At 44.0% G+C, this 70,202-nt stretch overlaps 6 protein-coding genes across 11 annotated transcripts in view; 2 read left to right on the forward strand and 4 right to left on the reverse strand.

Annotated features, from left to right (window-relative positions):
- Nucleotides 1-2,045, forward strand: part of cox17 (cytochrome c oxidase copper chaperone COX17) — a 2,329-nt gene extending 284 nt beyond the window's left edge. Inside the window, exons 1-5 of one of the 3 annotated variants that reach the window (XM_084179387.1) lie at nt 1-42; nt 164-227; nt 723-844; nt 959-1,068; nt 1,835-2,045. The exon at nt 1-42 is cut by the window's left edge and continues 279 nt beyond it. In XM_084179387.1, coding sequence (XP_084035513.1) covers nt 732-844; nt 959-1,043 — 198 coding nt within the window. In that variant the 5' untranslated portion in view covers nt 1-42; nt 164-227; nt 723-731 and the 3' untranslated portion in view covers nt 1,044-1,068; nt 1,835-2,045. Of the gene's footprint in view, nt 43-127; nt 228-722; nt 845-958; nt 1,069-1,834 lie in introns of those variants that run through there. The other 2 variants (XM_084179385.1, XM_084179386.1) reach the window with 2 other exon arrangements.
- Nucleotides 2,046-6,637: 4,592 nt separating this feature from the next.
- popdc2 (popeye domain cAMP effector 2) lies at nt 6,638-9,176 on the forward strand (the record flags this gene model as incomplete). Its single annotated transcript, XM_084179388.1, is given in 5 exon segments — nt 6,638-7,104; nt 8,274-8,412; nt 8,521-8,866; nt 8,869-8,894; nt 8,954-9,176. Coding segments are annotated over 5 exon segments (1,179 nt in total). The 3' UTR covers nt 9,155-9,176.
- Nucleotides 9,177-18,754: 9,578 nt separating this feature from the next.
- pla1a (phospholipase A1 member A) lies at nt 18,755-25,924 on the reverse strand. The gene is made up of 11 exons (XM_084179377.1): nt 25,519-25,924; nt 23,194-23,407; nt 22,894-23,071; nt 22,692-22,800; nt 22,141-22,242; nt 21,866-21,958; nt 21,484-21,639; nt 20,948-21,037; nt 20,622-20,730; nt 20,333-20,488; nt 18,755-20,201 (listed from the first exon to the last, which is right to left on the reverse strand). The coding sequence occupies exons 1-11, from the start codon at nt 25,586-25,588 to the stop codon at nt 20,111-20,113; spliced, it is 1,368 nt and encodes a 455-aa protein (XP_084035503.1). The 5' UTR covers nt 25,589-25,924; the 3' UTR covers nt 18,755-20,110.
- A 561-nt stretch (nt 25,925-26,485) lies between these two features.
- Nucleotides 26,486-28,131, reverse strand: hsd3b1 (hydroxy-delta-5-steroid dehydrogenase, 3 beta- and steroid delta-isomerase 1). The gene is made up of 3 exons (XM_084179378.1): nt 27,756-28,131; nt 27,475-27,639; nt 26,486-27,338 (listed from the first exon to the last, which is right to left on the reverse strand). Exons 1-3 carry the CDS (start codon nt 27,904-27,906, stop codon nt 26,530-26,532), a joined length of 1,125 nt encoding a protein of 374 aa, XP_084035504.1. The 5' UTR covers nt 27,907-28,131; the 3' UTR covers nt 26,486-26,529.
- Nucleotides 28,132-28,967: 836 nt separating this feature from the next.
- LOC311143539 (kelch-like protein 9) lies at nt 28,968-37,112 on the reverse strand. The gene is made up of 9 exons (XM_084179375.1): nt 36,955-37,112; nt 36,282-36,335; nt 35,548-35,881; nt 34,827-34,959; nt 34,218-34,414; nt 33,238-34,060; nt 32,998-33,111; nt 30,735-30,943; nt 28,968-30,480 (listed from the first exon to the last, which is right to left on the reverse strand). The coding sequence occupies exons 1-9, from the start codon at nt 37,008-37,010 to the stop codon at nt 30,193-30,195; spliced, it is 2,208 nt and encodes a 735-aa protein (XP_084035501.1). The 5' UTR covers nt 37,011-37,112; the 3' UTR covers nt 28,968-30,192.
- A 564-nt stretch (nt 37,113-37,676) lies between these two features.
- hao2 (hydroxyacid oxidase 2 (long chain)) lies at nt 37,677-42,437 on the reverse strand. Of its 4 annotated transcripts, none has more exons than XM_084179383.1 (8): nt 42,356-42,437; nt 41,562-41,732; nt 41,272-41,423; nt 40,867-41,150; nt 40,013-40,231; nt 39,387-39,545; nt 39,229-39,298; nt 37,677-38,853 (listed from the first exon to the last, which is right to left on the reverse strand). In XM_084179383.1, the coding sequence occupies exons 2-8, from the start codon at nt 41,690-41,692 to the stop codon at nt 38,798-38,800; spliced, it is 1,071 nt and encodes a 356-aa protein (XP_084035509.1). In that variant the 5' UTR covers nt 41,693-41,732; nt 42,356-42,437; the 3' UTR covers nt 37,677-38,797. The 4 variants fall into 4 exon arrangements, with proteins under 4 accessions (XP_084035509.1, XP_084035510.1, XP_084035508.1 ...); XM_084179384.1 differs by having other exon boundaries at nt 41,562-41,714; nt 42,356-42,419; XM_084179382.1 differs by having other exon boundaries at nt 40,861-41,150; nt 41,562-41,714; nt 42,356-42,417.
- Nucleotides 42,438-70,202: the final 27,765 nt, after the last annotated feature.

Below are 70,202 nucleotides of genomic sequence, written 5' to 3' on the forward strand. Positions count from 1 at the left end.
CACGCTAATTCCATGGAATTCCATTTGGGATATTTTGACAGGGTAAGTGTAGAATGGCGTACACTTTAATTGAATTCGTTGCCGCTCGGAAATTAAAACTGCATGTCCCGGAAACTTAGCGCAAACATTTAAAACCATGCCTGCTTCCACCATGTTGTATAAGGAAGGACAGAGTAGGACACACGTGAATCGGAGTTCCTGTGCAAGAAGGCTTACCAGCTAGCTAAGTATGTTACATAAGTTTTATTTCCACTAGTGTGATGTTAAGTATCTTCTCTCCTGAATGTTTCATTGCGCGCTGCTCGTTAAGAAAATCAGTATGAGTGATATTTTGCCATATTACAAGTTGATATTTTCCCAACATCTAGCTAGTTATGTTAGCTGTCTGGCTATAGCTAGCATCCCTAACATTTGTGTTGATTTATAAGCCAGAGCCCATTCTTTCACAGGTTGGATGGTTTTGGTTCTCCTAGCAGAGAGCTAGTTGGCTATGATTTTGCAAGTTTAACTTCAACGTGATAATAACTAACTAGTTCATGTAGCACAAACTAAGTTCATGTAGCACAAAGCTAGCTAGCTTGCGACAATGTTGCCATCAATTTGGGAGCTACTATAATATTTAGGAATGTCACTTTAACGCATGTATCAGTATCTCGTTATGTAACGCTGACTCGATACATTGTTGCCTCGCTTATTGTCCTCCATTTTTAACTTGGTTACAGCCTGAAAAAATGTCCACCATATCTGCTGCCAGCGTTGAGCCCGTTGCAATTGAGGGCACGGAGAAGAAACCACTGAAACCCTGTTGTGCGTGCCCAGAGACGAAGAAAGTTAGGGATGCGTGGTAGGTTTACAATGTCTTTGAACTTGAATTGCATTATTCTTGTAAAGTGAACGTTTTTCGTGGACTCTCTGTTTTTGGAGTAAGCAGTTGCTGATGACAATTCCTCTGTTTCAGCATCATTGAGAAGGGCGAAGATAGTTGCACAGATCTCATCGAGGCACATAAGGATTGTATGAGGGCGCTTGGATTCAAGATTTAATATAACTTTATATAATGAGTAATTGGTAAGTTTCAGATATGTCTATGTCCTGGAGCAGAACTCTCATATTAATTTCGCCTCGCTTGTGTTTTGAAAAGAACATTATGTCCTAGATGTAGCTCAATGCAATAGGAGTGGGCGGGGCACTAGAGGGAGGCATTTATTGAATTTGCTTGTCTGGTTTATCAGTGGTTTTACTTGTATGCTGCAGTTCAGCTAGCGTGATTCAATGACTACAGACCTGTCTTCTGCATGTTTTTCAGTGTCCTCTGTAGGGTCATGTTACCCTTTGCTGCCTTTTTTCTGCTAAAGTTGATCAAACTGCTGATGTCAACAACTGCTGTTGTGTTTTATTATTTATGAGTGGGAGCAAATACCCTTTGATGGTGCAGGACTTGTTGTTTCTCTGGGATTGACTTGAAGGAGATCCTGTGTAGCTGAGGTGGTAGAGCATAGCGCTTGCAACACCATGGTTGTGGGTTCGATTCCCATGGAAGATCATGATGGAAGATATGTTCCACTGAGTGATGTGTTTTTAATGCTCTGGACTTTAGAATTATGGAAGGGGGGGGAGTGTGAAAATGTATGCACTCACTACTGTATGACGCTGGATAAGAGCGTCAGCTAAATGACTGAAATGTAAATCAAATAGATTAAATAAATGATGCTCGCAAGCAGGGATGGGGACAAGCTTGTCTATATTACTAGTGTTTTTCTTTATTCTGATCAGTATTCATTACCTTTCCTGGTTTATTTCTGTTAAAGTTGACACTCCTGTTCTCCTCTTGCAGTGTGTCGTTGCTGGCTGGCTGTCTTGAAGGGACCTGGGATATTCCTTGTTTATATTTATACCTCAACATGAAAGGAAGATGTGATCGCTGCAAAGATGATCATGATGGAAGATATGTTCCACTGAGTGACATGTGTTTTTAATGCTCTGGATTTCAGAATTATGTGAATGTTCTGCTGATTTGAATGTCATAAATATCCTATGCAATTTGACTTGAGTACTTGATTTTATATGGCAGGATGAAACTCAATTGAATGAATTGTAAAGGTAGAAAGTGTTAAGGATGCAATATTGTCCTAATTTCATGTTGAACCATAGACATAACTATACATGAGAAAAGGCTGACTATACTTCCTGTCACTCTGCAAAAACTTCCTGGTTTGAAGGTCCTTTTGATGTTCTCCTAACTGTTCGAGGCTGACTGGGACAACTGCTCTCTCTGGTATGCACTTCGCTTAAAATAACTTCTGCTCCAGTCAACACTTGGCATATCTGAATTCTTAAAAGGAATTGGTGTGCTCAACTCAAATGTTTGTAGTAAAAAGTATTTGAAGAAAGGAAAAGTCCATTCTGTGGAAAGTTCTTTACATTTTAATGTATTTTTGTAACAGAAGAGGTCAGAGCAAATGGACGCATCTTGTGTGGTGTGGAGGCACGTTCTAGTCTGACACCAACTCTTTTTGTTTCTCGATATCCCAGGTGGTATGATCAAAGCCACTCGCTTCACCCCGACCCCTATTCCAGTGACACTTGGACTACAGTTGTGGTCAAAAGTTGAGAATGACACAAGTATTGGTCTTCACAAAGTTTGCTGCTTCAGTGTTTTCAGATGTTACTATGGTATACTGAAGTATAATTACAAGCATTCCATAAGTGTCAAAGGCTTTTATTGACAATTACATTAAGTTTATGCAAAGAGTCAATATTTGCAGTGCGACACAAATGACCCTTCTTTTTCTAGACCTCTGCAAACCGCCATGGCATGCTGTCAATTAACTTCTGGGCCACATCCTGACTGATGGCAGCCCATTCTTGCATAATCAATGCTTGGAGTTTGTCAGAATTTGTGGGTTTTTGTTTGTCCACCCGCCTCTTGAGGATTGACCACAAGTTCTCAATGGGATTAAGGTCTGGGGAGTTTCCTGGCCATGGACCCAAAATGTTGATGTTTTGTTCCCCGAGCAACTTAGTTATCACTTTTGCTTTATGGCAAGGTGCTCCATCAAGCTGGAAAAGGCATTGGTCGTCACCAAACTGTTATTGGATGGTTGGGAGAAGTTGCTCTCGGAGGATGTGTTGGTACCCTTCTTTATTCATGGCTGTGTTCTTAGGCAAAATTGTGAGTGAGCCCACTCCCTTGGCCGAGAAGCAACCCCACACATGAATGGTCTCAGGATGCTTTACTGTTGGAATGACACAGGACTGATGGTAGCGCTCACCTTGTCTTCTCCGAACAAGCTTTTTTCCGGATGCCCCAAACAATAGGAAAGGGGATTCATCAGAGAAAATGACTTTACCCCAGTCCTCAGCAGTCCAATCCCCGTACCTTTTGCAGAAAATCAGTCTCTCCCTGATGTTTTTCCTGGAGAGAAGTGGCTTCCTCGCTGCCCTTCTTGACACCAGGCCATCCTCCAAAAGTCTTCGCCTCACTGTGCGTGCAGATGCACTCACACCTGCCTGCTGCCATTCCTGAGCAAGCTCTGCACTGGTGGTGCCCCGATCCCGCAGTTGAGACGGTCCTAGCGCTTGCTGGACTTTCTTGGGCGCCCTGAAGCCTTCTTCACAACAATTGAACCTCTCTCCTTGAAGTTCTTGATGATCTGATAAATGGTTGATTTAGGTGCAATCTTACTAGCAGCAATATCCTTGCCTGTGAAGCCTTTTTTGTGCAAAGAAATTATGACAGCATAACCATGGTTAACAGAGGAAGAACAATGATTTCAAGCCCCACCCTCCTTTTAAAGCTTCCAGTCTGTTATTCTAACTCAAATCAGCATGACAGAGTGATCTCCAGCCTTGTCCTCGTCAACACTCTCACCCGTGTTAACGAGAGAATCACTGACATGATGTCAGCTGGTCCTTCTGTGGCAGGGCTGAAATGCAGTGGAAATGTTTTTGGGGGTTTAAGTTCATTTTCATGGCAAAGAGGGACTTTGCAATTAATTGCAATTCATCTGATCACTCTTCATAACATTCTGGAGTATCCAAATTGCCATCATAAAAACTGAGGCAGCAGACTTTGTGAAAATTAGTATTTGTGTCATTCCCAAAAGTTTTCACAACTGTAGTCCTCTGACAAGTGTCTCTGACTGGTTGGACATGGTATGTCAACTATGGGGGAAGGGGATTCATTTTTGAAACCCGATCTACTCTGTAATTCTACCTATTTCAGTATCTCTAAATATGCACCCAGCAGAGCCCCTCTCTTAGCACCACACTGGACCAGTGAGGATTAGGGGCAAATAGTGATTCTGGTGAAAACATTGTTCAGTTCTGGCAGAAGGGAGAGTTCTTCTTGGTGTGACTTACCTGGAGGCATGACCAGAGCCACTCTATATGCACCCAGCAGAGCCTGGAGCATAAGATTTTCACTGTACCCTGCAATTACAGGTGCAGCTCAATAAATTAGAATATTGTGGAAAAGTTAAGTAATTTCAATAATTCAATTGACAGTGAAACTCATATCGTGGATTAATTACACAAAAAGTGAAATAGTTCAAGCCTGTATTTGTTTTAATCTTGATGATTACGTCTTACAGCTCATGAAAACCCCAAATTCAGTATCTCAGAAAACTTGAATATGACATAAGACATGTCGGCCTTCTGAAAAGTATGTTCTTGTACATGCAGTCAGTACTTGGTTGGGGCTCCTTTTGCAGGAATCACTGCATCTATGCGGCGTGGCATGGAGTCGATCAGCCTGTGGCACTGCTGAGGTGTTATGGAAGCCCAGGTTGCTTCGATAGCGCCCTTCAGCTCGTCTGCATTGTTGGGTCTCATGTCTCTCATCTTCCTCTTGACAATACCCCATAAATTCTGTATGGGGTTCAGATCAGGCGAGTTTGCTGGCCAATCAAGCACAGAAATCCCATGGTCACTGAACCAGGTATTGGTACCTTTGGCAGTGTGGGCAGGTGCCAAGTCCTGCTGGAAAATGAAATCAGCATCTCCATAAAGCTTGTCAGCAGAAGGAAGCATGAAGTGCTTTAACATTTCCTGGTAGACGGCTGAGTTGACTTTGGACTTGATGAAACCCAGTGGACCAACACCATAAGATGACATGGCTCCCCAAATCATCACTGACTGTGGAAACTTCACACTGGACTTCAAGCAACTTGAATTCTGTGCCTCTCCACTCTTCCTCTAGACTCTGGGACCTTGATTGCCAAATGGAATACAACATTTACATTCATCTGAAAAGAGGACTTGGGACCACTGAGCGACAGACCAGTTATTTTTCTCCTTAGCCCAGGTAAGACGCTTCTGACGTTGCCTCTGGTTCAGGAGTGGCTTGATACGAGGAATGCGACAGTTGTAGCCCATTTCCTGGATACGCTCTTGATGCACTGACTCCTGCCTCAGTCCACTCCTTGTGAAGCTCCCCCACATTTTTGAATGGCCTTTGCTTGACAATCCTCTCAAGGCTCCGGTTATCCCTGTTGCTTGTGCACCTTTTCCCACCACACTTCTTCCTTCCACTTGACTTTCCAAGAATATGCTTGGATACAGCATTCTGTGAACAGCCAGCTTCTTTAGCAATGATCTTTTGAGGCTTTCCCTCCTTGTGGAGGGTGTTGATGACTGTCTTCTGCACAACTGTCAAGTCAGCAGTCTTCCCTGTGACTGTGAAGCCTACTGAACTGGACTGAGAGAACATTTAAAGGCTCAGGAAACCTTTGCAGGTGTTTTGAGTTAGTTAGCTGATTAGAGTGTGACACCTTGAGTTTACAATATTGAACCTTTTCACAATATTCAAATTTTCTGAGATACTGATTTTGGGATTTTCATGAGCTGTAAGCCGTAATCATCAAGATTAAAACAAATACAGGCTTGAACTCTTTCACTTTTTGTGTAATTAATCCACGATATGAGTTTCACTTTGTCAATTGAATTATTGAAATTACTTAACTTTTCCACAATATTCTAATTTATTGAGCTGCACCTGTACATCTGCTGCCCTGCACATGTGACTAATAAACTCTGTCACTTATCTCACTTCTCTCTCTCTCTCCCCAGCAGTGTTATGTTAAGTAGCTGGTCTGCTTTCTGTCTGTGGCTCTACTCCTTGGGTTTCAATTCCAAACATGGTTATCCTTCTAGGGGTCTCTCTCCCCTCTCCCCCTCTCGCTCTCTCTGTGCTGCCAACTGTGAGCTCTCTAGAGCAAGCAAATGGGTGAGGGGAAATAGAAAGAAAATCTAGAGCCCGACACAGCAAAACATTGAAGGGACAAGAGGGAGGGAGAGACGCACAATGTGAGAAATCTATTCCAATCGTGGTTATGGTGTAATAACCGAATAAAGATGAATCGTGTACTCCAGCTGTATGTAAGAGCGCAACAGGGAACATTATTTTTGCAATGTTTTCTCAGTTTTGACTGAACTTTTGAGGAATAGGCCAACTCCAGTGACAACGGTTCAGTCTCACTGATAAAGCAACAAAAACTTCAAGCTTGAGTGGAGGACAAACTTTTTCTACGAGCTTTGACCTCTGGTAGCTTTGTAAACTTTGGAATATTCTGAGTGTAAATTTTTTTTACTTATGGAACAACTAGACATTTGGTTTGGAATAACAGCCTCCCTTACCATGTGTGCAGACAACTCCACCCTGTTGGAGGCGGTTCTCTACGGCCATCCACCATGCGATGGCTGGACCAACAACACAGAGGGGGCCTTCTACCACCTGGGCAACACCGTCTTGTTCCTGGAGTACATGGGAGGCAACGGCGCCTATGGCTGCCTGTTCATATTTGGTTTCCAGATGCTTGCCTTCACCTGCCTGGCCCTGTGGGGCTGGATGACCATGTGTGGGGTGGACGTGTTTTCCTGGAACTTGCTACTGCTAGTGGCCTGTGTGCTCCAGATCTGCCACCTCATATACAGGCTGCAACAGGATGGCCTGACCAGCGAGGAGCTGTCGGCCCTCTACTCAGCCGTCTACCGGCCCATGGACGTTCCCGTACAGGTGTTCCAAGACATTGTGGGTGCCTGTGAGAACAGTGCTGCCACTAGGGGTAGTGGAGATGTACACGTGGAGGGCAAGACACCCATCGAGTGAGGGAAAAGTGTAAGTCCCAATTCCAATGTTCATTCGTGGTAGTATGCTACTGTAGATATTGGAAAAGACCAGAGTCTTGTTTTAGTTAAGTTGCTGGAGTAACAGTAAATTGTAATTTAGTTAAATTACTGATGTCAGATTGCAATTGTCATGTTGTAGTGAGTGTTCCTAGTTAATGTTCTGAGTGAGGTTAGTGTTCTATTCCCCGCTTAGCGTTTTATCTCTCTTGATCTGTCTCTCCAACAACGACAACGACAATGACCCAGACTAGGGCTCATTGAAACCTGAGAGAGAGATATTACTTACCAACGATATAATTAAACACGGAACACTTTCAAGAGGTCATGTGTCCTAAGCAGTGACTCCGTTGCTTGTTGGCTAAGATCGAATTTAGTGTGTGTATCAAGTGTGTGTCTGTTGGGATTGGGAAGGTGTGGTTAAAATATCCAAGCCCCAGACGTTGTAAAATACAGAGTATTCGTGTCACTGACCCACTGTAGTGTAGTTGCTCCCCTTAGTGGCAGGGTGCCAGATCTGGGTCAAATACATCATGTCAAATACTTTTATTTTCAAGTATTTGAGGTGTGCTTGATTTAGCTCATTTGGGACTATTCCATTGGTTCCATTGTACCAGGCAAATTAAATTAAGTGCTGTTCAATTAATTTAAAGTATGTGATGTATTTGACCCAGGTCTGGTGGCTGCTGCTAAGTTGTTGGGATAGCTTTATATTTGGTGCTCTCCTGAGGTTGTGTACCAACACAGTAAACAAATCCCCCTATACGACCTCTAAAATTAAATGTTCATACACTGGGATAGCTAACTATCGTACGCAAATAATGTTTGGTGTCATAAGATGACGTCTGTTTATGCCATTTTTATGACTAACAATTCCAAGTTTCACTGACTTCAAACGAATGCCATGAACATGAAGTCATACCTGAAAGAGCACTGAGGGAATGTCTGTGACTTATAAACCAAGAATATATGTTTTTCTCTCTGTCTGTGTTTAACTTGGATCAGGACAGAGATATTCATGTTAACTTGTATTCATGTTAACTTGTTTCAAGGTTTTGGATCAAGCCTAGTTATGTGCATCTTCTCTCTCTCTCTCTCTCTTCTCTCATTATCACCTATCCATGCTTTCTCCCCTCTTCTCTCTTACTAACCTTGTCCTTTCCTGCTCTCCTTGGTAGGATCCGTGTGTCTCTGGATGGACAGTTCCTCCATTACATCTTCCCCCACAAGTTCATGGACTCTCCTGAGTGGGAGTCTCTCCAACCCAATGAAGAGGGGAACTTTCAGGTACTGGACAGATGCTCGTCATTCATTCATCCAGTCATTCATTAATTTATGAACATTTAGCCTTTCCCTTCACTCTCACCCCTGACCATCTATCCCCCTGAACCCCAGATGACCCTGACGGCGGAGATGGACTGCCGCTACATCTCATGGCGCCGGCGCCGCCTTTACATGCTTCTGTCCAAGGAACGCTACATTGCCCGCCTCTTCTCTGTCATGCTGGGCAGCGACATCGCCGACAAGCTCTACTCACTCAACGACAAGCTCTTCGCCAAGAGCGGCGTGCGCCTCGACATCCGCCTGCCCAGCCTCTACCAGGTCCTGGCCCCCTCCTCCCCAGGCAACGAGGGGGAGGTCTGTAACGGCAGTGGTAGTGGGAGTGCCAGGGACCAGGTAGCCCCAGTGAAGCAGATAGAGCATGGCGTTTGCAACGCCAGGGTTGTGGGTTCATTTCCCACAGGGGGTATGAAAAAAAATTAAATAATGTAAGTCGCTCTGGATAAGAGCGTCTGCTAAATGACGTAAAATGTAAATGAAGCAGCAGTGGTGGATGTGGACCCGGTGCCAGATCCGAGAGAAGACCCCCACCCCGTCAGCGCCAACCTCCCACCAACCCTCCCAGCGCCAGCCCTCAGACATGGAGATGCCCTCTGGTGAGGACTCTACCAGCCTGGTCCTGGAGGACTTTGCGGATATGACCGGGTCCTTAATGGATTATGGGAGTGAGAGGGATTATTTGAGGTAGAAGGCAGGTTGCTGGAGCTAACACACTGGGCCACTACTTAAGATATACAGTGAGCTCCATAATTCACTGGACAGTGACCATTCTTTTGTTATTTTGGTTCTGTACTCTAGCACTTTGAGTTTGAAAGGATACAATGACAATGAGGGTGAAGTGCAGACTGTCAGCTTTAATTTGAGGGTATTTTCATACATATCGGATGAACCGTTTACGAATTATAGAAGCTTTTGTACATGGTCCCCCCCATTTTCGGGCATCAAAAATCATTGGACAGTTTAACATAATGTAGAATAAAGTAATCATTGTTAATATTTGGTCGCATATCCTTTGCATGCAATGACTGCTTGAAGTCTGCGATGCATCGCCATCACCAGATGCTGGGTATCTTCCCTGGTGATGCTCTGCCAGGCCTGTACTGCAGCCATCTTCAGTTCCTGCTTGTTTCGGGGACTTATTGCCTTAAGTCTCCTCTTCAGCATGTAAAATGCATGTTCAATTGGATTCAGATCTGGTGATTGACTCGGCCAGTCAAGGTTTTTCCACTTTTTGGCCATCAAAAACCCCTTTGTTGCTCTAGCAGTATGTTTAGGGTCATTGTCTTGTTGCGTGATTAAGTGCCGTCCAATGAGTTTGGAGGCATTTGGTTTTATCTGAGCAGATAAAATATTTCTGTAGACTTCAGAATTCATTGTTCTACTTCTGTCTGCAGTCACATCATCGATGAAGACAAGTGAGCCTGTTCCACTGGCAGCCATACAGGCCCAAGCCATAACACCCCCTCCACCATGTTTCATGGATGAGGTGGTATGCTTTGGATCATGGGCATTTCTTTTTTTCTCCACACTTTTGTCTTTCCATCACTCTGGTACATGTTAATCTTTGTCTCATCTGTCCACAATATTTTTTTCCAGAACTCTTGGGGTTCTTTTAGGTGCTTTTTAGCAAACTGTAATCTTGCCTTTCTGTTCTTCAGGCTTATCAGTGGTTTGCATCTTGTAGTGTACCCTCTGTAGTCCTGCTGGTGTAGTCTTCTGCGTATGGTAGACTTTGACACATCTACACCTGCATCCAGGAGAGTGTTTTTGATCTGTTGGGCTGTTATCAGGGGTTTTTTCTTCACCATAGAGAGTATTCTCCGGTCATCCACTACAGTGGTCTTCCTCTGTCTACCGGGTCTTTTGACATAATTGAGTTCACCGGTTGTTTTTTTCTTGTTAATGATGAACAAAACTGTTGACTTGGGCATGGCCAGGGTTTTTGCAATGTTCCTGAATGATTGATTTTCATTTCTGAGCCTTATGACGGCCAACTTCATTTGCATCGACACTGCTGTCTTCCTCATGTTGTCACACCCCAATAACAACCTCCAAAGGCAATAGCAACGTCTAGAATCATTACTATTCATCAACAGCTCTCCTGCATTCACTAACGACACAAATGAATACACCTGCCTAACGACACACATCTGTGAAGCCAATTTAACAAATACTTGTAGTACCTTAAAATGGGGGGACCATGTACAAAAGGTGCTGTCATTTCTAAACGGTTCATCCGATATGTATGAAAATACCCTCAAATTAAAGCTGACAGTCTGCACTTCACGCTCATTGTCATTGTATCCTTTCAAACTCAAAGTGCTAGAGTACAGAACCAAAATAACAAAACAATGGTCACTGTCCAATGAATTATGGAGCTCACTGTATGTAAGTACACCTGTGTGCAGTGAGAGAGTGGGCTGGGCGGGGGGTTGCGTGTGTGTTTTGCTTGCTGTGTCCACACTCACTAATCCAGCTTTGAACAGGCCAGGCCATGTTGTAAAGAACCTAATTTCACTTTGCAATGATTTGAGTGATTTTCAGTTTTTGTTATCTGACATATTCAATCTATTTTATGCAGAGGCTATGCACTGCTTGCTCTTTCGCCTTCTAAAATTATATGAAAGTCGAGAGAGTGAGTTAGTAAAATCGATATTTCTTTGTAAAAACTAATGAGCCTGAGAGGAAAAACATTGGATTGATCAAAGAGTTGGCAGAACTGGGACACCTCGCCTCATGGGTACCCACCCAACCCCGAAGGCCTCTCTGTCTCTAGTTTCTAAAGTTTACGGCAAACTTTTAATTTGGCTCTATACTCCAGCATTTTCGATTTGAGATCAAACGTTTTATGAGGTGACAGTACAGAATGTCACCTTTTATTTGAGGGTATTTTCATAAATATCAATTTTACCGTTTAGAAATGAAAGCACTTTATGTATCTAGTCCCCCCATTCGAAGGTGTCATACGTATTTAGACAAATCCACTTATAGTGTATTAAATGTGGTCCCATATTCCTATAGCACGCAATGACTACATCAAGCTCATAACCCTACAAACTTGTTGGCTGCATCTGCAGTTTGTTTTGGTTGTTTTTGGATTATCTTGTGCCCAATAGAAATGAATGGTAAATAATGTTGTCACTTTTATTGTAAATAAGAATAGAATATGTTTCTGAACACCTCTACATTAATGTGGATGCTACCATGATTACGGATAATCATGAATGAATCGTGAATAATGGTGAGTGAGAAAGTTAGAGGCATACAGTGCCTTCAGAAAGTATTCATACATTTTGTGACAGCCTGAATTTTGTGACAGCTTCACCTGGAATGCTTTTCCAACAGTCTTGCGGTCCGACTCATCCCAAACCATCTAAATTGGGTTGAGGTCAGGGGATTTTGGAGGCCAGGTCATCTGATGCAGCACTCCATCACTCTCCTTCTTGGTAAAATAGCCCTTACACAGCCTGGAGGTGTGTTGGGTCATTGTTCTGTTGAAAAACAAATGATAGTCCCACTAAGCCCAAACAAGATGGGATGGCGTATCGCTGCAGAATGCTGCGGTAGCCATGCTGGTTAAGTGTGCCTTGAATTCTAAATAAATCACAGACAGTGTTACCAGCAATGCACCCCTCACCATAACACCTCCTCCATGCTTTATGGTGGGAAATACACATGCGGAGATCATCCGTTCTTCTTCTTATTGGTGTCCTTTAGTAGTGGTTTCTTTGCAGTAATTCGACCATGAAGGCCTGATTCACACAGTCCCCTCTGAACAGTTGATGTTGTGATGTGTCGGTGACTTGAACTCTGTGAAGCATTTATTTGGGCTGCAATTTCTGAGGCTGGTAACTCTAATGAACTTATCCTCTGCAGCAGAGGTAGCTCTGGGTCTTCCATTCCTGTGGTGGTCCTTATGAGAGCCAGTTTCATCATAGCGCTTGATGTTCTTTGCGACTGCACTTGAAGAAACTTTCAAAGTTCTTGAAATGTTCCGTATTGATTGACCTTCGTGTCTTAAAGTAATGAAGGACTGTCATTTCTCGTTGCTTATTTGAGCTGTTCTTGCCATAATATGGACATGGTCTTTTACCAAATAGGGTTATCTTCTGTATACCCCCCTACCTTGTCGCAACACAACTGATTGGCTCAAATACATTAAGAAGGAAAGAAATTCCACAAATGAGCTTTTAAGAAGGCACACCTGTTAATTGAAATGCATTCCAGGTGACTACCTCATGAAGCTGGTTGAGAGAATGCCAAGAGTGTGCAAAGCTGTCATCAAGGCAAAGGGTGGCTATTTGAAGAATCTCAAATATAAAATATATATGTTTAACACTATTTTTGGTTACTATGTGATTCCATATGTGTTATTTCATAGTTTTGATGTCTTCACTATTATTCTACAATGTAGAAAATAGTAAAAATATGAGTAGGTGTATCCAAGCTTTTGACTGGTACTGTATGTAAATGAGATATTTCTGTATTTCATTTTCAGTACATTTTCTTCAAACATTTCTAAAAACATGTTTTCACTTTGTTATTTTAGGGTATTGTGTGTAGATGGGTGAAATATATATATATATTTGTCCAAATACAGTGGGGAGAACAAGTATTTGATACACTGCAGATTTTGCAGGTTTTCCTACTTACAAAGCATGTAGAGGTCTGTAATTTGTATCATAGGTACACTTCAACTGTGAGAGACGGAATCTAAAACAAAAATCCAGAAAATCACATTGTATGATTTTTAAGTAATTAATTTGCATTTTATTGCATGACATAAGTATTTGATACATCAGAAAAGCAGAACTTAATATTTGGTACAGAAACCTTTGTTTGCAATTACAGAGATCATACGTTTCCTGTAGGTCTTGACCAGGTTTGCACACACTGTAGCAGGGATTTTGGCCCACTCCTCCATACAGACCTTCTCCAGATCCTTTAGGTTTCGGGGCTGTCACTGGGCAATACGGACTTTCAGCTCCCTCCAAAGATTTTCTATTGGGTTCAGGTCTGGAGACTGGCTAGGCCACTCCAGGACCTTGAGATGCTTCTTACGGAGCCACTCCTTAGTTGTGTTTCGGGTCGTTGTCATGCTGGAAGACCCAGCCACGACCCATCTTCAATGCTCTTACTGAGGGAAGGAGGTTGTTGGCCAAGATCTCGCGATACATGGCCCCATCCATCCTCCCCTCAATATGGCGCAGTCGTCCTGTCCCCTTTGCAGAAAAGTATCCCCAAAGAATGATGTTTCCACCTCCATGCTTCACGGTTGGGATGGTGTTCTTGGGGTTGTACTCATCCTTCTTCTTCCTCCAAACACGGCAAGTGGAGTTTAGACCAAAAAGCTCTATTTTTGTCTCATCAGACCACATGACCTTCTCCCATTCCTCCTCTGGATCATCCAGATGGTCATTGGCAAACTTCAGACGGGCCTGGACATGCGCTGGCTTGAGCAGGGGGACCTTGCGTGCACTGCAGGATTTTAATCCATGACAGCGTAGTGTGTTACTAATGGTTTTCTTTGAGACTGTGGTCCCAGCTCTCTTCAGGTCATTGACCAGGTCCTGCCGTGTAGTTCTGGGCTGATCCCTCACCTTCCTCATGATCATTGATGCCCCACGAGGTGAGATCTTGCATGGAGCCCCAGACCGAGGTTGATTGACCGTCATCTTGAACTTCTTCCATTTTCTAATAATTGCGCCAACAGTTGTTGCCTTCTCACCAAGCTGCTTGCCTATTGTCCTGTAGCCCATCCCAGCCTTGTGCAGGTCTACAATTTTATCCCTGATGTCCTTACACAGCTCTCTGGTCTTGGCCATTGTGGAGAGGTTGGAGTCTGTTTGATTGAGTGTGTGGACAGGTGTCTTTTATACAGGTAACGAGTTCAAACAGGTGCAGTTAATACGGGTAATGAGTGGAGAACAGTAGGGCTTCTTAAAGAAAAACTAACAAGTCTGAGAGCCGGAATTCTTACTGGTTGGTAGGTGATCAAATACTTATGTCATGCAATAAAATGCAAATTAATTACTTAAAAATCATACAGTGTGATTTTCTGGATTTTTGTTTTAGATTCCATCTCTCACTGTTGAAGTGTACCTATGATAAAAATTACAGACCTCTACATGCTTTGTAAGTAGGAAAACCTGCAAAATCGGCAGTGTATCAAATACTTGTTTTCCCCACTGTGTGTGTATATATATATATATATAGTCCCCTGTTATTGGGTAATGGTGAGAGGTTAGCATGTTTTGCTTCAATAAAAGTGACACAATACATTATTTACCATTCATTTCTATTGTGCACAACATAATCTGAAACACAACCAAAACAAGCTGCAAATGCATCCAAGTTTGTAGAGTCACATGCTTGATGTAGTCATTGCGTGCTAGGAATATGGGACCAAATACTAAACTTTTGACTAAATTTAATACACTATAAGTGAATTTGTCCAAATACTTATGACACCTTCAAATCGGGGGACTAGATTCATAAAGTGCTGTAATTTCTAAACGGTAAAACCGATACATATGAAAATACCCTCAAATAAAAGGTGACATTCTGTACGGTCGCCTCGTACAGTGCATTCGGAAAGTATTCAGACCGCTTGACTTTTTCCACATTTTGTTACGTTACAGCCTTATTATAAAATTGATTAAATAATTGTTTTTCCTCATCAATCTACACACAATACCCCATAATGAAAAGTGAAAACAGGTTTATAGAAATGTTTGCAAATGTATTAAAAAATAAAAAACAGAAAAACCTTATTTACGTAAGTATTCAGACCCTTTGCTATGAGACTCGAAATTGAGCTCAGGTGCATCCTGTTTCCATTGATCATCCTTGAGATGTTTCTACAACTTGATTGGAGTCCACTTGTTGTAAATTAAATTGATTGGACATGATTTGGAAAGCCACACACCTGTCTATATAAGGTCCCACAGTTGACAGTGCATGTCAGAGCAAAAACCAAGCCATGAGGTCGAAGGAATTAGAGCCCTGAGACAGGATTGTGCCGAGGCACAGATCTGGGGAAGGGTACCAAAACATTTCTGCAGCATTGAAGGTCCCCAAGAACACAGTGGCCTCCATCATTCTTAAATGGAAGAAGTTTGGAACCACCAAGACTCTTCCTAGAGCTGGACGCCTGGCCAAACTGAACAATGGGGAGAGAAGGGCCTTGGTCAGGGAGGTGATCAAGAACCCAATGGTCACTCTGACAGAGTTCCTCTGTGGAGATGGGAGAACCTTCCAGAAGGACAACCATCTCTGCAGCACTCCACCAATCAGGCCTTTATGGTAGAGTGGCCAGACGGAAGCCACTCCTCAGTAAAAGGCACATGACAGCCCACTTGGAGTTTGGCAAAAGGCACCTAAAGGACTCTCAGACCATGAGAAACCAAGATTGAACTCTTTGGCCAGAATGCCAAGCGTAACGTCTGGAGGAAACCTGGCACCATCCCTACGGTGAAGCATAGTGGTGGCAGCATCAACCTGCTCCAGAGCTCTCATGACCTCAGACTGGGGCGAACGTTCACCTTCCAACAGGACAACAACCCTAAGCACACAGCCAAGACAACGCAGGAGTGGCTTTTGGACAAGTCTCTGAATGTCCTTGAGTGGCCCAGCCAGAGCCTTGAACCCGATCAAACATTTCTGGAGACACCTGAAAATAGCTGTGCAGCGAAGCTCCCCATCCAACCTGACAGAGCTTGAGAGGATCTGCAGAGAAGAATGGGAGGAACTCTCCAAATACAGGTGTTCCAGGCTTGTAGCATCATACCCAAGAAGACTCGAGGCTGTAATCGCTGCCAAAGGTACTTCAACAAAGTACTGAGTAAATGGTCTGAATACTTATGTAATGTGATATTTCCGTTTTAATTTTTAATACATTGGCAAACATTTCTAAAAATCTGTTTTTGCTTTGTCATTATGAGGTATTGTGTGTAGATTGATTGGGGGAAAAACTATGTAATCCATTTTAGAATAAGGCTGTAATGTAACAGAATGTGGAAAAAGTGAAGGGGTCTGAATACTTTCCGAATGCACTGTATAAAACATTTGATCTCAAATCCAAAATGCTGGAGTATAGAGCCCAATTAAAAGTTTGCGCTTCACTGTCCAAATAAATACGTAGGGGAGAGTATATTGCAGCTTGTCCCTCACTCATCTCCCAGTGTGTGGCCTGCCCTCTTGGTAGCTAATGTCCTGCTGAGGATGGGTGTGTTTGTTTACCTACAGTAGGTTAGACTGCCCTTTTCCGCCAGGATTCAGGCCATATGAAAGACAATTTTGTGCTACAGTTTATGAAACCGTTTACCTCAGAGTGACCCTGGTAGCTTATGTTGGTTCAGACAAATGAGGGTACCATCTGAATGTATGTTGGAGGTTTGTAGTTTGGAACAGGAAGGGGAGACAGCAGGGTGGGGGTGGGATGCTGGCAGTCAGCTGTGTGTTTTTGTCTGACAAGGATTAGAGCCTGCTGGAAACTTTTGGGATATCCTGGCAGTCAGAGATCCAGTGCCATGCACTTAATCCACGTGCCTGCCCACTGCCCCCTCCCTCTCCCTCGCTATCCCCAAATCCTCCCAGAACCAATTGCGGGACAGACCGTGTTTTGGGCGGAGTGGGGAGAGGGTGTTGGATTCCAGGATAGTTGCTGGGTAGAGGGTGGAGGGCACTGACTCTGCTGTCATTGTAACGGCTTATGACCTTCAGGTACAGTCTATGGTCGGTTAGCCAGTGTCTACGGCAAGTAGGGGAATGAGTGGAGTGAGGTTCGAGAAGGGTGAGGGTTGACAGGGGTGAGGTATGATAGGGGTGAGGGATATGAGGGATGTGGGTCATGTGAAAGCAGAGACCAGACACGCTTAGAGAACAGCTCATCACTCCACTATCATTAACTAGGTTTCCATCCAATTGGCGACAGATTTTCATGTGAATATTGTAAAATCTGCATAAAACAATATGCGCATGTTTCCATCAAGCTGACTTTTTGTGGATAAAAGGCTGTGCGTAATAAATTTAAAAATACAAGTTAAATGGGTTTCCATTGTATTTTCATCTCTAGTGATGGTTTTATCAAAAAAACTGTTGTGTTATATAGCAAATATGCCCATTCTGGTCTTGACACGTGTGCTCTAGCCAACCGCTTGCAGATACAGTGCGGGTAGGCTACTTACATGATGAGATTATTTTTATTTGTCAAATGGCAGCCAAGCATGATCATCATGTCACCAGAATAAGACCCTCGATTATTTATTGGAAAGGACCATCAAGCTCATCACCGTCCACCCTCCCACTGGGCAAAAAATGGTTGAATCAACATTGTTTCGACATCATTTCAACCCCCCCCCTAAAAAATATGAAATCAAGGTGGAAAACTGATTGGATTTGCAAAAAGTCATGAACATGAGGGCATTTTGTATTTTTTTTCACGCAATTTTTAATCCAATGGTGACATTTTTTGTTTATTTCATGTTGAATTCACAAATGTAAATCAAAACTAGACGTTGAACTGACGTCTGTGCCCAGTGACTTAAATGTAAGTTCATCATAACTGATTTAATCTGTAGCCATTTCTCGCATAATTAAATGTACTTACACAAAAAGATCCCACCATGTCGAATGAACAAATTGTCTGACATTTATAAAATATTTCGACATTTCCTATTTCCATCAGCCCGGTTGTGACTTTTTTCATGTGTCAGGTAATTAATTCGCATGAAATGGTTGGATGGAAACCAGGTAAATGTCACATCACAGGTCAATACATCCCTCACTGTTAACCAGTTCAGGTGTCAGGAATGTGAGGACTATGCCTATGTAATTTGACCAATGTGAGCGTTCGTTGTGAGATCATCTTGCAACCCTACACTATACTGTATTTGAGCTGTAAGGCATGTACATAGCATTTAAGGGAAGATGAAATACTCTCTATACTTGGACAAGGTTAATATGAACTGCCTGCCATTAGGTAGGTTGCCGTAGTAACAGTTCTGCTTGTGTTTCTTGACAGTTCATGATAGACCGACCAGTTGTCAATGACCGGTGTTCTCTGTTGATTCCACAGGAGAGGAAAACGCTGGGACTGTACCGATGCGATACCAGAGAGGGAGAGCTCCTTTGGCCCCCACGGACACCCATAAGCTGTGATGGTTTCACCCGCATTACAAACAGTGGACACATTCCAGAAAGTCTTTATTACAGTCAGGCTATGAAGATTATCAGATGTCACAACACCTGGCAAAGTGTTTAACATCTCAGGAACCACATTGTCTTATATAGCGTTCTCCTGAGATGAGCAGTGCGACTGCAAAAAAGACAACCTTGAACACAACCATCATCACTGCCCTGGGTGGAATCAGACCCACCCAACACCAAATTCCACTCTCTCACCTTACCTCTCTTCCTCTGATGTGCGTGACAATATAGGAAAGAGTGAAACCCTGGACACTGAACAGAATTATGTTCTAAAACTGCATTTAATAGTAAAGGTCACAGACCTCTTTTTATTATGTCACTCACATGTCTCCCATTCATCTGGATGGAAAGCCTTTTGATGTGGTATATTGTGTTAGATAGGATTATGATTCCACATTAAAGCAATCATGTGTCTTTTATTTTTGAACAGCCAGGGTTGGGTTGGCTAGCTAGGGGCACGTTAATCGTGTTTGTTTGTGCAGACATAATCTGAGAGAATAAAGTTTGACAGACAGCATGCTAGAAAGGGATTTATCTTCATACTCACATTTCCCAAAACATGATTTCAAATTGAACAGGCATTTGTGTATGTGAATGTGAGATGTCTCACACATTGTACATTTATTTAGTCATAAACATAGAGCAGGAGCGTTTTGTTTTTGTTGTTGAAATAAAAAATGGGACTACATATACACACTGTGATATAAATGTATTTTCATGGGGCCAATGTTTCTCCATAAAGCTCTTGGTGAAAATGCATTGCCTGTCATTTTTTATTCTGTCTACTCTCTCCTCCATCCTTTGTCAGAAATAATGTTGTCTCAAAGTTTATCATCATGAGGCACTCAAACTCAGTTCTTATCACAGTTTCACATGTTGCTCACCCCTGCTTCTCAGAACTCACAGATGTAAGCCCTTGAGAACAGACAAAATACACACGTTCCAGAGTTACCCTTTTATTGTTTCGCTTCAACAGAAGCTCTGAATAAAGTAACATTCAGCTGCATCGGAATGATTATGTACAGCAATACTAATGCTGTTAGAAAATACTAAAGACATTTAAAAAAGTAGTTTGGAACTGTCCTGGAATTTGTTTGGCTGTAGGTGGTTCGTCAGTAACATGACTAGGGTTATAGCATGGCAAAGTTTGTGTTTGTGTGTAGCTGTTTGCAACGGGAGCTATTAGCTGCATGTGTGTGTTTCTGTGTGAGCTAGTCCCAGTAAAACCCCTAATTTCCTTTCCTTCATGCCAAATGTTAACTATAAGGATAGGCTTCCTCCTTACCGCTTAGACCTATCAAAGCATTCCACATCATTGATGATGAAGGAAAGGAGACGAGGAGAGGACGCTGTTTCAGACTATTGGGAGGTTGCCAGAGAGAAAGAAACACATGTTGGTTCATAGGCTCTGTGTGTGTTTACTACATGAGGGTTCTCAGTAATTCCAACACAGCTGCACAAAATCATGGTTCCATGGAGCTCCTCGCCTTACATCAATCTTCTTCACACACAATGGCTCCACTTCTCTGAAAGAGAAACGAAAGAGTAACAGTGTCATATGCATGCACAGGAATGCATACACACTGCATGCTGCTGTGTGTGGTGTAGGTACGTGTGTGAGAGCATGTGTGTGTTAAATAGATGAAAGGACTTATACCCGACAGAGGGGAACTCTGATATGCAGACAGACACAAAGTGGATGTCTCCCTGCCGGTAGAAGCGTGCTCCAGTGTTCTTCAGCTGGATGGAGTCTATCTCACACAGTGGCACTGGGTGGCCTATCACCCTCTTATACACAGTGCTGTCTGACTTTCTGAAATACACACACACAGCATGCCTGTTACTGAGAATATAATCCATGTTTACGTATCATACCGTGAACAGCTTTGAATCATGCTGTGTATACATTTTGGTCTCTAACAGTAAGGGTTAATGGTTGTACCTACAGCCTGAGTTTCTGCTCTGTTCGAGGAAGTCCCTCAGTTCTCAGGATCACCTGCACCTCAGCACTCTTGTCCAGGGGGGACACCTCCAGCTGCACCAGGATGTGATGGGCTGGGGAGAGAGGGAACAGAGTGGGAAAGAGGAGGAGGGGGAGGATGGGAGAAGGGGACGGGATGTAACTTGATTATCATCACATGAGATATTTCTGTATTTAACCATTCAACTGAGGGGCCAAAGTAGTGGGGATGTGTCATAATGAGCATCCAACAATCGTCTGATGGGACAGCCAGTCTGTGTTTTTACATAGAGATAAATGTAGGCTACTCACCACAGAAGGGAGGTGCAGAGGTTGTCAGGAGGAAAAGCTTCTCTAGTTGAGGAAGAGGAGAGACTGTTATTCCGCTGTTCTCCAATAACCCTGAAACACACAAGGACACATGCACATAAAAAAGACAGAGAGTAAGATGTAAAGTAACAATTCCTATCACAGTTATGACAGATGAAAGGCCTCCATAGTACATTTACTGGTTTATCTGTTGCAGTCTGTCACTGTATCTGCTGCGCCAGTGCACCATAGTGATAAGTGGACGCCAGACCAGACATGACACTAGCTAGGTCAGACAGTTGCACTGTCTCTCATTAAGTGAAACCTGACTAAAGTGAAAATGGAAAGTGTGCTGGGAAGTTTGAATATGACAAAAATATCATATTTAAACACATTTCACACGTTTGTAAATAGCCTACTATAGGCTACATGTAAAAGGTGGCTATTTATAATATTTACATTTGCACGACCAACGTACTCACAGACAGCAGGTTTGTATAATATCTGGGGAAATAGCATAATGTTGATGATGCACTCACCTATTCGTGGACATCTTCCCGGGCAGCCTAAACAGCGCCCCTTGAGGAAGTCCTCATAGCTGGAACAAGGGATGCCAGACAGTGGGCAGGTCCCGTTCAGTGCGCTTATGTAGAGGTGGAGCGCCCTCATGTGGTTACAGATCACACTGCCGTATACTGGAAAGTAGACAAGAACTGACCACAAACGAAGATTCTCAGGCAGCCAGAAGCTTACCACTAAATAGCCTATAGGTTAGTAAACATAGTGCTTACTGCTTAGTTAGTGAATGATAAACAGTTGTTTAAGTTGAACGACATGTCTGAAGCTGATACTGAAATTAATACACACTTAGGTTAGGCCTCTTCGCCAATGAAACATTTTGGCGGCCAAACACGCACTTACTTGACAAAAACCTGGAGTGCGAGCAACCTGCTTGGTCCATCCCGCCATTTAGGAAGAAGTCTGCATGGCCGACAGGGATGGAGATGCCAAAATCTGAGATAAAAGGTTGATAATCGATGTGGAAAGGCTGATACCAGGACACATCATTTTGTCATTCCAATGAACAGTGAGACTTTTGAAATTGAATAGGTTTAAGAGGAAAAGATGGAAAGATAGCAGAAATCTCTTTGCAATAACAATAATTTGTGTGATTTGTGTGTAGCCTATTCTCTCACAGTCGGAATCAGTGTGGATGGCCTCGACAAACAGTGCATCTGAGGGGTCAAGACGGTCATACTTGTCGGCTCCTTTAAACATGGGTCCAGCCGGGTCCAGACCTACAGCAGGAGATACAGAGGTCAGTGGGGGATAGATAGAGTACTGCATCAGCAACAGTGATGACAAACATAAATACACACACACAGAGAGCCTGTGAACTACTGTACTAAAGCATTCAGACTACTTCACATCACAGCGCTGAAGGCCTCTACTCTGACAAAAACACCAGAGATAATGTGCAGACAGACAATTGTATGTATTATTGTGTCGTTGTGTGACCTCAGAAGGGTAACGTCTCCCTCTTTCACAAATTCAGAGTGCCACCTTTCAATGTCTGCTGTTGTTGTTTTCCGGAGCTGTCTCTTTCTTTGAAAGTCTAATTCAGTCAGGTTGGCAGAGATGAGAGGGTCTGTGAGTGACTGTCTGGCCCTGTAGAGCCTTGTTCTGCAGACAGTAGGGGCCCTGTGGAACTGTTAATGGGTCAGTCAGCCAAATAGATGGCGCTCACCTGTGATTCTCCCTATCTCGCCCTTGAACAGGGTCCCCACGAATCCAGACACATGTGCCCCAAGACTAACCCCAATGAAGTGAAATGACTCCAGTTTGCATCCATGGTTCTGTGGGACAGACATCAGATCTCCGTTATTTTCATTACTTTTAACTTAATTTGCTGTCAGTATGTAGACGTAAACAAATGAGGAGGCCCTGACCTGGAGCTGGTTGATGAGGACAGAGATCTGGACGGCCACCTCCTTGTAGTTCTCCACCACCAGGTTGTAGGCGTATGAGGCCCCATACACCCAGTCCACCACCACCACGTTGGCATCCTGCACCTGCAGCAGAGCCTGGGCAAGCTGCTTCACCCAGGATGGCTTACTGCCCAGAGCCCTGGGAGGGAGGGAGGAAAGGGGAGGTGGAGGGAGGGAGAGAGAGAGAGATAGCTTATACGTTTTATATGTAGAGTATGAATATACCAAGTTTTTGACCTCCCTCCCTCCCTTTCTCCTCACCTGTATCCATGGACAATTATCTTGGTGGGTTGGGAGGAGTTGAAGTAGGAGGCGTTGTTGCTGAGGGATTCCTGACTGAAGAGGCTGGCACAGTCTGTATTCTTGCGTGTCAAGAGCAGGTACTGCACCTGTAGCTTGCTGCCCTGCTGATGGTACTCCAGCCAGGTCTTGTTGTTGAAGTCAGCACATTCTGATCTGGGCTGCTCATCTTCCCCTGCAGGTTCAGAGGAGAAATGTCCATAAAGAACCATGAGAACAACACCAACACCACCACATTTTACCTAATTTCTACCAGCATGTCACATGTGCAACCAGAGGAAAAACAACTCTAGACCACCTTTACTCCACACACAGAGATGCATACAAAGCTCTCTCTCGCCCTCCATTTGGCAAATCTGACCATAATTCTATCCTCCTGACTCCTACTTATAAGCAACAAAAAAAAAGCAGGAAGTACCAGTGACTCGCTCAATACGGAAGTGGTCAGATGACGCGGATGCTACACTACAGGACTGTTTTGCTAGCACTGTTCCGGGATTCATCCAATGGCATTGAGGAGTATACCACCTCAGTCACCGGCTTCATCAATGAGTGCATCGATGACGTCGTCCCCACAGTGACCTTACGTACATATCCCAACCAGAAGCCATGGATTACAGGCAACATCCGCACCGAGCTAAAGGCTAGAGCTGCCGCTTTCAAGGAGCAGGACACTAATCCGGACGCTTATAAGAAGTCCCGCTATGCCCTCAGATGAACCATCAAACAGGTAAAGCGTCAATACAGGACTAAGATTGAATCCTACTACACCGGCTCTGACGCTCATCGGATGTGGCAGGCTTGAAAACTATTACGGACTACAAAGGGAAACCACAGATGATGCAATCTCAATCGCACTCCACACTGCCCTTTCCCACCTGGACAAAAGGAACACCTATGTGAGAATGCTGTTAATTGACTACAGCTCAGCGTTCAACACCATAGTGCCCACAAAGCTCATCACTAAGCTAAGGACCCTGGGACTAAACACCTCCCTCTGCAACTGGATCCTGGACTTCCTGACGGGCCGCCAGGTGGTAAGGGTAGGCAACAACACATCTGCCACGCTGATCCTCAACACTGGGGCCCCTCAGGGTTGCGTGCTTAATCCCCTCTTGTACTCCCTGTTCACCCACGACTGCGTGGCCAAGCACGACTCCAACACCATCATTAAGTTTGTTGACGACACAACAGTAGTAGGCCTGATTACCGACAACGATGAGACAGCCTATAGGGAGGAGGTCAGAGACCTGGCAGTGTGGTGGCAGGACAACAACCTCTCCCTCAATGTGAGCAAGACAAAGCAGCTGATCGTGGACTATAGGAAAAGGAGGGCCGAACAGGTCCCCATTAACATCGACAGGGCTGAATTGGAGCGGGTCGAGAGTTTCAAGTTCCTTGGTGTCCACATCACCAGCGAACTATCATTGTCCAAACACACCAAGACAGTTGTGAAGAGGGCATGACAACACCTTTTCCCCCTCAGGAGACTGAAAAGATTTGACATGGGTCCCCAGATCCTCAAAAAGTTATACAGCTGCACCATCGAGAGCATCCTGACCGGTTGTATCACCGCCTGGTATGGCAACTGCTCGGCATCTGACCGTAAGGCGCTACATAGGGTAGTACGTACGGCCCAGTACATCACTGGGGCCAAGCTTCCTGACATCCAGGACCTATATACTAGACAGTGTCAGAGGAAGGCCCTAAAAATTGTCAAAGACTCCAGTCACCCAAGTCATAGACTGTTCTCTCTGCTACCGCACGGCAAGCAGTACCGGAGTGCCAAGTCTAGGACCAAAAGGCTCCTTAACAGCTTCTTCCCCCAAGCCATAAGACTGCTGAACAATTAATCAAATGGCCACCTGGACTATTTACATTGACACCCCTCCTCTGTTTTTACACTGCTGCTACTCGTTGTTTATTATCTATGCATAGTCACTTTTTTACTTTAGTTTATTTAGTAAATATTTTCTTAACTATTTCTTGAACTGCATTGTTGGTTAAGGGCTTGTAAGTAAGCATTTCACAGTAAGGTCTACACCTGTTGTATTCGGCACATGTGACAAATACAATTTGATTTGATTTGAACAACAACAACAACGACAGATGCAGCATTTGCACAAAAAAAAAAACATGATTTCACAACATGATTTTAAAGAATGCTTTACATCTACAGTGACATGGCATATACTATAATACATATTCTTAGAGCAAGGTTAGTATATTCATTTCATAGAACTGTATTAGGAAGAAGCTTCTGCAATAGAAATGAGTTGTACTTACCTACTGCAGATGTGACGTAGAAGGCTAGAATACTGAGAATAGTTTGCACTGTTTTTAGTTTCCAGCCCATTCTCTTGAAAGAAGAGTGTCAAGAATGGTAACTTGGCTTTACCAGTTAGGTTGGTGAACTGTGTTGGTGAACTGTGCTTCAGATCCTTAGCTTTGGAAACTCCTATTTTCCCTCTCAGCAGTCCTTGTAGCTATGCAATGACTATGTTATAGTCCTGTAGTTCACTTTGGTTCTTGAAATACCATTCAATCCTCTACTGGTCAACAGTGACCACAAACAGGGCAGGAATCTAATTAAGAGAATAAAGCTGAACATAAGACGTTATTTCACAATGCCTGGCATTGAAATAGTACACAGAAACAGAGATGGGGGGTTGGGGGAATTTCCTTCCCTGCTTTCTCGCAAAGCTCAGCTGGCACAGTAAACTAGTCTTATGAAAACATACCCACATACCCCTCCTGCTCCAGTCGTTTGTCCGTGTGTTGTTCAGGACCCAGTGCTTAGTCTATATGGTGGGTTGCCACTGGCTGTGGATCCATGACCTCACTGGTGATCAATGCCTGTTTGTTTTAATACTAAGCTCTGGGCGTCTGGGGGTGACATTCTCACCGTGTCATATGTTGAATTCAGCAATGGATTCACACTAGTCTACCCTTATACTTGTCCATGTGACCATAGAGATGGACCTGCAACTGGAATCAGACTGTAGTAGCTCAGCTTTTATTTAAGAATCCTCCTCTCTGGAGAACTAGATCAAGGACATGTAGGCATATTGTGTCTGGGATTTAGAATACAGTGTCAGTCTCCATGCATTTCTCATGATATCAAATGGATCAGGCTGAGTGTTCATAAGTGTGAACAGACCGGGAAAGAAAAAGTTCAGAGATTGGTTTTCACACAACTTTAATATAAACTTTTACAGAGTACAGTAATGAGGATTATACACTTGGACTGGGGATGGTGAGTTATATGTTAAGTGTTATTAGCAGATCGTGGGGCAATTATTTAGCCTTTATTCGCTCTCGCTCCTTGGGTAACTGGGAAGCCACCCAATCCATGGTCCGCTTGCGTGCCTCCTCCCAGCTGTACCGCGGGGTGTACCCCATGTCCCTCTGAGCCCTCCGATAGGAGAAGCTGAAGGGTGTGTTCAGCATGGTAAGGAGCTGCCGGTTTATGGGCGGGGTGAAGCGCTTGAAGGGGCGGAGCAGCATCTGCAGCATCTCCATGAGGAAACAGATGAGGTAGAGGACTGGGATGGGCAGGATAGGCTTCTCCTGGATGCTGAAGCCCAGCGGCGACAACACAACATGGTTGAAGTCAGAGTAGCTGACGGGAGGCGTGTCATCTGAGATGTAGTAGAAGTTCCCTCCAATGGCGGCTCTCCGCTGGGGGTCTCGCAGGGCGCGGGCGGCCTGGAGGTGGGCCAGGGCCGCATTCCCCACGTATACAGGGTTCACCTGGGCCTCCGGACGGGAGGTACGGTACAACATGTCCCCGTTACGAATCCCGTCTCCCATGTGGCCCAGCAGGAAGCGGCAGCCCTCTCCATAGATGTACATGGGTCGGAGGGCGCAGGTGGCCAGCCGGCCCCCATTCTGGAGCACCTCACCCTGGGCTTGCAGGGTGACCCGTTCTGCCTCCTTCTTGGTCCTGCTGTAGGGGAACTTTAGGGAGCATGTGTAGGGGGTATTCTCATCACCGTTGATGATGGGGTCTCCGTTGGCGTTGGGGCCTGCCACCTCGATGCTGCTGGTGTAGATAAAGGACATCACATTCTCCTGGACGCACGTCTCCAGAAGGAGCTGGGTTCCTGAGGAAGATATCAGATCAATGAGTACATCAGCAGGGTCAATTCAGTTATCAAGCGCAGCTCAAGTATTTGAAAGTATTGGACATGTGTATTTCACTCAGGTCTGCTGCCAATCCCGACACAAATCTGATCATACCTTTGACGTTGACCCTGTGAAGCTCACCGTAGTCCACCTTCCCGGTGACGTCTATGAGGGACGCGGTGTGGAAGACCAGCGATGCACCCTTGCACGCTCTCCTCAGCAGCTCACTATCCCTGATGTCCCCCTCAAATACACTCACCAGCGTGTCCCCTCTGACCTCTGACAACAAACCAATCAGAGAAGAAACAAACCAAAGAAAAGTTGTAAAATATCAATATTTACACTAACCCTGGTAGAGAGAGAGAGAAAGAAAGGAGAGCTGGTATAGTATTTACCTTCCAGACACTGTATGTGTTGTGGTCGGACATGTATGTCCAGCATACGGATCTCTGTGAGCTTCTCTTCCTCCATTAGCAGCCGGACCAGCCTCTCCCCCAGGAACCCACAGGCTCCTGTCACCAAACACACATCGCCTTGCAGAGACATGGTCCACTCCAAACTCTGAACCTACAACCCCTTTCAGAAAACTCCCTTTCCTAGCCACTGGGAATGACCAATGCGCCGGACTTTGTCCCCTGTCCTAAAACTCCTCTTGCTATCCTGAGGGCATGGCAGACACTCCTAACTTAACACCCCTCTCTGAAAACTCCCTTTTTCTAGCCGTAGGGAATGTGCTAGAAGTGACGGTAACGCTGCCACTCTGGGGTGAGAAGTGAGGCAAGGTCTAGAGGCAGGCAGACGCAAGAGAGGGAGGGAGGACAGGGACGTTTTATTACCCAGTATCTGCCAAGGACGGCCGCCAAGGCTACTGGTCCCAGACCAGCCATGGAAAACAGTCTGCGAAGACTTGAATGTCAAGGCGACGTCTGCCAGAAGACTAACAATTTGTTTTTGTCTCCTGTTGACACAGTGATAAACTGACTCTGGTCAGGGTAGAGTCAATACACTGTAGATTTACTGTCTCTGGATGGTTTATTTTGACAGGCTTGGCCACTGATTCTCTACATGCTCTATAAAGCATCTATATATTCAGCCTGTGTCATTTATTCCAGATTTGAAACCTAATCTGGGATCTGCATTAGGATCAGCTTAGTCATGAGTAGCATATGTTGAAGTGGTTTCATCCTCTCATAAACTGCCAAATGTATATGATTGCAGGTGGTTTTGTGGCATTTTGAACAGCTCAAGATTCTAGAGTTACACACTGGACATGTCTGTGTTATGAGATGGTTTTAAAAATATGGTTTTGGTGTCTGTTGAGTTTATTGTTTCCAGTTTCATAAGCTCTCCATCTCCCTGTGATAGCAGACGTGTTTAAAGAAGACCTTGGTCTGGTATCAGGGCCTCCCTCTCTGCTGTCTTATCTGGAGGATGAAGGATGATGTCACTGTGCCAAGGCTACAGCTGAATTCCACCCGCATCACTTCAACTCAATCAACCCCTCTAGACTAGTTAGTGGGCTGAAATGTTAGATTGTGTGGTGTCCGGTTTGTTTTGAAAAGTATGATGATTCATTTATTTTCATAAAAGTACACTAGTCGTTCAAATACAATACAAAATACTATTTAATCAATCAAACATAATTTAAGCCATTACTTACAGTTTGAAAATACAATGTCAAAAGTTTAAAAAATATTCTCCATGAAAAGGAGCTTTTTGAGAAGTGTTGCACATTAAAGAGCATAGCAGAAGTCATTCAGATACAAAAATAGTTCCAACAAAATAGACTCAAGGAGTAGAAACTAACAGTCAGTCAACTACACATACAGTCAGTCAACCACATAGCTAAGGAGGCAATGGGACCCAGGGGTTTGAACCAAAATGATTTCCCAATCATTTAGTTCTGAACAGAACCACTATTTTTTCCCCGTGACATTCCACTGTTCTGACCAGCAAAAGAAAGTTCTGAACTGGTTTGAACCCCCCAAAAAGTACTGGTTTATATTGTTCCTTTCTATTCCTTTTTTAACCTGTGAAATCAACAGTTTTTTACATTTAGCTCATTAAATTACTCCACCAATCAGTGCGGATAGAGCAGGCAAGCTAGTTGTTTACATGCGTGATGGACAGACAAATGTAGCCTATAGCGCAAGATGCAACGGAAATTTTGAATATCATTTGAACTAGCTAGCTAACAAATTTGAGCTAGCTAGCTAACAAACTTGTGTGCGCAGAGTGGCACCAGAATTAAAAACCTTTTTGTAGTTAATAAATCCAACATGAAACTTGATAACTAGGCCTATAGTATCCTTAACTAGCATTGAACAAGTTAATCCATTCTTCTCTAACTAATAAAAAAAAATCTCTCTCCCTATCTTCTGAATCACGCTTGTAACGTCAGTACAGAAGCCTATGCTTCGGAGGGGGGAGGGGCAGATAGCCTAAACACTCACACGCACAGGCAAAGATTTTAATCTTGCAGGCAGACACTGGAATGCGTTTCTGAGTGACATAGTGACGGCTTTGCATAGGCACTTTGTTGAATTTTCTTGTGGGACTAGAAAAAAATGCCTGGAACGTAAAATAATGTTATTAACCGGTTGCCATGCTTTTAAAATAAAGGTTCTGTTCCGGAACAGTATGGATCACTTTCGTTCCCGGTTCCGTTTCTGTTCCTTGAAATGTTTTGTTATTTTCCGGTTTTCTGTTCTGTTCCCTGAACCAGTTTCAACCCCTGGTGGGACCTATTCGAGAAATTCTACTGCAAACGTTCCACTTCTCCCACAAAAAGGTCACATTTAGGCTAAATCCATATGTTCTTGATCTCAGCTTTCAGTTCTTGGTGGTGTCCAGCGGGCACTCCTGCATCTGGCCGTCGTCCACGGCACCCTCAGGCAGATGCACGGTCATGGTGCAGGCCCGGATGCCGCCCAGGGGTTCCAGCACGTTGAACACCCGGTCCCACTCGTCCTTCTCTGGGTCGTAGCGCTGCACGATGTCCACCATGCAGCGGCTGTTCCAGGAGTAGCCCCCCACCACGTAGACCTGGCCCTGGAGCACGGACACCCCTACATCACTCTGGCCCCGTGGCATGGCCGCCACCACCGTCCACTGGTCCACCTGGGGGAAGATATAAAACACAGGTCTGAGCTCTAAATGGCTCTCAGAATTCCGCTTTTCTCCAAGTGTCATTGGTTCCTTGTTTGGTTGTCATTTTTGCCCAACCCAGAAAGTTCCTAAAACTTTAAGACATGTGACCATCAAACTCAGGACTTAGTTAACTAACAGTTAGGATTAGAGTAAGGTTTCGGGAAAGTGGTAAAATTGCTTATTATATTGTTGGGACCAAAACCAAGGCCTTTGCCATGTTTCACCTCCGGGCTGTAGAATTCACAGTTCAGTACGTCATCGTAGTCGCTGCTGCCCCGGAAGTGGTTCCCTCCCATCACATAGAGCCGGTCGCCCACTGTGCACATGCAGTGTAGGCCACGCAGTTCCATCATGTCGGCACGGCGACTCCATGTGTCAGTCTCAGGGTCATAACACAACAGCTCCTTCTGGAACGTGTCCCGTGTGATTCCGCCTGTTGGATCAGTGAATTGACATTGGTTTCATTATTAGATACTGTAGATACCATGACCACATGTTTACTAAAATACTGTTTTATGACTACAAACTACAATGTTTTTAATAAGACAAACATTTTCATATCAATCCATCCATAACATTTTCATCTGATGTGGAATACACCATAGTCAGAGAGAGTTTGTATTTGGTATTTTATTAGGATCCCCATTAGCTACTGCTAAATCAGAAGCTACTCTTCCTGGGGTCCACACAAAACATAAAACAGGACATAATACAGAGCAGTAATAGACAAGAACAGCTCAAGGACAGAACTGCATAAATGTAAAATAAGAATACACACATTCATACAATTATGCCTTAACATTCCATCTATCATGTGCTCATAATCATCAATGTTAACGGCAATACTGCAGCCGTTCATTTTTTTCTCATACTTTCTCTAAGCAGGCCCTGCTATTCTAATCTCACAGCACCAGTGTTCTGTAAACAACAGAGAAAATCTCACAACATTAGGAAGACACACTGTGTTTCACGCGATCAGTGTCCTTGGTGATTCCGTCTGACGTCAATACTATGCATAATCATGTGGAGTTCCACCGAGGTCGTTGACTCCTGCTCACTTCCCCTGACGTGAACAGAGCCATGGAGTTCAAGGGGAAGGCAATGTAACTTTGGTTGTAAATGTGAAGGATGGACGTTGAGAAGGAAAGAATGACGGTGTAGGGGACTGAACTGTGAGCCGGTGGTCAGGTGCTTTCCTACCCATACTGTCAACCACCAGTGTAGAGTGGGATAGGAGCAGTAATGTGAAAATCATAAATGTTTGGGTCTGAACAGGAAGGATGTGGTCTGCTGCTGTGAGCTGCAGAGAGCTGTGGCCATTACCCAGGCTCCCAGTGTCCGGTCTGGAGCGTGAAGTCACGAGCTCTGCTGGTCGGCTACTGTGTAGCAACGTAGCAGTGCCAAAGCCCTGGTCTGCCCTAGAAAGCCTATGTAAATTTCGATTGCCAGAACGGCCAAACCCAAAAAATGTAGACGCCGTTTTGGGCTCTAAAATGTGTTTATTATGATCAAGTTCGATCCCCACTGTGAATTATTTTAAAGTTCGCTAGAAATTGAGATATTTAATTAAATAGTGATCCATTCTGACTGCTACATTTGTCGTCACACAGGGCCACATGCTGACACAGACCAATCACGGGCCGGCAGGCTACGAGGAGACTCCCGGTTGACTCTCTCAGGCAGGATGAAAATGACTACATCGACCATGATCCTTTGCTAGTTAGGGCCATGATCCTTAGTGATTTTTTGTTGCCATTCAGCCCACAGGAGGTTGGTGGCACCTTATTTGGGGAGGACGGGCTCGTGGTAATGGCTGGAGCGGAATCCACATGTTTGACTATATTTCATTTATTCCATTCCAGCCATTCCAATGAGCCTGTACTCCAAAAGGTCCTCCCACCAGCCTCCTCTGCACATTACACCCTCCTCTACATGTTCCCCACACCTCCAATGGAATCCACCTGCTTTTTGTCATGCCACTGCCACTCACCCTTGGGCTCAAACTACTAAGCCACTGTTGAAATTAATGCAGATAAAAAATGATACATTTTCTGCATGCACTTTCAAAGCATGTGTTCAGAATAAGCTGTTTTCTGGCTGTCTGTGAGCATGAAATTGACACAATTGTGGTTAACCTCGTCGGAAAATAAGTATACTCTCTGACCTATTTCAACCAAAGGTCTTTGTGTTTCCTGGCCCTCAGGGTTGCTAGGAGATCGACATAGAAATCGACCAAGATGAATGAGAACCTTCCAGAACTACTATGTTATGTTAAAGACCATCAAAGCTGTTAAGCGGCAAGAGTGGATTAAAACACGTCAACAACACAGCCTTTGTTTGTCTGAATTCATTAACTCAAAACCTCTCCAGTCTGACTGAGCTGATTTTATCAGGACAACAATCACAGTCAATTCAGGTCTTCTACATTGTAGGTTTTAACTGTTTGGTAAGTTTGTATTCTAACTATCAGTGGTCTGAGAAACTCACCTGAGACATACATCAGGTTACCATGGACTGTCCCAGCATGCCCGTAGTGGGGGTCGTTCATGGGCGACACGAACGTCCACTCGTTCTTTCTGAGGTTGTAGCACTCCACGGTGTCTGAAAGAGTAAAACAAACGTAGATTCACTCGACATGCACCTTAAAGATCATAATCACTTGCAATTTATTGATATTTCTGTGTAACAGATTGCAGTAAAAACCTATCCAGTACACTAGTGACTCACCGATCTCTCCTGAGGCGTTCCGGCCCCCAACAGCATACAGCTTCCCCTTCAGGGTGCTCAGGTGGAAGAAGGTTCTCTTCTCGTTGAGCGAGGCCACCTGCAGCCACCGGTCGAAGCGCGGGTCGTAGAGGTAGGCGCTGTCCACCGCCGTCTTGCCCTTGGTGTCGTAGGTGCTCTGGCCACCTACGATGTAGAGAAAGCCCCCGAGCAGGGCCACACCGTGCTGGTAGCGAGGAACCTCCATAGGCTTCAGCGCCCTCCAATGGCCGATCTCCTCGTCATACAGCCTCAGCTCCCTGCTCACCACCAGCTGCTGCCTCATCACCCCACCCAGTGCCAGCAGGTGTGTGGCGTCCGACCGGATTCGCGTGCGCTCTGTCTGTAAGGAAGGCTGGAGGAAGGGCATCATCTGGTAGTTGCTGGCCTCTAGCAGGAGGTTGACGCAGGCCGTGTCCGAGCGCATCATGGCCGCTCCGCCGTCGTCGCGCCCCTCATCCTCCTGGGAGATCTCGAGCAGCTCCGTGGGGGTCATGAGGGGGAAGCGGACATGGCGCATCAGGGAGTAGGCGGCGGAGCGGCGGGTGGGGGGGTCGTGGTCCAGCCAGGAGCGGGCGATGCGGTACAGCTCCATCTCAGAGAAGCCCTTGAGGCTGTCGCTGGCCAGGGCATTGGCCAGGCTGGGCTCAGAGAGTTGCAGGTAGCGGCCAGACTGTAGCAGCGCTGACAGGTTCTGACACACAAACTTCCCAATGTGGGCCTGTACGTCCTCCAGGAGCAGGTCCCCGGCGATGCGCTCCACCTCCACACAGTTATCAATGGTGATCTGCCACACAAACAGGTAAACAGACAGGACTGGATGAACTTGTGAAGGGTCTCCTGTCTTTACATTGGCTAAACTTTCCACTGTCTCTTCAATCCACCCATCCCACCCATCCACCTGCCCATTGTTTCAGTACCAGTAAGTAACCTGATCCACTAACCTCAGTGCTGAGCAGCTCGTTGCAGAAGCCAAGGACAGGGAGGACCTGTAGGAAGTTGGCAGCCTCCAGAGTGTCCTGCAGGTTGGCCATGCTCAGACTCAGCCGGGACGTGTAGATGAACTCTATGATGTTCTTCAGACCCGTTTTACTCACCCCATGGAGCTTAATCTCCCTCATCTCCTGTTCTCTCATACCCCCTAGTGAGAGGGAGAGAGGAAAAGGGAGAGATATAGAGGGTTAATGCTGTTACAGTTAATGGTGTACGAGTGCAAGTATATTTTAACATAGTGAGATGTAAAAATAGGAAGTTTTAAGTCAAGATGGCGGTGTCCTTGTCTGGAATTGGTTCCTTACCACATTTCCCCTTTATGCTGGTTGGTCTGAGTGGAAATGATGAGTGCAAGTACAGTAAGAGAGAGCCTTTTCATAGGTTCAGCCCTGAAAGACTAATCTGTGAAACAATCTTACTTACTTAGGCCCATTGATCCTTTGGGAGCATAGGCCCTCGACAAATCCTCTCAATCACACATTGTAAAACAATCACCAGTGAAATAATTTGACATATTAAAATATATTGACATATTTGAATGTTATTTATCACACACTAACCAGTGAACATGGCTTTGAAGTAGTCGCTGGCAGAGGCCATAATGACTCTGTGCACGGGGAAGGTGTCACTGCTGTCCCCAGGCACCAGGATGACATCACACAGAGTCTCATCACCACGGAACAACTCAAAACCCTGGAAGGAAGAACAACATTCATCTTCCATCAATGGTCTAGATCCGCTCCATGTTTAATGGTGTTAGCAACCATTCAGATAGATTACTGAAATAATCGTCCTAGGATTCTTATACATCTTGACAACCCTCACAGCTAAATAATCCCACATGAAAAAATACTATAGTATACTGTAATATTTTTAAACGTAGTATTTACTGCAGTGTTTTTGCGGACATGACTGTAGTATACTGTAGTATTTACTGTAGTGTATTTGTTGTAATATGGGGGAGGGGATATGGATATGGGGGAGGGGAATGGGTGGGGTATATGCATATTAAACATTTGCATATCAATACAGTGTGTAGTATAGTATTCTACAGTATACTACACAATTCTATAGTAAGCACTACACGATCGAGAGATACGACAGTGTGTAGTATAGTATTCTACAGTATACTACAGTTTACTACAGGATACTATTGAATTCTATTGTAAGTACTATAGTATTCTATAGTAAACTGTAGTATGTTTTATGTGGGATAACCATAATATACCTTTAATATCTCTGGCTGGTGTATGAGGTGTATGAGGGCTGGTTGGGTTGTACCTGTAGGACTGTGGTGCCGTGCTCATTGCTGCTGAACCGCCTGGTTAGAGGCCTTGGAGGGAGGCTTGGCTTCAGGCTGATCTCAGGGGGTTTCGGGGGAAGCTCCAAGGGTTTAGGGGCTGGGGCTGGAGGAGTTGGAGGTTTCGCTGCTGGGAGAGTGGGTCTGTCAACTGGGGCCGGGGCTGGGGCCGGGGCTGGGGGCGGAGATGTGGCTGGGGGTTGGACAGGTTGGGGTGGAGGTCTGGGTGGCTCTCTAAGAGAGCCTCGGCTCCCCAGACGAGACAGCCTCCTGTGAAACCTCCCCTGCACACTCTCCTTCTCCTCTCCACTGCCCCTGGAACACAACGACAGGGGTCTGAGAGCTGCTGTATCATCCTCAGCTACAGTATAAGTTAACTCCACCCTTTATCACATGAACCTTTCTATGACATTGTTTTTCACACAAACTCTTAACTTCAGTGCTGAAAAGTGCATATGTCGGCTTTTTGTCCATTTACATTAAGGTTTACAGTGGCTGGTGTTTTGTATTCTCACATTGATTAATATACAAACATGATAATAATTATTATCCAGTCGGATAAACACTCCAAACAGCCTACCCGACCACTCGGAGGCGTCCGCATGGTCCTAAAGCACATGTTGCCTCGTTTTGTATCATATTCCAATGATAAAAATGTCAAAAAATGTCCACAAATTCTTAAACCTAAAAATGACAGATATTCCGATCAGCCTACCCCATCTCAGTTGGTGACTTGCTGGATTTCCTGCTGCCCCTCTGTGAAAGGTTCCTTAGAAACAGAGACACAAGACAAAACTAAAACAGGGCAGGATTAATGAGATGTCTAGTCTGTCAGTACAATATAATTTGCTGTTCTCTCTTTCAGAGCCTCTTCACTCTGAACAAGCTACAATTTGGGAAATTAAACAGTTGAGTATGCCTTTGTTTCATACATAAGTTGTCTGGTACTCAATGCTGTATAGTATGACTCACTTCATCAGAACAGGCCCAGGGCTAGAGGTGCATTTTTGCAATGTGGGGCTTTCCTGATCATTTCGTTACCATACTGTCTGTGTGTTAGTGTGTACGTGTACGCTGTAAATGTTAAGACATTCCTGTAACTTCACACAACATTTTAATGTTGTTGTCCTCAACTTGATTATGTTGCAGTATGTTGCTATGGTGTTGCTTCAATACTTTAATACATTTGTTGATGTTTCAAGTGGATTAAAATAGTATTTATTACATCTAAGTAGCCTCTGAACTCTGAACTTACGCCTCACTACATATTCATGCATATACTCTATTTTTGGATCATGGCAGTTTCTGTGTAAGATTTTGTGCTCTATATCAAGTGTACACACTTTACACCTGCATTAACATACATGAGAGGAAAGGAAGGAACCTACCTTGAAGCTATTATTTTCAACAGGTTCTCCCTAACTGGACGGCCTTCTTCTGGCATACACACATAACCAATATACAGCAATCTGTTTAATGCTTTACAGATCACTAAATGTCTTCCTGCAGCAGCAGGATGCAGAGTGGAACCGTTATGTAGAGCGTGGTAAACAGCAGCATAGTCAGTTTCTCACAGTTAACCAAGAGCTCAGCCACTTCCTGTGTCAGTTCTCTTTCTCGCTCATTTCGTCTTAACCCTCCCCACCCATATTTTGACACATTAGGTGTTGTAAAGACAGATGTGAAGATGGAAGAGGAAGCGAGACATCCCACACGCTATTTTTTTCTGGTTCAAATACAGACAATGAACAAAGCAGACCAGACCCAGCTGCTAATGCATTGGTGCCTATGGGAGAGCCACCCCCTTATGCAGACCAAATTGGCCTGGGTGGCACATCTTCATTTATCCACCATCTTTGACAGATGTATACAATGTCTTGTTGCTCATATTTTCAGTCTCCAGAGACTCCTGTACTGTACTTCTTTAGTACCAAATGTGGCACTTCAGTGTCTTAAGTTTATTTTTTATTTAAATTTTTATTATAATTTCATGTTTCAAAGAATTCATATCTAAAGAAATGTGAGTTAAATTGTAAGGTGAAACAAATAACAAAGACCATAAAATGTAGTATCAAATCAAACTAAATGAAAAGACATGAGGCAGAAAGTCTTCTAAAATATGATATTTTACTTTCAATGTGGTTTTACAGTAGTGCTCACATATAAATAAGTATGAATAGAAAGGGTGTCTCCATTCAAGTCAATGATGGCATAATGGGTGGACTGGCAGCCATTTTGAGTGCACCCATGCCAGGAAGTTAAATCAGAAAGTGTACCCTTCAATCTGTGCTGTGATTTGTTGAGTCAACTCAATTGACAAAAATACATTCCTTTGCATGAGCCACATCAGTTAGCATCATTTTAATGAACATTCTACATTACCATGTCAATCCAGCATCAGTTGATAAAACATTCCAAAATACCATGGAAATTATTGCATCATAATACCAGGCAGCCATTGCGAGTGTACCTATGAGTTTACCAGTCAATTGCCAGGGTTAGCACTTCCAAGTCCGTTCTATTCATTCTTACTTCTATGAGTTCTCATGTCATTGTGTCTCCAGGGTTCTGAATCAAATCACACTGTTGTTCTCAGAGGATTAAGAACTGGAATGCCAAACGGCCATGTTACATTACTCTATTAACCAATCAACCCCACTCCTTTCACTGCTGCATTCACAACCTTATTCCACCTCACCAGCCAGAACAGTTATTACAATCAAACCAGAAGGGATCAATCATTTCACCCTCACATCTGCTTTGAATGAGGGATCTCTGTTAGACCCTGATCTAAAAGCAAATCCACCTTCACAATTCACTTAACTTTAGTCACCACATCAGAGACACAAAATCAGGCCTCTCTCACTCATAGATGGGTTAACACTGGGCTTGCAGCCATTGAGAGTTAGGAATAGGTTAAATGACATGATCTATATCATGTCAACATATCTCAGCTGAATGATGACCATATTTTGCTGGTTATATCATATATAAGCTGCTTGTATTGAAATGTCCAGTTATTGGGCAGGCAAATTGGATTAAACTATTAAAGTTGAGGATTTATTATATTGATTTCAGTTTCAGTTTCAGTTCATTATGATTCATACGAGAGGTTTCATTTTGTTGTCCCAAATTCCGGTTTAGTTAGAAGTTATACTGATTGAGTAGATAGCTCCGTTTTGCTGCGTCGTCATAGTCGTCTGGATGGTTCTGGCGATCCCTGCTGTCAAGTCACAGTTTGGAGAACTGGATGAGGTTCCTGTTGATCTCAGCCACGTTCCTGCACCCTGAGATAGGAAAGACCAACAAAACATTAGTGTTGCATTGTTATGAGGTTGATGCAATGATAGCTAAGGGTTTTTAATCTCAGACTGGAGAAAATATGATTACAGATGTAGAATCTTAATTTGTTGCTAAGAATTTTCCTGCACAGCAGGAAATACAAACTTGTAGTGTATTTGAGGTTTAAAAAGGCTTCTAAAGTTTGTAATTTCCACTTCGAAATTTCAGACTTGATTTCCTCTAATGAAAAATGGATCAACCCCTATAATCCACATAATGATTCACATTTCCTATTGCTGCAGGATTCTTTTCCTGCTGTAGCAAACTGGCTCAAATTAAGATCCATCATTTGTATGTAAGAACTTTTGTTCCTTACTCACCAGACAGAGCCATTGACAGACGGAACTCATCATTGAGGATCTGTAGTACCTCCCTCACCCCCTCCTCACCCTGAGGGAACAAACACAGGCAGCAAGACAGTTTGTTACTCTCAGTATCTTAAATTAATAGGTCGATGACACACAACGTTAATAGTTACTTTATAGGCAAGGCCCCACACGGCTGGCCTCCCGATGAACACACACTTGGCTCCCAGAGCCACGGCCTTCAGCACGTCACTACCGGTGCGAATCCCCCCGTCCAGATACACCTCGATACGCCCCTGCACCGTATCCACGATCTCAGACAGGGCATCTATCTGTGTGGTAGATAGAGAGAGCAGAGGGAGGTAGAGAAGAGAGCAGAATTGAGGAACGAGAAGCCTACTTAGCCATGACATAAAGGACAGTTAATTTGAGGATTCCTACTGTACAACAATGGAGGTTGAGCTCTAGGGGAAGATCTCAATTGCATACTCCTCGTGTCCTCTCTCCTAGTCTCCTAGCCTCATTCTCAAAACCCATTGGAGGAGAAGGTCAGAGAGGAGGGACCTCTGGCATTTCATCCAATGGGTTTTGAGAAGGAGACAAGGGGAGAGGATGCGAGGAGTATGCAATTGAGATCTTCCCCTAGAGCTCAACCTCTATTGTTGTACAGTAGGAGTCCTCAAATTAACTGTCCTTTAATATCAACATTTCATTAACTAAATATTGTTTGGCTTGATGATTGTAGAGTGAAATAGAGAGAACATGAGTATGAGGTGGTGTACTTTGTCCCCGTTCTTACCGTGGCGGGCCCTCCGTCCAGCTGGCGTCCTCCGTGGTTGGACACGATGATGCCCTGGACGCCGTGCTCCACAGCCAGCTCAGCGTCCTCCTTGGTCAGGATGCCCTTGATGATGATGGGCAGGCGAGTGAGAGACTGCAGCCAGTACACGTCCTTCCAGCTGATGGAGGGGTCCAGGGTGTTGGCAGGGATCCCATACTCCTCAGAACTCGCAGCCTCCTACAGGTGGTGTCAGAGGGACACCCACCCAGACAAGACAGACATAAAATACAGTACACAAACATATACAGTACAGTAACATATACAGTACAGTAACATATACAGTACAGTAACATATACAGTACACAAACATATACAGTACACAAACATATACAGTACAGTAACATATACAGTACCATATACAGTACAGTAACATATACAGTACAGTAACATATACAGTACAGTAACATATACAGTACACAAACATATACAGTACACAAACATATACAGTACAGTAACATATACAGTACAGTAACATATACAGTACAGTAACATATACAGTACAGTAACATATACACACAGAAGGACGCCTCAGGGGAAATGCATTCGTTGGATTTCTTAAATAATTCAATAGCAGCTACTTTCTCTCTACGATGCGCACTATGGGCCGGTTTCCCGGACATAGATTAAGCCTAGTCCTGGACTAAAAAGCATGTTCAATAGAGATTCTTCATTGAAAGTGCTTCTTAGTCCAAAATTATGATTAATCTTTGTCCAATAAACGGTCCCAATATGATTTTACGGTTAAATCATTACTGTTAAAAATATTTAATCTAGAAAATAAATAAATAAATATATGTTTATTTTACCATTACCTGGATGACCCCGTCAAAGTTCTTGACCTTGAGGTGAGGCGGGAGCTTGAACTGGTTGCGTATATCGTTGCGGCGCTTCCCAGTGTAAGGCACGTCGACGGTGAGGACCAAGGCCTTGTAGCCCAGGGCCTCCACACGGTGAACGATCGACTCAGACAGCTTCCTGTCCCGGTACAAATAGAGCTGGAACCAGCGGTAGCCGTTAGGCGCTGCAGCCACAATCTCCTCCACAGAGCAGGTGGAGTAGGTACTGGTGATGTAACAGGTGTTCACTGCCTCCGTACCTGAGGAGAGAGAGAGAGAGAGAGATTTTGAGTTGACCACCCCTAGGATACTCGGTGACAACAAAGCTATTGACCTGCAGAGCTCAACGTCTACAGCTGTTAACCCCCTCCTAGTGCTCACCCCTGGCAGTGGCTATTTCGCCCTCATGCCAGGCCAGGCAGTGGAAGGCAGTGGGGGCGATGCCCACAGGAAAGCTGATCTCTGTGCCCTGCACCGTGGTCCTGGTGTCACTCACCGACACGTCCCGTAGAATCCGTGGTCGCAGACGGATCCTGGGACAGAGACAAATTGATTATTTTGAGTCACATTGTTACTGGATTTTCCTAGCACTACAGTTTGAGGTGTGTTGTTGATTTTTGTGATATTGAATTGTGTGTCCTGTAGTTTACAGGACGGGGAGAGGTACCTACCTTTTGTAGGCCAGCAGATTGTCGTCCCTCGTGCAGCACTCGTCTGCTCCGGCTGCGTAGTAATCCCAGGTGGCCTTGGAGAGGTGCTCCTTGGCATACTCCTCAAAGTCTGTGAGACATACCATAGCCATCTCAGCACAGCGGCTCCCCTCTCTGTGGGATATATGATCACTGTCAGGGACAGCAGATGTAAAGCAATGTTATCAATATGTCAATTACACTATCAGGTAAGCCTGTATTAAAAGCTGAACTGGAGAAATAGTTATGGCATTGATGGAGATTTAACACAGTGAAAACACGGTTCTTTGTTGTGAGCTGAATGGAGTTGTAAATTGTGCAATTGAAATGCATACAATAACTGCAAACAGCTTCTGGAAAATTGAGTGGTATCACTAGAACCTGGTTTTCGGAGCTTTAGACCCAAATTATTTTGTCTCAACAGCAAGTATTTTGCGCTGCTGGGATGGTGAATAAAAGTAGGCTACACTGCATTACACACTGCATTGGAAATACAGCTGGGCTTGGATTTGTGCGCACAGAGATTACGTCAAATAACCCAAAGTTAATTAAGGACACAATTCAAAACTAGCCAACTTGTCAACACCAACAACAAAAAAATATTAGTAAATATACCTACTGGACTAGTACAATACTAAACAATTATCACGACAGAGAAAGAAATCGATTAAAATGCCAGAAAACATAACAGTGCTGTCACATTAATCGTTTTCCTTTTCAAACAAAATAATTACAGTTGCCTATGAATCTCATTGTCTTCAGTTGAGTAACTTAACTATTATAGAACCCCCCCAGCCCAGAAGAAGTTGCCGCCACTAGTTCTTCTTCTTCTTCTTCTTCTTCTTTTTTTTCTTCTTCTATGATATCATGGCAGTCCGCAAACAAACGTTTAAGGTGCATGCCGCCACCTATTGTGCTGGAGTGTGCGATCAATCATGGTCTGCCTAATTCTGTATTACTAAGAAAATAACATTTAAAGACCAAATAAATCCCTACTAACTTCTACCATTTTGACAGTAACATCTGTTACCCCCAATAACTATTTTGCCGTATCCTCTATAACCTTCAACATGGCATTTCTCCTTTCCACAACCCAAGTCGTGTTGATAACCTTACCAACCTTATTCACTATCAAAGTGTCCTTTGACACAGCACATTCATTCCACCAATCTGTTTTACAGCCTCTGCATATGCTACATCATGACTGATTCTATCTCTGAGCCTCTCTAGCCTCTCTCTGCACCTGGCATCCACCAAATGCTAAACTATGTTCCCCCCTACAATTACAACATTTAACCTTCACATTGCTCTCACATTCACCGTAATCATGTTCCCCTCCACACTTGGCACATATTTTCTTTCCTTTACACTGAACAGCTACATGTCCCATTCTTTGGCATTTAAAACGCCGCAATGGGGATGGGACAGATTCTCTGACATTGAAACTAAGGAATCCTATCTGTACTTTTCCAGACAAAACCTTCTCAAACCTCAGCAGCACTGATAAGCTTTCACTTCTTTGACCCTCTTTCCTACTGATCAACCTTTTGGCCTCAATCACTCTGCCTCCCTTCACATTTTCTTTAATATCCGTTCAAATATTTTTTATTGAACACACACAAGAATGGTGTATAGGTATGAATGACACGTGTACAGTTCTTATCTAAACATAAGAGAACAGATATGAACAACAAGACCCAGAGTTCTGGGCACAAAACAAATATTACAAAACAAGACATACAGAACAGGGACAGGTAGAAAGAAAAAGGGTAGATGTAACCCCCCCCACTTATACTTATACCCCCCCCCCCCCCCTTATTCCACCCTATTCCCCTCCCGACTGCACACGCTGCCCAAAGGTAGATTACAATATGACAATTGAGAGTGCGTTAAAAAGTACAAATTCACAGCGCCGACTGGTCCAAGTAAGAGAGGAAAGGCTGCCAGATTTGATCAAATATTGATAATTTATTGTTCAGAATATATCTAATTCTTTCTAAGTGTACAGTGTTTGCCAATTCGCTGAGCCATACTTTGGTAGAGGGCGCTTCCCTCCTTTTCCAAAACAACAAGATTACTTTTTTTGCCGAAATGAGACCGTAAGAGATTAGTTGTTTTTGGGAGTTGGTTAATCCGTTTAGGGAATCGGACACTCCCAGGATTTTCAGAAGCGGGTCTGGGTCTATTGAAGTCTCCAGAACTTCAGAGAGGACCCCAACAATTCCACACCAATAACCATACAGGCTAGAGCATAGGGCAAAGCAGTGGAGTAGTGTACCCTGCTCAGCCTGACATTTATCACACCTAGGGGATGTATCAGGAAATATCCTATGCAGTTTAGTTTTGGAATAGTGTAATCTGTGTAATACCTTAAATTGTATGAGACGATGTCTGGAGTTAATGGAGCAGGTGTGGATATACTCCAAGCTATCCTCCCAGTCTGCCACCGAAATGTCAGTCCCTAGTTCTTCCTCCCATTTTGCCTTAATGGCATCAGTAGAGGGTGCGCTAACAGATTGAAAAGCGTCATATAGACGAGATATCAGTTTGTCTGAGGTGGGGCATATTTTTATGCATCCGTCAAACATGGAAGGTTTAGCATTCCCAAATGTTGGGAGGTGTTTTCTAACATAGTCTCTAATTTGTAGGTATCTGAAAAAGTTACTTCTGGGAAGGTTATAAGTTTCCCTCAGCAATTCAAAGGAAGCAAAGGTCCCTCCTATATATAAATCCCCTATGGTACTTATCCCCAACTCTCCCCATCGCTCAAAGGTGTTATCAAGGTTAGAGGGGGCAAAGGAGGGATTCCTGGCAACAGGGAGCATGAATGATATTGGTCTAAGCTCAAAGTGGACTTTAATTTGCTTCCAGATTCGGACTGTGCTATGTATAATAGGATTGTTACGGTAAAGTGACATCTCCAGATTGACAGGTGACAAAATCACAGCACCAATAGAGAAGGGGTGACACTCCTCACGCTCCATACTAAGCCAGCTGGATGGCGGGGGTGCGTCATCCAGCAAAAACATAACAGCGCGGAGGTTAGCGGCCCAGTAGTAAAATATAAAATTTGGGAGAGACAATCCTCCTTCCATCTTGGATTTACATAGGTGTTTTTTACCTATCCTGTGTGTTTTATAATTCCAGATGAAAGGATTAACAATAGAGTCCAGTTGTTTATGAAAGGATGTAGGTATGAATACTGGGATGTTCTGGTATAGGTAGAGCAGTTGTGGGAGGAAGACCATTTTAATGGCATTCATTCTTCCGAGCAGAGAAATTGGGAGAGTTCTCCAAAATGATATGTTTGCCTTGAGATTTTGCATCAGAGAGGGGAAATTCTCTTTAAATAGTAAGGAGTATTGTTTGGTAACTACAATTCCAAGGTAGATACATTTTTCTGAAGATAACTTAACTGGAAGATGTTCTAGCCAGGAGGTGTTTTGCAACCGTATGGGCATTAATTCACTCTTGTTCCAATTTATTCTGTATCCCGAGAAGGTACCAAACAAATTAATCACCTCAAGAATAGCTGGAATACTAGTTTGGGGTTCTGTTACATAGAGGAGAATATCATCTGCGTATAGGGAAATCTTATTTAGAATATCTTTAGTATTATAGCCGTGTATTGCTGAATGAGTGTCACGCCCTGGCTCTGGGACTCTGTTATGTTGAGCCGGCCTGTTGAGACGACGCGCACTACCGGCCTGTTCCTGCTCCCCGCACCAAGCCAGTGGTGCGCTTCGTCAGCCCGGTTCGGCCCGTCCCTGCTCCCCGCACCAAGCCAATGGTGCGCGTCGTCAGCCCGGTCCGGCCCGTCCCTGCTCCCCGCACCAAGCCTGTGGTGCGCGTCGTCAGTCCGGCACAGCCCGTGCCTGTTCCATCGGTGCCTGGTCCGGCACCGGTCAGCTGCTCCACTCCGGAGCTAGAGCAATCCGCTCCACCAGTGTTCAGTCCAGCTCCGGCCAGCAGGGCCAGACCGGACCAGGGGCGCTTTGGGGGGTTTGTTGGAGGGTGGGGGTCAAGCCCGGAGCCGGAACCGCCTCCGAGGAGGAATGCCCACCCGGCCCTCCCCTGTTCGGTTTATGTTTGGCGCGGTCGCAGTCTGCGCCTTTGGGGGGGGGGGGATACTGTCACGCCCTGGCTCTGGGACTCTGTTATGTTGAGCCAGGGTGTGTTGTTTCTATGTGTTTTGTGTGCTAGGGTTATATTCTAGTTCATTTGTTTCTATGTTGGCCGGTGTGGTTCTCAATCAGAGGCAACGTGTATCAGCTGTTGCTTGTTGTCTCTGATTGGGAACCATACTTAGGCAGCCTGTTTTCCACAGTGTGTTGTGGGATCTTGTTTCGTTTGGTTTGTGTAACCGTAGGACTTCACGTTTCGTATAGTTTGTTGTTTTGTTCGTTGTGTTGTACACTAAATAAAAAGATGCACGCATTCCACGCTGCGCATTGGTCCACTTCTATCGACGATCGTGACAGAAGATCCCACCATAACTGGCCCAAGCAGCGTGTCCAGGAGCCAATGCCAGAGAGGGCTCTAAAGGATATCAACCTCGACTGGGTCAAGCCGCGGGAGGAGGAGAGAGGCTGGACTTGGGAGCAGAGGAGCGAGAGTCTGGCGAGAGCCATGGAGGCCTGGCCCACGGGGAGGAGAGACGCCCAGATATTTTTTAGGGGGGGGCTCACGCCGTGGACGACGGGGCAGCAGGAGGCCGGGATAGAGTGGTTCAGCAGGTTGGCAAAGGAGGCCGCCAGGTTACGGGAGTTACTGGTTACCAGGGGGAAGGAGAATGTAGAGGCACGGCGAGAGGTACTGGGGTGTGTTGCCAGTCCGGTCCGGCCCGTTCCTGATCCCCGCAGAGGGCCAGTGGTGTGTGTCCCCAGTACGGTCCGGCTTGTTCCTGTCCCTCGCACCGAGCCTGTGGTGCGCGTCGCCAGCCCGGTCCGGCATGTTCCTGCCCCTCGCACCAAGCCTGTGGTGCGGCATGTTCCTGCCCCTCGCACCAAGCCTGTGGTGCGCGTCGTCAGCCCGGTCCGGCCTGTTCCTGCTCCCCGCACCAATCCAGTGGTGCGCTTCGTCAGCCCGGTTCGGCCCGTCCCTGCTCCCCGCACCAAGCCTGTGGTGCGCGTCGTCAGCCCGGTCCGGCCTGTTCCTGCTCCCCGCACCAAGCCAGTGGTGCGCTTCGTCAGCCCGGTTCGGCCCGTCCCTGCTCCCCGCACCAAGCCAATGGTGCGCGTCGTCAGCCCGGTCCGGCCTGTTCCTGCTCCCCGCACCAAGCCAGTGGTGCGCTTCGTCAGCCCGGTTCAGCCCGTTCCTGCTCCCCGCACCAAGCCAATGGTGCGCGTCGTCAGCCCGGTCCGGCCTGTTCCTGCTCCCCGCACCAAGCCAGTGGTGCGCTTCGTCAGCCCGGTTCGGCCCATCCCTGCTCCCCGCACCAAGCCTGTGGTGCGCGTCGTCATTCCGGCACAGCCCGTGCCTGTTCCACCGGTGCCTGGTCCGGCACCGGTCAGCTGCTCCACTCCGGAGCTAGAGCAATCCGCTCCACCAGTGTTCAGTCCAGCTCCGGCCAGCAGGGCCAGACCGGACCAGGGGCGCTTTGGGGGGTTTGTTGGAGGGTGGGGGTCAAGCCCGGAGCCAGAACCGCCTCCGAGGAGGAATGCCCACCCGGCCCTCCCCTGTTCGGTTTATGTTTGGCGCGGTCGCAGTCCGCACCTTTGGGGGGGGGGGTACTGTCACGCCCTGGCTCTGGGACTCTGTTATGTTGAGCCAGGTTGTGTTGTTTCTATGTGTTTTGTGTGCTAGGGTTATATTCTAGTTCATTTGTTTCTATGTTGGCCGGTGTGGTTCTCAATCAGAGGCAACGTGTATCAGCTGTTGCTTGTTGTCTCTGATTGGGTACCATACTTAGGCAGCCTGTTTTCCACAGTGTGTTGTGGGATCTTGTTCCGTTTGGTTTGTGTAACCGTAGGACTTCACGTTTCGTATCATTTGTTGTTTTGTTCGTTGTGTTGTACACTAAATAAAAAGATGTACGCATTCCACGCTGCGCATTGGTCCACTTCTATCGACGATCGTGACAATGAGATCTGATCGCTTGAGCGAGAGGTTCAATAATTAGGGCGAAGAGCATAGACGACAGCGCACAACCCTGCCTTGTCCCTCTGTAAAGGTTAAATCGGGGCGACAGTGATTGGTTAGTGAGTATTCTCGCACAGGGGTTCCTATATAAAAGCTGGATCCAATTTATGAACCCATCTCCAATATTACATTTCTGTAGGACCTTGAATAGATAGGGCCACTCAACTTGGTCAAAGGCCTTTTCGGCGTCAAGAGATATAACGGCAAGGTCCACGTTAGGTAACCTCTGAGAATACATAATGTTGAAGAGGCGCCTGAGATTGAAGAATGAGTTTCTGTTAGGGATAAAGCCGGTCTGGTCTGAATGGACCAATTTGCCAATTAAAGTGCTAAGCCTGTTAGCCAGAGTTTTTGCTAAAATATTTTGGTCTGTATTAAGGAGGGATATTGGTCTGTATGACCCTACCTCTTCCGGATCTTTACCCTTCTTATGTATAACTGTAATAAACGCCTCATCCAAAGTAGATGGGAGAGCTCCGTCCTCATTGGCCCGAACCAACATTTTGTGCAGGTAGGGAGAGAGCATGTTGCTGAATGTTTTATAGAATTCACCAGGGTATCCATCTGGGCCCGGGGTCTTGCCACTCTTTAGAGATTTAATTGTTTCTCTAATTTCTTCAAGAGATATTTCCTTATTCAGGAAGTTAGAGTCTTCCTGGTTCAGGGCAGGAAGATTACAGTCCTCCAAAAAGTTTTGCATAATTAAGGGGTTAGGATCTGCTTTAGATGTATATAGAGTCTCATAAAACTGACGGAATCTGTCATTGATGTCTTTGGGGGAGGAGAGTAATTCCCCAGATGCAGATTTAACTTTGTGAATCATTCGGTCACTCACATTTTTTCGAAGTTGTCTGGCGAGTAATTTGTGTGGTTTGTCACCGAACTCAAAATATTTTTGCTTGGCATAGAGAAAATATTTAGCAATTTTAGCCGAGAGGATCTGATTGTATTTCAATTTCTCCATAGATGGATGTCTAGCATTGTCCCTATCCAGTAAGTGAATTTGTCCCTCCAGTTCTACCAATTTTCTTCTGTTTTGCCTACTCCTGGCAGTCTGAAAGGAGATGATACAGCCTCTCTAATACGCCTTCAGCGTTTCCCACAATAATGCTGGGGAAGTCTCTGTGTTGTCGTTGGTATCAAAGAAAAATTTAATTTGGTCTTTAAGATGTTCACAGAATGTTGGTTCTGTGAGGAGCTGAGGATTCAACCTCCAGACCCTCTCGTTTGGTATGATGTCACCCAATCTCAGGGAGAAGGTGAGTGGACTGTGGTCAGAGATTATAATATCATGATATCTCACATTACAGGTATAGGGGAGTAGTTTAGCATCAACCAAAAAGTAGTCAATTCGAGTATATACATTGTGAACATGAGAGTAAAAGGAGTATTCCCTACCCGTAGGGTTAGAGATCCTCCATATATCAAATAAGTTCGATTTTTTTATGTAGGTATTCAAGAATTCGCTTGAATAGGAGGTAGGGGTTCGCCGGGTAGAGGATCTATCCAAATATTGGTCTAGTACACAGTTAAGGTCCCCTCCAATGGCCAGATTAGTATGGGAGATATCTGGAATCAGGGCAAGGACTCTTTTGAAAAAATAGGGGTTATCAATGTTTGGCCCATAGATATTTAGTAGAGTTACAGAAGTAGAGTGGATCTCTCCTATTACGATCACATAACGACCCTCTTTATCCACAATAGTGGTTTTATGTAAAAAGGGAATTCCTTTCCGTACCAGAATCGCTGTGCCTCTCGTTTTGGCAGAGAAGTTAGAGTGATACACTTGCCCCACCCACTTACATTTAAGTCTGTTATGAGAATAGTTTTTCAGATGGGTTTCTTGCAAAAATATAATATCAGACGAAAGTGCTTTCAAGTGGGCTAGGACCTTGCCTCTCTTAATTGGTTCGTTTAAACCCTTGACATTCCAGGAAGTGAATGTAAGCCCCGCCCTCCTCTCATTTGTAGTTCCTATGGTGGCCTGCATAACATGTAACTCACTAAAAAGGTAAGAAAGCGCACCAAACCATCACGATCAGCATATGTAGCACCTACACCCGAGCAGTATCCAACCCACCCCTCCCCCCCGCAAGCACCTTTACTCTCCACCCTGTTCCCCTACTTTCCCCAACCTTTACCCCCACCCCATCAACCCACATTTAACAGGCATACACAAATAGGACAGAAAAAAATATGAAAATAAAAAACACATTGTCTGGCCGATGCCAAAAAAGCACGGCGCGACATCGAACAAGAGGTAAAACAAAAATAAAATCCCAACTATACGTTCACCTCTCACTATCCTAGCACTTCTTCTAACATATGAACTGAGGAGCCTCCCGCGCTTAAAGTGTTCAATTAGCATCTAATAAACCTAAACAGAATAAGTTGCAACTTAAACATATTGCGCACTTAAGGTTAATCTTGGGTCAATCCCTGAGATAAGCAAGATGTATCATCACAAGATTCTATTGCTAAGCAATGCCGGTCTAAACATAAACCATCAGTAACCGACATAGACAGCAGTACAGTTACATATTGTGGGTTAGGAGATGGGAACAAGGATTTTGATAAATTGAACGTACCCCCAAATCAAAAAAATTAAAATGAAATAAATAATAATAAATAATTTTAAAATAATTTAAAAAAATAGTGATTTATATATACAGTGGGGAAAAAAGTATTTAGTCAGCCACCAATTGTGCAAGTTCTCCCACTTAAAAAGATGAGAGAGGCCTGTAATTTTCATCATAGGTACACGTCAACTATGACAGACAAATTGAGAAAAAAAAATCCAGAAAATCACATTGTAGGATTTTTTATGAATTGATTTGCAAATTATGGTGGAAAATAAGTATTTGGTCACCTACAAACAAGCAAGATTTCTGGCTCTCACAGACCTGTAACTTCTTCTTTAAGAGGCTCCTCTGTCCTCCACTCGTTACCTGTATTAATGGCACCTGTTTGAACTTGTTATCAGTATAAAAGACACCTGTCCACAACCTCAAACAGTCACACTCCAAACTCCACTATGGCCAAGACCAAAGAGCTGTCAAAGGACACCAGAAACAAAATTGTAGACCTGCACCAGGCTGGGAAGACTGAATCTGCAATAGGTAAGCAGCTTGGTTTGAAGAAATCAACTGTGGGAGCAATTATTAGGAAATGGAAGACATACAAGACCACTGATAATCTCCCTCGATCTGGGGCTCCACGCAAGATCTCACCCCGTGGGGTCAAAATGATCACAAGAACAGTGAGCAAAAATCCCAGAACCACACGGGGGGACCTAGTGAATGACCTGCAGAGAGCTGGGACCAACGTAACAAAGCCTACCATCAGTAACACACTACGCCGCCAGGGACTCAAATCCTGCAGTACCAGACGTGTCCCCCTGCTTAAGCCAGTACATGTCCAGGCCCGTCTGAAGTTTGCTAGAGTGCATTTGGATGATCCAGAAGAGGATTGGGAGAATGTCATATGGTCAGATGAAACCAAAATAGAACTTTTTGGTAAAAACTCAACTCGTCGTGTTTGGAGGACAAAGAATGCTGAGTTGCATCCAAAGAACACCATACCTACTGTGAAGCATTGGGGTGGAAACATCATGCTTTGGGGCTGTTTTTCTGCAAAGGGACCAGGACGACTGATCTGTGTAAAGGAAATAATGAATGGGGCCATGTATCGTGAGATTTTGAGTGAAAACCTCCTTCCATCAGCAAGGGCATTGAAGATGAAACGTGGCTGGGTCTTTCAGCATGACAATGATCCCAAACACACCGCCCGGGCAACGAAGGAGTGGCTTCGTAAGAAGCATTTCAAGGTCCTGGAGTGGCCTAGCCAGTATCCAGATCTCAACCCCATAGAAAATCTTTGGAGGGAGTTGAAAGTCCGTGTTGCCCAGCGACAGCCCCAAAACATCACTGCTCTAGAGGAGATCTGCATGGAGGAATGGGCCAAAATACCAGCAACAGTGTGTGAAAACATTGTGAAGACTTACAGAAAACGTTTGACCTGTGTCATTGCCAACAAAGGGTATATAACAAAGTATTGAGAAACTTTTGTTATTGACCAAATACTTATTTTCCACCATAATTTGCAAATAAATTCATAAAAAATCCTACAATGTGATATTCTGGATTTTCTTTTCTCATTTTGTCTGTCATAGTTGACGTGTACCTATGATGAAAATTACAGGCCTCTCTCATCTTTTTAAGTGGGAGAACTTGCACAATTGGTGGCTGACTAAATACTTTTTTCCCCCACTGTACATATGTGCACACATACACATCCACACACACACATACATACATGTGCATACCTACATACATACACACACACACACACACACATAGATGTGCGTATATATATACGCACACACACACACACATATACACACGTGCACCCACACACATACACACATATATACATACACACACACATACACACACACATACATACATACACACCTACATACACATACAAACACATGTATACATACACATACAAAATAAATATACATATAAAATAAATATTCTTAAATATATACAGATACATACACACGCATACACATACATCCATCCACATACATACATCCATATACACACATCTACATACACAAACATTCATACCCCAGAATAATAATCTATACTAATTTAAAATATACACATACATAATACTAAAATGCTAAGAGAAAATAATAGTAAAGTACAAATAATAATTATTATATGTACGCACACCTACACAGACACAGGCACCACGGAGGGCTGGTGGGAATCAAATCGTGAGAGCGGGCCAGGCTATGACAAAGGCAAAGCAGCACAAAGCATCAACTTGCTATCCAGGTGTCTGCGTCTGCCCCTTCCCAACCATCACCCCCAGACCCCTGCAAGCAATAAATACATGGTATGGTAATAGGAATAATGTAAGAATTGAAAAATAAATAACGAAACAAAACAAAAATGGGGGAATATAAGTATATCCATCCGAAAGTGTCAATGATCCGACCTGGAAGGCCTCCCAAACAGGCATCGCTCTAAACTCAGTCGGAATGAAAGTGAAATTAACGTTAAATGAGAGCTCTGACCGCCCTCCATTGGTCAGCTCAGCGTATTACATGTTCGGTAGCCCTTGCTGAGACCGTTTAATACGGTTTCACCCGTTATGGTATAGTATGGGTTCGAGTCCATGAGCAGACCCTAACACACAATGACAAGGCACTCTAACCTGTACGGGGGATTGGCGTATATTCCCGGATAAACTTCTCTGCGTCCAAAACTGAGGAGAGCCAAATATTCTCCCCGGAAGGCGGGGTAATTCTTAGTCTTGCAGGGAAGAGCAAGGCTGGGCGAAGATGGAGTTTGTAGAGTTTGGTCATGACATCTCTGTAGCCAGCACGGTGCTTTGCCACATCGGGCGCATAATCCTCATAGACACGAAAGGGGTGCCCTTTATGTAACAGGTTGCCCCTCATTCGAGCCTCGCGCAGGATAAGATCCTTGGTCTTGAAACTGTGACAACAGATGATTACTGGGCGAGGACGCTGGCCCGGTCCAGGCACTGGGACAAGGGCGCGATGTGCACGGTCCAGTAGGGGATCCGAAGCCAAAACATCCGGTCCCATTGCATCCTTCAGTAGCTTGGCGAAGAAGTCGGTGGGGCGAGAGCCCGCCTCCACCCCTTCTGCCAGACCCACAACGCGAAGGTTATGACGCCTGGATCTGCCCTCCAGGTCGACCACTTTCACAGAAAGCCTCTGCACACTATCCTGCAATGACGTGCATAGCATTTTCACATAGAAAGTTACAATATTGTATTAGAAAGACACATTTGTTGTAACAAGTGCCATAAAGTAAATTAGGTTAGATTATTTCGCAAAAAAAGTTGCAGGAGCCTCTCACACACAGCCGTTCACTCCAACATGCTAGCTCAGCCCCGCCACATTTTCTTTAATATCATCTATGGACATAGGTATTGGGACCCCAGTGATGACTCCCCTCAACCTAGCATAAGCACCAGGGTCATGGGACTTTTCATCTTCTTCCAATTAAGCTTTTCCATTTGCAGAATCTTCCCTTGCTGAGCCTGGCTACCACAACATATTAGCAATTTACCTTTTCCAATGAACTGGGCTAGTTTGACTTCACCTCTCTTTCTCTACGGAATTGGTTAGTCGGATAGGGTGTACGCCACTATTTCGACGTAATGTCTTGTCCTAAAGAGGAAATGCACGTTTAGGTTCCATCTCCAAAGAATGACGAAGGCTACTTATACATATTGACAAATTGGGTGTTGGAATTTTCACGTGGAGTTGATAAACATCAACAAATAGGGCACTGACAGCTGTCAGTGTAGCTACCTAGCATGCTAACCGTATCTAGCTGATTATACATATAATTGATTGATTATACATATAATTGGTTACATACAGTGGGGAAAAAAAGTATTTAGTCAGCCACCAATTGTGCAAGTTCTCCCACTTAAAAAGATGAGAGAGGCCTGTAATTTTCATCATAGGTACACGTCAACTATGACAGACAAAATTAGAAAAAAAATCCAGAAAATCACATTGTAGGATTTTTAATGAATTTATTTGCAAATTATGGTGGAAAATAAGTATTTGGTCAATAACAAAAGTTTCTCAATACTTTGTTATATACCCATTGTTGGCAATGACACAGGTCAAACGTTTTCTGTAAGTCTTCACAATGTTTTCACACACTGTTGCTGGTATTTTGGCCCATTCCTCCATGCAGATCTCCTCTAGAGCAGTGATGTTTTGGGGCTGTCGCTGGGCAACACGGACTTTCAACTCCCTCCATAGATTTTATATGGGGTTGAGATCTGGAGACTGGCTAGGCCACTCCAGGACCTTGAAATGCTTCTTACGAAGCCACTCCTTCGTTGCCCGGGCGGTGTGTTTGGGATCATTGTCATGCTGAAAGACCCAGCCACGTTTCATCTTCAATGCCCTTGCTGATGGAAGGAGGTTTTCACTCAAAATCTCATGATACATGGCCCCATTCATTCTTTCCTTTACACGGATCAGTCGTCCTGGTCCCTTTGCAGAAAAACAGCCCCAAAGCATGATGTTTCCACCCCCATGCTTCACAGTAGGTATGGTGTTCTTTGGATGCAACTCAGCATTCTTTGTCCTCCAAACACGACGAGTTGAGTTTTTACCAAAAAGTTCTATTTTGGTTTCATCTGACCATATGACATTCTCCCAATCCTCTTCTGGATCATCCAAATGCACTCTAGCAAACTTCAGACGGGCCTGGACATGTACTGGCTTAAGCAGGGGGACACGTCTGGCGCTGCAGAATTTGAGTCCCTGGAGGCGTAGTGTGTTACTGATGGTAGGCTTTGTTACTTTGGTCCCAGCTCTCTGCAGGTCATTCACTAGGTCCCCCCGTGTGGTTCTGGGATTTTTGCTCACCGTTCTTGTGATCATTTTGACCCCACAGGGTGAGATCTTGCGTGGAGCCCCAGATCGAGGGAGATTATCAGTGGTCTTGTATGTCTTCCATTTCCTAATAATTGCTCCCACAGTTGATTTCTTCAAACCAAGCTGCTTACCTATTGCAGATTCAGTCTTCCCAGCCTGGTGCAGGTCTACAATTTTGTTTCTGGTGTCCTTTGACAGCTCTTTGGTCTTGGCCATAGTGGAGTTTGGAGTGTGACTGTTTGAGGTTGTGGACAGGTGTCTTTTATACTGATAACAAGTTCAAACAGGTGCCATTAATACAGGTAATGAGTGGAGGACAGAGGAGCCTCTTAAAGAAGAAGTTACAGGTCTGTGAGAGCCAGAAATCTTGCTTGTTTGTAGGTGACCAAATATTTATTTTCCACCATAATTTGCAAATAAATTCATTAAAAATCCTACAATGTGATTTTCTGGAAAAAATATTCTCATTTTGTCTGTCATAGTTGACGTGTACCTATGATGAAAATTACAGGCCTCTCTCATCTTTTTAAGTGGGAGAACTTGCACAATTGGTGGCTGACTAAATACTTTTTTTTCCCCACTGTAGTTATGTTTATGATAGAGAACAATTTGTTTATGCAAACAGCTGTGCATCGACCAAGGCCAAGATATCCCGTGGTGTCCCACAGGGTTCGATAATTGGACCTTTGTTATTCCTAATCTATATCAATGACCTTGTTGCTGTGTCTTCTACCATACTTTCCATTCTCTTTGCTGATGATACCAATTTGATTTTATCACACAATAATTTTGATTCACAAATTAATGAAACCAACTCAGGAATGGCCAAATTTCCTGAATGGTTTCAGATAAACAAATTATCTTGAAATGTTAAAAAAATCCAACTTTATTGTATTCACTAGTAAGAATAAGAAATATTGTTAAAAAAGAACCAGAATTTCAATTGGTTCTACAGTGCCTTGCAAAAGTATTCATCCCCCTTGGCGTTTTTCCTATTTTGTTGCATTACAACCTGTAATTTAAATGGATTTTTATTTGGATTTCATGTAATGGACAAAATAGTCCAAATTAGTGAAGTGAAATGAAAAAAATTACGGAAAAGTGGTGCGTGCATATGTATAGCCCTTTGCTATGAAGCCCCTAAATAAGATCTGGTGCAACCAATTACCTTCAGAAGTCACATAATTAGTTAAATAAAGTCAACCTGTGTGCAATCTAAGTGTCACATGATCTGTCACATAATCTCAGTATATATACACCTGTTCTGAAAGGCCCCAGAGTCTGCAACACCACTAAGCAAGGGGCACCACCAAGCAAGCGGCACCATGAAGATCAAGGAGCTCACCAAACAGGTCAGGGACAAAGTTGTGGAGAAGTACAGATCAGGGTTGGGTTATAAAACAATATCCAAAACTTTGAACATCCCACGGAGCACCATTAAATCCATTATAAAAAAATGGAAAGAATATGGCACCACAACAAACCTGCCAAGAGAGGGCCGCCCACCAAAACTCACGGACCAGGCAAGGAGGGCATTAATCAGAGAGGCAACAAAGAGACCAAAGATAACCCTGAAGGAGCTGCAAAGCTCCACAGCGGAGAATGGAGTATCTGGCCATAGGACCACTTTAAGCCGTACACTCCACAGAGCTGGGCTTTACGGAACAGTGGCCAGAAAAAAGCCATTGCTTAAAGACAAAAATAAGCAAACACGTTTGGTGTTCGCCAAAAGGCATGTGGGAGACTCCCCAAACATATGGAAGAAGGGACTCTGGTCAGATGAGTCTAAAATTGAGCTTTTTGGCCATCAAGGAAAACACTATGTCTGGCGCAAACCCAACACCTCTCATCACCCAATTTGTAAGTCGCTCTGGATAAGAGCGTCTGCTAAATGACTTAAATGTAAATGTAAAATCACCCCGAGAACACCATCCCCACAGTGAAGCATGGTGGTGGCAGCATCATGCTGTGGGGATGGTTTTCATCGGCAGGGACTGGGAAACTGGTCAGAATTGAAGGAATGATGGATGGCGCTAAATACAGGGAAATTCTTGAGGGAAACCTGTTTCATAACTGAATAGTTATGCACGCTCAAGTTTTCTGTTTCTTTTGTCTTATTTCTTGTTTGTTTCACAATAAAAAATATTTTGCATCTTCAAAGTGGTAGGCATGTTGTGGAAATCAAATGATACAAACCCCAAAAAAATCCATTTTAATTCCAGGTTGTAAGGCAACAAAATTGGAAAAATGCCATGGTGGGTGAATACTTTCGCAAGCCACTGTAATTGATGAAAAGTTATCCTGGAAAGATCATATTCAATTTGTCTGCAGCAAAGTGATTAAATCTGTTGGTATCATCAGGAAGATTAGTGGTTTGTGTCACGCCCTGACTCAGGGGACGCTTATATGTTGAGTCAGGGTGTGTGTATTCCTTGTTGTGTTAGTTCTATGTTGTAGAATCTAGTATGCCTATTTCTATGTTGGCCAGTGTGGTTCCCAATCAGAGGCAGCTGTCGCTCGTTGTCTCTGATTGGGGACCATACTTTGGCAGCCTATTGGCACTAGTGGGTTGTGGGATCTTGTTCCGTGTTAGGTATGTTGTTTGTGTACCTTGGACCTCACGTTTCGTTTCGTTTCTTGTTTTGTCGTTGTGTTTAATAGTCAAATAAACATGTATGCATATCACGCTGCGCCTTGGTCTGACCCGTTCATGAACGAACGTGACAGTTTGGTTCATCAGGCTTGCTTCCTAACTCTTTACTATAGCTTAATTTACCCATATTACATTTTACATTTTACATTTTAGTCATTTAGCAGACGCTCTTATCCAGAGCAATTTACAGTTAGTGAGTGCATACATTTTCATATCTCATTTACTGTAATATTGTCTGGGCCAGTATATGTGCCTCCTACCTACACAAATTACTCATCATACAAAATCAATTTGCAAGACTAGCCACCTCCTCTAACTACCTGGCTCCATCTGCACCTTTGTCAAAGTGGAATTATGTTTTTCAAAAATTGTACAAATCAATTAAAAATGACAAGCTGAAATGTCTTGAGTCAATAAGTATTCAACCCCTTTGTTATGGCAAGTCTAATTAAGTTCAGGAGTAAAAATGTGCTTAACATGTCACATAATAAGTTGCATGGACTCACTCTGTGTGCAATAATAGTGTTTAACATGATTTTTTAATGACTATCTCATCACTGTACCCCACACATACAATTATATGTAAGGTCCCTCAGTCAAGCAGTGAATTTGTCACGCCCTGACTCTGGGGACTCGTATTTGTTGAGTCAGGGTGTGTATTTTCTGTGTGGTATGTTCTATGTTGTGTTTTCTAGGTTTTGATCTAGATCGTCTAGATCTATGTTGGCCGGTGTGGTTCCCAATCAGAGGCAGCTGTCGCTCGTTGTCTCTGATTGGGGACCATACTTAGGTAGCCTATTGGCACTAGGGGGTTGTGGGATCTTGTTCCGTGTTAGGTATGTTTGTTTTGTGTACCTTGGACTTCACGTTTCGTTTGTTGTTTTGTCATTGTGTTTATTCTGAAAAAATAAACATGTACGCATATCACGCTGTGCCTCTGTAAACGATCGTGACAGAAGATCCCACCAAACGAGGACCAAGCAGCGTGCCCAGGAAGAGCGAATAGCGATGTCACAGGTGGGCAAATGGTGGTCATGGGAGGAGATATTTGCGGGGAAAGGGCCATGGGCGAAGGTAGATGCCCAGGCAGGAGAGGAGAAACGGCGCCAATCGTGCCGACGACGGAGACCCGAGAGGCAACCCCAAGAATTTTTTTTGGGGGGGCACACGGGGTGGATGACGAGGCTACAGGAGGCTAAAAGGGAGGAGGAAGGTGTAGAGGCACGGCGAGAGGAGCTGGTTAGGCATCAGAAGGAGCGGGGGTTAATATAGGAACCCAGTCCCGCTCCTCGCACCAAGCAAGTGGTGCGTGTCGCCAGCCCGGCCCGGCCTGTTCCTGTCCCTCGCACCAAGCCAGTGGTGCGCGTCGCCAGCCCGGTCCGGCCTGTTCCTGCCCCTCGCACCAAGCCAGTGGTGCGCGTCGCCAGCCCGGCCCGGCCTGTTCCTGCCCCTCGCACCAAGCCAGTGGTGCGCGTCGCCAGCCCGGTCCGGCCTGTTCCTGCTCCTCGCACCAAGCCAGTGGTGCGTGTGTCCAGTCCGGCACGGCCCGTGCCTGGTCCGGCACCGGTCAGCTGCTCCACTCCGGAGCCAGAGCAGTCCGTTCCACCGGTGCCCAGTTCAGCTCCGGTCAGCTGCTCCACTCCGGAGCCAGAGCAATCCGTTTCACCGGGGTCCAGTCCAGCTCCGGTCAGCGGCTCCACTCCGGAGCCAGAGCAGTCCGCTCCACCGGTGCCTGATCCAGCTCCGGTCAGCTGCTCCACTCCGGAGCCAGAGCAGTCCGCTCCACCGGGGTCCAGTCCAGATCCGGTCAGCGGCTCCACTCCGGAGCCAGAGCAGTCCGCTCCACCGGTGCCTAGTCCAGCTCCGGTCAGCGGCTCCAGTCCGGAGCCTGTGCAGTCCGCTCCACCGGTGCCCGGTCCAGCTCCGGTCAGCGGCTCCAGTCCAGACCCAGACGTCAGCCCCTCTCCAGGTTCGGGGTCTCCCACACCAGGGTCCAGACAGGGCTTGGTACTTTGTGGGAGGAAGGAGAGGGGAAGCAGCGCGCCGAGGTCCAGACCAGACCAGGGGCGCAACAGGGAGTCGGAGAGTAAGTGGTCGTCACGCCCTGAGCCGGATCCGCCTCCAAGGCGGAATGCCCACCCGGCCCCTACCCTGTTATGTTTATGTTGTGCGGTCGGAGTCCGCACCTTTGGGGGGGGGGGGGGGGGGGTACTGTCACGCCCTGACTCTGGGGACTCGTATATGTTGAGTCAGGGTGTGTATGTTCTATGTTGTGTATTTATATGTTGGGTTTCTATTATGTGTAGATCTATGTTGGCCGGTGTGGTTCCCAATCAGAGGCAGCTGTAGTTCGTTGTCTCTGATTGGGGACCATACTTAGGCAGCCTATTGGCACTAGTGGGGTGTGGGATCTTGTTCCGTGTAAGGTATGTTGTGTTGTGCTGCCTTGGACTTCACGTTTCGTTTTGTTTGTTATTTTGTCGTGGTGTTTAATGTTTAATAGCATATCACGCTGCGCCTTGGTCCGTCCCGTTCATGAACGATCGTGACAGAATTTCAAACACAGATTCAATCACAAAGACCAGGGAGGTTTTCCAATGCCTCGAAAAGAAGGGCACATATTGGTAGATGGTTTTTAAAAAAGCAGACATTGAATATCCCTTAGAGCATGGTGAAGTTATTCATTACACTTTGGATGGTCTATCAAGAGATCTAGCAGCTACAAAGATACAGGCGTCCTTCTTAACACAGTTGCCGGAGAGGAAGGAAACCGATCAGGGATTACACCATGAGGCCAATGTAGACTTTAAAACAGTTACAGAGTTTAGTGGCTGTGATAGGAGGAAACTGAGGATGGATCAACAACATTTGAGTTACTCTACAATACTAATCTAATTGACAGAGTGAAAAGAAGGAAGCCTATACAGAATAAAAAATATTCCTAAACATGCATCCTGTTTGCAACAAGGCACTAAAGTAATGCTGCAAAACATGTGGCAAAGCAATTCATTTTTGTCCTTAATACAAAGTGTTATGTTTGGGGCACTCTCCGTATTTTCAAGCATAGTGGTGGTTTCATCATGTTACGAGTATACTTGTAATCGTTAAGGACTCTGGAGTTTTTCAGGATAAAAAATAAATGGAATGTAGCTAAGCACAGGCAAAATCCTAGAGGAAAACCTGGTTCAGTCTGCTTTCCACCAGACACTGGAAGATTAATTCACCTTTCAGCAGGACAATACCATAAAACACAAGGCCAAATCTACACTGGAGTTGCTTACCAAGAAGACAGTGAATGTTCCTGAGTGGCCGAGTACAGTTTTGACTTAAATCTGATTGAAAATCTATGGCAAGACTTGAAAATAGTTGTCTAGCAATGATCAACAACTAATTTGAAGAATTCTGAAAAGAATAATGGGCAAATATCGTACAATCCAGGTGTGCAAAGCTCTTAGAGACTTACCCAGAAAGACTCACAGCTGTAATCGCTGCCAAAGGTGATTCTAACATGTATTGACTCAGGGGTGTGAATACTTACAGTACCAGTCAAATGTTTGGACACACATTTACATTTACATTTTAGTCATTTAGCAGACGCTATTATCCAGAGCGACTTACACACCTACTCATTCAAGGGTTTTTCTTTATTATTACTATTTTTTACATTGTAGAATAATAGTGAAGACATCAAAACTATGAAATAACACATATGGAATCACGTAGTAACTAAAAAAGTGTTAAACCAATCAAAATATATTTTATATTCTTCAAAGTAACAACCCTTCGCCTAGATGACAGCTTTGCACAGTCTTGGCATTCTCTCAACCAGCTTCACCTGGAATGCTTTTCCAACAGTCTTGAAGGAGTTCCCACATATGCTGAGCACTTGTTGGCTGCTTTTCCTTCACTCTGCGGTCCAACTCATCCCAAACCATCTCAATTGGGTTGAGGTCGGGTGATTGATTGTGGAGGCCAGGTCATCTGATGCAGCACTCCATCAATCTCCTTCTTGGTCAAATAGCCCTTACACAGCCTGGAGGTGTGTTGGGTCATTGTCCTATTGAAAAACAAATGATAGTCCCACTAAGCACAAACCAGATGGGATGGCGTATCGCTGCAGAATGCTGTGGTAGCCATGCTGGTTAAGAGTGCCTTGAATTCTAAATAAATCACAAACAGTGTCACCAGCAAAGCACCCCCTCACTATCACACCTCCTCCTCCATGCTTCACGGTGGGAACCACACATGCGGAGATCATCCGTTCACCTACTCTGCGTCTCACAAAGACACGGCGGTTGGAACCAAAAATCTCAAATTTGGAATCATCAGACCAAAGGACAGATTTCCACCGGTCTAATGTCCATTGCTCATGTTTCTTGGCCCAAGCAAGTCTCTTCTTCTTATTGGTGTCCTTTAGTAGTGGTTTCTTTGCAGCAAATCGACCATGAAGGCCTGATTCACACAGTCTCCTCTGAACAGTCGATGTTGAGATGTGTCTGTTACTTGAACTCAGTGAAGCATTTATTTGGCCTGCAATTTCTGAGGCTGGTACTCTAATGAACTTATCCTCTGCAGCAGAGGTAACTCTGGGTATTCCTTTCCTGTGGTGGTCCTCATGAGAGCCAGTTTCATCATAGTGCTTGATGGTTTTTGCGACTGCACTTGAAGAAACGTTCAAAGTTCTTGACATTTTCCGGATTGACTGACCTTCATGTCTTAAAGTAATGATGGACTGTCGTTTCTCTTTGCTTATTTGAGCTGTTCTTGCCATAATATGGACTTGGTCTTTTACCAAATATGTCTATCTTCTGTATACCACCCCTACCTTGTCACAACACAAACAATTGGCTCAATCGCATTAAGAAGGAAAGAAATTCCACAACTTAACTTTTAACAAGCACACCTGTTAATTGAAATGCATTCCAGGTGACTACCTCATGAAGCTGGTTGATAGAATGCCTAGAGTGTGCAAAGCTGTCATCAAGGCAAAGGGTGGCTACTTTGAAGAATCTCAAATATAAAATATATTTTGATTTGTTTAACACTTTTTTGGTTACTACATGATTCCATATGTGCTATTTCATAGTTTTGATGTCTTCACTATTATTCTACAAAGTAGAAAATACTAAAAATAAAGAGAAACCCTTGAATGAGTAGGTGTGTCCAAACTTTTGACTGGTACTGTATGTAAATGAGATATTTGTCTAAAAATATGTTTTCACTTGGTCATTATGGGCTATTGTGTGTAGATGGGTGATAAAATATATATATATATAATACATTTTGAATTCAGGCTGTAACACAACAAAATTTGGAATAAGTCAAGGGGTATGAATACTTTCTGAAGGCATATATACTGTAAGTTCCTTGAATTTTCTTTCAAGGGTGCCATTTCACCCTTTACACACTTGTGGTTTCTAGCTAATGTTACACCAATCAAAGCAGTGGAGTGTATAGTGAAGCAAAACTTTAGTTGTCAAAACCATTGATCTTGGGGTGACAGGGGGACGGGTTTGCAAAATGCTATCATATCACCCAATTAAATGTTCACATATATACACTGAACTAAAATATAAATACAACATGTCAAGTGTTGGTTCCATGTTTCATGAGTTGAAATAAAAGATCCCCGAACTTTTTCATAAGCACAAAAACCTTATTTCTCAAAATTGTTCTGCACAAATGTGTTAACATCACTGTTAATGAGCAATTCTCATTTGCCAAGATAATCCTTCCACCTGATCCACGACCCTACTTTTTTGTTGTTGTTGGTATCTGTGACTAACAGATGCATATCTGTATTCCCAGTCATGTGAAATCCTTAGATTAGGGCCTAATGAATTTACTTCAATTGACTGATTTCCTTATATGAGCTGTAACTCAGTAAATGTTTTGAAATTGTTGCATGTTGCGTTTATATTTTTGTTCAGTATATACATTTTTAATACAGACTAGCTCAAAAATAAGTGAAAATTGACAAATTAGCCAATGGATTATAAAACATTTCTGGTAAGAAAACTGTAGGTGCAAAATAGGGCTGTGGCAGTCATGACATTCTGTCAGACGGTTATTGTCATGCAAAAGATTACAGGTCTCACGGTAATTATCCGTAAATTAACATAAACACGTTTAGTATCTCTAGGCCTCCACCCATATAAACTGTGTACACGCCGCCTTTGCAACATCCACATTTTAAAAAGTATAATAAATCAGTTGACTTTTTAGGCAGGTCTAAAGAAACATTATGATATGAAGAAAATGTATTTCAGAAGAACAGAATATGAGTTGGCCTACTGTATGTTATCTGGCTATGCTCCATGCAATAGGCTGTAGGCTTGTTCGTTTAGCTGACAAGATATGCTTATAAGTCCTATGCCATTATTTTATATTGTATTATTTTATAGTAAGAATAATATAATTGAATTTAGCTGAATAAAATAGAAAGGATATTTTTCCCATTCCGGAGCGATTGTGCATGTGAAGTGGCTATGTTGAGCATAAAAGTGATCATTTGGTTGTTGAAACAGATCCTATATGCTAGATTTAGAGTTATTTGGCAACTTTAGCTGTTAATGATACAAACCTTAGAATGTCTTAGAAATCAAAACATATATGGGCTACATGGTGCGAGTATAGGCTATTGATGTTTTGAGAAAGTAGCAAAAAAAGTGCTCTGTTCCTTGCCTCAGGCTGCACAGCTGTTCTCTCATCAAGTGATCATATTTTCACCCATCAGACTATTCTCAATTTAATCTTGTCTTTACTAATATGTAAAATTAGTTTCGATTTAGATTGGCCCATTATCAAATGGGCAGGAACAGGGGCAGGTGAAAAAATAAATGTCACCTGTATGCACTGGAATAGGGAATGGAGGCAGCGCGCTTTCCCGCCGTCAGTTTTTCAATGATGCCTGGTAGACTACTTCGGCTTTATAGCGGAGCTTGTGCTTAATACGAGCAAGCTGAGAAATAAATATGAGAACACTTGTTTATCTCCAAGCATCAACCACTGTTTGAGGAGCATGCTCTGCGTGACAGGTGATATTCCGCCCAAACTGTATGCCATGGGCTCTCCAACCCTGTTCCTGCATCTACTCAGTGCTTAATTTGGGAAACCAAGCCAAATCTGTTCGGGAACATCGATAGTAACATGTTTTCGCAACGAAACATATTTCACTAAACTGTTGACAGCCCCTCTGCGCGATCTAGAAAATAATAAAGAGAGAGAGAGGAGGAGATGGAAACGCATGGTGGTGAGATATTATGTATATCTAAGCTAAAGGTAATGTGTCTCCCAATGAATAATGAAAATATAAAACAATTCTCTATTACTAGGCTATTCAAAATCGCCCTGTACAATTAATGAACTCACTTAGGGCTGGCTATATGTTCTCTCCCAGACTCGTGGATATACATTTTGGAGCATAGCATAAGGTAACCAGTCCATCCAGTATGCATAATAATACAGTTCACACTCAAAGGCGATTACTCAAATGTGTTTAATTTTGGAGTATAGGCTAGACCAATTATGTGCCAAAGACATCTTAAATCAGTTTTGTTTTATGTTTTTCTGCCATGTGTAATATGCAGTAAGTAGGCTATGTATTGTATAATGGCACATCATAGTTTTAATGTAGGTTTTTTCTTCAGCCTTGGGCTCATAAACCTATGTAGTCCCCTGTAGATTTGTCACTTCAAGCGAAAATATATCATACTTTGACTAAAACGATGACTCTTTGATTTAAAGCGTTGTGCAACAGCATGGGTAAGTTCTGGCCATCCTATTTCAGTTCGAGAAAGTGAATTTAGACTGGATTGGGCATTTAACAGGCTGTATATAAAATAAAAATTAATGTATTCAGCTAGCCATTGTCATTTCACAAAATGCCAATCTGCGAAAAAAAATAAGAAAGGAAAAAAACTACAAAACTCAAGTCAATAGAGGTGTGCACATGAGCAAAACAGCTGATATGCAACACACACAGCAACGTGTCAAATTACATTTAGGCATTTAGTATGAAGGGTCTACTAATATAATTCTGATATAACTCATCACTAGTCCTCAGTGACACAGACACACACAAATCCATTCGGAAATGTCTGGTTAACAGAGCAATGCAACTCAAAGTTAGATCTATTCCTATTGTGTGCTTTTGTGTGAGTTAAATTAAACTATCATAGAGATTAACACTGGCAGTGAGTGTGACCCCACTGTGACCTTTGGGGTTATTGTGCTTACAGAGGCTGGAAATGTGCTGATGGCACAGCGAGCCATAGAGAAGGGAGGGGGGTCGCACATTACATACTACAGCACAGACGGGGACATACATACTAGGCCTACATATAAAACACAGAGAATGGGGCAAACCGCAGCATGGTCAGTAACACACAGCACTGCACTAACAGTACATGTACAGCAGGGTGGTCAATGATTTACCATAGACCTAGTGTACATTGCACACAATAACTTGCACCACTACTGTAGCCTACATACCAAATGATCACAGGGTTGTTAGTGACTCCTCAACTGACATAGGTTTATCTTTGAGTTTGCCTGACTGAGATTTTTATTCTGCAATTTTATCTGAGTATACTGTATGTGACTGTATCTGAGTTCACCTGCTGACCTGAGCAGCCATCCATGCAGAACCACTCACCGATTACAGCTGGTGCTCATTGTCTCTGAATGAACTTCAATACTCCTGGCAGAATCATAACCTGGAAGAAAATTAAGATACAAATTATTTTTCCCCCGTGATTGAAAAGCTCAAAAAATATAGTCAACCTCCAATAAAACAATGTCAAAAAACACAAATAATAAAAACTCAATTATGCTTTTTTGTTGTGCAGTGTCTGTAACTTTTGGCCTGTACATCTCCCATGTTGTGATCGATAACAATGTGATCTATGAACACTTGAGGGCAGTGCAATACAGAATAAAGGGATTATAAAAAGAGCTGTCTCAACCTGTATTATATTACATTTTAGTCATTTAGCAGACGCTCTTATCCAGAGCGACTTACAGTTAGTGAGTGCATAATTTTTTTTTCGTCATACTGGCCCCCTGTGGGAATCAAACCCACAATGCTGGCGTTGCAAATGCCATGCTCTACCAACTGAGCTACACGGGACTGTATAATGTGTGATATGCCAGGCTATCAAACATTCAGCGAGAGAACAACATGTTCAACAACAGTAGATACTGAGCTGCCATTCAAATGAAAATGGCTGTTGACATAATACTGTATCTCAAATGCAAAGGGGTCTACTGTAAAATGATTTGTGTTGAATTTCGAGGCCTTCATTAAAAACCTTTAGATGAGGTGACATCAAAAACCTTTAAATTAGTTCTTTAACCTCTTAAGGATCGGACCCTTTTTTTCAATTTTCGCCTAAAATGACATACCCAAATCTAACTGCCTGTAGCTCAGGACCTGAAGCAAGGATATGCATATTCTTTATACCATTTGAAAGGAAACTCTTGAAATGTGAAATTAATGTAGAAGAATATAACACATTAGATCTGGTAAAAGATAATACAAACAAAAAAACATGCGTTTTCTATTTATTTTTTTGTTCCATCATCTTTGAAATGCAAGAGAAAGGCCACAATATAATATTACAGTTTAGGCGCAATTTAGATTTTGGCCACTAGATGGCAGCAGTGTGTGTGCAAAGTTTCAGATTGATCCAGTGAAGCGTTGCAATACTGGACTATTTTGTATCAAGTCTGCCCAAATGTGCCGAATTGGTCAATTGTTACATTTTCAAATACATAACTATAGAGAACATACAAAAATGATATGGTAATACAAAATGTACGTTTACACACTCCCAGGAATTTCATACATGATGGAGCATTAGCTTATACATCTAGATGGCCGGGCGGGGTGGGTGTGGAGCCAGAGACAGCAAGGGTTCAAACTGTAGAACCCAGTTCCTACATTTGAATATAAAAATGGATTTTATCAAACAAAACTATGCTATATTTTATCTCTGGGACCTTCAGGATGACAAATCAGAGCAAGATGACTGAATGTAAGTACATTATTTACCTTCAGAGGTGAATGTATCAAACCAGTTGCCGCGATAAGTTTTTGTTGTTGTTGTGCACTCTCCTCAAACAATAGCATGGTATTATTTCACTGTAATAGCTACTGTAAATTGGACAGTGCAGTTAGATTAATAAGAATTTAAGCTTTCTGCCAATGAAGACATGTCTATGTCCTGGAAAGTTTGCTGTTACTTACAACAGTCATGCTAATCACATTAGCGCACGTTAGCTCAACCGTCCAATATACGGGACACCGATCCCGTAGAGGATAAACAATGATCATACTATTTCCCATCAATTCTGTCTTCTATAGAATGTGCAAGATAGACTTGCAGGTAAGGTTCAGATCCGATCAGTTCTAAGGTAATGTTTCTCCTCAATTATCAGTCAAGTTCGATGAACATGATGTTAAATGAATGTTAGCCTGTGTCCTATAGATTGTGAATGATAAATTACCTCCCTCTCTACACCTGTCAATGTCGGTCATTTAGGTGCTCTCAATGGGAGTTCAAAGCACATTGTTATGGTACATTTGTAGAAGAGCAGCTGTGTGTATTATAATAAACATGTCTATAGAAAAGAGCATACATATAACAGAAAATAAAATGACCTTTTGGAAAAAAATTAAAGGTTTGGTTTACTGTAGATCATGTAAATGATTACGATTTCAGATGTTTTGATATTTATCAAAGAAAGCAGCTACATACCAGTTTCCAAAGAGAGACAGGCAGTGATGGTGTTATTGAGCAATGTACATCTTGTACATTTTGTTTACAGTCTCTCCTCCTCTCTCCCTCTCTCTCTCTCTCCCGAGCTCTGCTATGTTAATAGATGTAGGCCTACAGTAGCTGATGTAAAAAGGCCCTGGGGGTAACCACACAGGAGGAAAATATGTGAGGTGTCTTACCTTGTCCTTTAACCTGTCCTAGTTTGCTCTCGTAGCCTGTCACCTCTCATATGACACAAGTGTGCAGGGCAGGACAGTGTCAGGGGCAGGGCAACTCTAGCTCCAGACCCTCCCATTGGGAGAATCCCTTTGATACCGCCCCCCACCACCCACTCACACACACTGGCTCGACACTAACCTCCCCTGTCAGCAGTATGGGGCCCCTGTTCTCCTTTGTACATGCCTGAATAAGGGGGGCAGATAGGATAGCATAGCAACCCTTGTCTTCAATTGTATGGATGGGTGGGTTGGTGGCTGAATGAGTGAGTGAGAGTGAGTGGGTGAGTGACCAACAGACACATTACTTATGGGACAGTGTGCGTGTGCATTCGTTTGTATCCTGTCCTCCTGGATACAGTTGAATGACTATCGCTTTTTGGATTCTTGATTAATTATTATCTTCATCTTTTCATATGGACAGTACCCCGTTGATTGTAAATCATTACTGTCAAAGTCCTCTGGAAATAACCTCCAAAGGAGGCTGTACACCCACAGAACACATCTTTTCACTGCATAGAAAGGAGGATGGAGTAGGGAGAAAGAGAGCGAGAGAGAAAGAGAGATTGATTGACAGAGAGAAAGTGAGAAAATAAAAGTGAATTCAATAAATGTCACAGTGTCTGAACTTCCCACGAACGTAACAAAACTCCCTGAAACGTTGTTCAAGCGTTCTAAGACAGCAGTGGTGCTAAATTAGATTTTGTCTCTCTATTTCATTACTTCTTTGGAATTCGGTTAATTCTTACCGCTGCAGTAACAGAGCCAGGCCTCTTAAAACAGCTCTTTGCTGAGTGTTTTATATTGTTTTAATTCAAAGACTGTGAAGGTGCAGGCCAGGGGCTGGGGGTTGAGACTGGGGTTGGGGCTCTGAAGCTTGGGCCAAGTCTCACACGCTGGTGGCCCCTCTGAGGGCCATGGGGAGGTGGCTCTGTTACCTGCTCTAAGTGACGTGTAAATTGTGTTATTCCACAGCTGGCTCTGATGCCTATCACTGCGTCTATCTTGCTCCCACTCCTCAGACGCGTTAGGAGAGGAGGGGAGAAAACCTCTTCCACATGCTGCCTCTCTCTCAGGTTATGGCTCGGCTAGCCCAGAACATGTTTGTTGGATTGTTAGGGTGTTCTCTGGCTAGCATCCTCTACTCTTTCTATACCTCTGTCTAAGTTGCTGTCTTTTTCTCAGTCGGAGAAAAAATAAATGACATAGGTCTGTAGTCTCAGGTGTTTGGGTCTCTATGTTTCGTTCCACCTTGCATTGAGGCCATAAGGCTGGCTGCTGATCACAGTTCTTAGATCAGGGGAGAGCAACCCACTATGTGACCAGGGACCAGGGGTCAAACATGTGGCAGATTTGCCACCCAACAGATTGTGTTGTGAACTG

This window comes from Coregonus lavaretus (genome assembly GCF_964263955.1).
Source record: "Coregonus lavaretus genome assembly, chromosome: 16".
Taxonomy (NCBI): Eukaryota; Metazoa; Chordata; class Actinopteri; order Salmoniformes; family Salmonidae; genus Coregonus; species Coregonus lavaretus.

What these genes read in the sequence shown, in the direction of transcription:
- pla1a (XM_084179377.1), bottom strand. Translation starts at nt 25,588, where the DNA reads ATGGGCTGGAAACTAAAAACAGTGCAAACTATTCTCAGTATTCTAGCC. An exon ending in CGAGATAGGGAGAATCACAG is followed by an intron (nt 22,243 to 22,691) that starts GTGAGCGCCATC and finishes CTCCTGCTGTAG; the next exon opens with GTCTGGACCCGGCTGGACCC. An exon ending in GGGAAGATGTCCACGAATAG is followed by an intron (nt 21,038 to 21,483) that starts GTGAGTGCATCA and finishes TGTGTGTTTCAG; the next exon opens with GGTTATTGGAGAACAGCGGA.
- hsd3b1 (XM_084179378.1), bottom strand. Translation starts at nt 27,906, where the DNA reads ATGTCTCTGCAAGGCGATGTGTGTTTGGTGACAGGAGCCTGTGGGTTC. An exon ending in ACACATACAGTGTCTGGAAG is followed by an intron (nt 27,640 to 27,755) that starts GTAAATACTATA and finishes GTTTGTTGTCAG; the next exon opens with AGGTCAGAGGGGACACGCTG. An exon ending in TCACAGGGTCAACGTCAAAG is followed by an intron (nt 27,339 to 27,474) that starts GTATGATCAGAT and finishes TATCTTCCTCAG; the next exon opens with GAACCCAGCTCCTTCTGGAG.
- LOC311143539 (XM_084179375.1), bottom strand. Translation starts at nt 37,010, where the DNA reads ATGCCAGAAGAAGGCCGTCCAGTTAGGGAGAACCTGTTGAAAATAATA. An exon ending in TTGAAAATAATAGCTTCAAG is followed by an intron (nt 36,336 to 36,954) that starts GTAGGTTCCTTC and finishes TCTGTTTCTAAG; the next exon opens with GAACCTTTCACAGAGGGGCA. An exon ending in GTGAATTCTACAGCCCGGAG is followed by an intron (nt 30,481 to 30,734) that starts GTGAAACATGGC and finishes ATCTTCCCCCAG; the next exon opens with GTGGACCAGTGGACGGTGGT.
- hao2 (XM_084179382.1), bottom strand. Translation starts at nt 41,692, where the DNA reads ATGGCTATGGTATGTCTCACAGACTTTGAGGAGTATGCCAAGGAGCAC. An exon ending in AATCTGCTGGCCTACAAAAG is followed by an intron (nt 41,424 to 41,561) that starts GTAGGTACCTCT and finishes TCTCTGTCCCAG; the next exon opens with GATCCGTCTGCGACCACGGA. An exon ending in TCTGTCAATGGCTCTGTCTG is followed by an intron (nt 38,854 to 39,228) that starts GTGAGTAAGGAA and finishes TTCCTATCTCAG; the next exon opens with GGTGCAGGAACGTGGCTGAG.